This window comes from Cibotium barometz, chromosome 29, assembly GCF_041138505.1.
Source record: "Cibotium barometz isolate CiBa-2024 chromosome 29, ASM4113850v1, whole genome shotgun sequence".
NCBI classification, from domain to species: Eukaryota; Viridiplantae; Streptophyta; class Polypodiopsida; order Cyatheales; family Cibotiaceae; genus Cibotium; species Cibotium barometz.
This window is the reverse complement of record NC_141074.1, coordinates 33,781,930-33,854,018: the sequence shown is the minus strand read 5'-3', so window position 1 is coordinate 33,854,018 and position 72,089 is coordinate 33,781,930. Positions and strand designations below refer to the sequence as shown.

The 72,089-nt window shown below is 38.6% G+C and overlaps 2 protein-coding genes across 2 annotated transcripts in view; one reads left to right on the top strand and one right to left on the bottom strand.

Annotated features, from left to right (window-relative positions):
* LOC147622080 (transcription factor HHO2-like) overlaps window positions 1-413 on the bottom strand; it is a 4,902-nt gene extending 4,489 nt beyond the window's left edge. Inside the window, exon 1 of the mRNA XM_086823176.1 lies at window positions 1-413. This exon is cut by the window's left edge and continues 282 nt beyond it. The gene's annotated coding sequence lies outside the window, so the exon portion shown is untranslated.
* A 26,783-nt stretch (window positions 414-27,196) lies between these two features.
* LOC147622079 (uncharacterized) lies at window positions 27,197-30,996 on the top strand. Its single transcript, XM_086823175.1, has 6 exons — window positions 27,197-28,587; window positions 28,849-28,963; window positions 29,369-29,496; window positions 29,740-29,802; window positions 29,896-29,964; window positions 30,543-30,996. The coding sequence occupies exons 1-6, from the start codon at window positions 28,390-28,392 to the stop codon at window positions 30,612-30,614; spliced, it is 645 nt and encodes a 214-aa protein (XP_086679301.1). The 5' UTR covers window positions 27,197-28,389; the 3' UTR covers window positions 30,615-30,996.
* Window positions 30,997-72,089: the final 41,093 nt, after the last annotated feature.

Here is a 72,089-nt window from a genome sequence, read left to right as displayed (position 1 = left end):
GTCGCTGCAAAAACAGGGTTTAAGAATGTGGGTTATGGCAGATTTGGAGGGATTATTAAAGCTTTTGGGATATGGATTATGTAAAGTGAGGCCTAAACTGGCTTAAATGTGAAGGATTAGAGATGTGGGTTCTTAGAAAACCAGGGTTTTGAGATGTGGGTTGTGGCAAAAACAAGGTTTTGTGATGTGGATTGATGGTTAAGGCGAATCAAAGGGGGGGCAATGGGCATAATATTATGGGATAAAGCTGGGAATATTCTGATTTGAAGGGATCCTGTGAGCAGTTCCAACAGTAGACTAGTCACTAGACCAGTAGAGAGGCAATGAAAACTTGGAAGAGTGTTGGGGATCTTGGAATCTCTAGAAGATTCTCTCCTAGAACAATAGATGATGACGGAGGCGTGCAGCCTGCAGAGCAGAATCTCAGAGGAATATTTTCTCACAAAAGAAGAAGAAGAAGAAAAAAAAAAGAGCTTGTGAAACCCATTCTATGAGTAAATATACCCTTTTATTTATTCCCTTTTGATCCAAAACCCACCCAAAAAATGCCTCCAAGAGACAACAACAAAACCTCGAATCTCCCCTCTGCCAGCAATGGCACTTTTGTTCAAAATATATTTATAAAAATAAAAAAAACTACCATAAAAATGAGGGAAGCTAAGGTTTATAACCTAAACCTTTCCTTTAATCAAATTGGTGTAGCTAAATGATATATAATCTCAGCTCTATGCACCCTTTTGCTAACCAATCTGTGTGATTGTAAATATCTCCTTTTGGTGATAATATATCAATTTCCTCATTAAAAAAATCTATGTGATTGTAAATATCTCCTTTTCCTAATAATATATCAATTTCCTCATTAAAAAAAGAGAGCTAAAAGCATGTCAAAGAATTTATTGTGCTTAATAAAGGACCCAAAAATGCATAAAGGACACAAAAATGCATATCGGTAACAATGGCAACCTCATCTGTTAAAAAAAAATGAGAACGAGATGATTAGTATTATTCAAAAAGGGTCTTCAATACAGCATAGCAAGATTTTTAAGAGAAGCTTAACTCAAGGTCTAATATTCTATAGAATTCTTCATAGTCGTACTGTTCTAGAATGAACCTAGCCAACTCAACATCTTCTTCTTCTAACTTGCTCGCAACTTCTACCCACTCCTGCTTCTGTCTTTCCCGATCAACTTTGAGGCTTTTTTTCTTCTTCACATTCATCTCTAGCTTCATTGATTGCCAAAGATTCCTCTACATCAATCCTGGATTGTTGAGCCTGGCACACCATGTTATCCACCTTGAGAATCAACCTCGTCTTCACACACAGAGCATTACTCAGGCTGGGGTATTTGATGGGGTCTACATTATGAAACATAAAATGATTGCGCATTATCCAAATACACCAGATATATTCTGCACGGATTGTATTCCACATATTAGATGAGCAACCCGTGAAATCCCCCAACAAAATTTGTTTCCACATAATCTAAGATTTCTTAATAGGGGAAAGACATAGCTGAACTAATTCAAGTAGCCTATTGTGAAATCTGCAGGAAATGAAGAGGTGGAGAAGCATTTCCTCTTCTTGTCGACATCTGGGACAGAGTCCATCTCCAATCCCAAGTTTCTTGGTTCTCTCATTTGTCCACAACCCCTTGTGCATAATTAACCACAACAAAATTGACTTTTTAGGGGAATTATTGAAGACCAGATTTTGGAAAACCTTAAGTCCCATTGCTTCATGTCCCACAGCATATTCCATCTCCCATTCAACCTAACGTCGTGTACGAGCATACCTTTGAACAGCATAGGAGGTATAGGCAACAGGGTACATGAATTGGACTAGTGAAAAGCATCTACTTTAAAAGCTCTCCTACATTGAATGAGGGGAGTTTTGTCAAGATCCCACTTGGTGAGTCTATATTGGAGAAATAAAAGATCCTCCCTATTAAGTTTAAACATTTGAGCCAACAGATCAGGGTCTGTCCACTTTTGATTCGAGAAGTCCCATACATCTCCCCAGCACTGAATTCCTCTTTTTGACAATTTGTGTGCTCTCCTTAGGTTGTGTTCTTCCACACAATCTTCTAGATATAAAGAAAACCATATAGAGTCCAGGTGAAAGAGACCAGCATATTTTCTTTCATTCTTGGTAAGGCAAATCAACTCTTTAACTCTATTCCATGCATTCCAGATGCTTTTGACATGATCAAATCCTTTAGGTTCAATTTGGATGGGACTAAAGAACAAGGGGAGGACTAAAATATTCTTCCATTGAGGTATTCTGGACAGTTTATGTCCACCCAGTTTCCTATGCATAAGTATTGCCCAATCCGTTTCAGGCTGCATAAGGCTCCTTATAATCTATTTTACTGCCATTCTACTAGCCAGATCCTCCACATTCGGTATACCCAACCCCCCCTTGTTTTTGGGGATAGTGCAATATGTCCAAGCCAATTTTGGGGATAGTGCAATATGTCCAAGCCACTTTTGGTATTTTATAGTTGTCAGAATCTCCCGACCATAAAAAATTTCTACAGAGAGTTCGAAGCCCTTAGATGTTACTCTCTGGGATGGCTTCTAGCAAGAAAGGAAGTAGACAGTTGTTGGGATGACTAGATGTTTGAGAACCATGCATCTTCCTATTAAACTTTGTTGAAACCCTTTCCATCTATCAAACTTAGCTTTCACTTTCCCCATAACCCACTGCCATCTTTGTTTCATGGTAACCATAGGGATTGTCCATCTTTGATTACTTTACATCCCTGATCAATTAACCATTCTGGAGGGTCTTTAACTAACATTTTGATTCTAGTTTTTTGATGATTGATTTGGGAGCCTGAAGTAAGACAGAAAATCTAAAGGCATTTCCAAAAAGTCCTGATAGACTAGTCGTTCATCATTTGTGAATAAGGCCAATGGTATCATCTGCAAATAGCCGAAGACACATTTGTCCTTTACCATTAGGTAAGTCAATACCCTTGAGTTTCCCGTTATGCATTGCATCTTGTACCAACCATCTAAGTGCGTCAACCGTGATAGCAAACAAAAGAGGGGCAAATGGGCATCCTATCTAATGGACCTCTTAAGTTCAAAGCAATCTGTGAGTCTCCCATTGATGGCCACCCTTACCTTGGCATTTCTGAATAGGGTTGCTACCTGTCTGATGAATACAGGTCCCAGTCCCATATCCTTCAGAGATTGTATAATGAAATCCCATTCAAACCTGTCATGTGCTTTGTCAAAGTCAATTTTGAAGAAAACAAAGTCTTGGTTTGTTTCTTCTATATGCCCAACTCCTTCCCACAAGGCAATGATGGCATCAAGGATGCATCTACCCTTGATAAATTCTTTTTGTTCTTCCCTTATCCACCATTTGAGATTATCAGCTAGTCTCTGTGAGTACCTTGGCAAAAAATTTATAAGTTGTAGGAAGCATTGAAATTGGTCTCCAGTTAGATAAAACATCTTTGGAGTCACGTTTGTGAATAAGCTTAATGATCCCTTCATTCAATGATATAGGTAAGGCACCAAAGTCTAGCCTTTCTTTCTAGACTTGTACGAGAGGAGTGATCAAGAGTTCTTTATACTATTTGAAAAATCCTGCTTGGTAGACCGTCTATCCCTGGGATTTTCCCATTTTGCAACAAGCAATCAATCTGAGATTTCTCCTCAATTGAAGAAGCTTGTATTCCTTGAGGATTCTTGGAAAAGGGGATGAAATCCCTATCGGCTTTCTTTTCTAGGATTGTAAACATTTCTTTTGAGAGCCTGTCACCTTGCCAACCCACCAGTCTCTAATGAAGAGTGTGAGGTGTTGACATTGAATTTCCTCCTCCATTTTGAGGTCAGATTTTAGAAGGTTGATTTCTTTGCTCAGATCAACTTGAGAGGTGAATGTTATTTCTTCTAGCTCTTTAAGCCGGCTGTATTTCACACTTCTTCTCTGTTCTTCTCTGGGCACGAACCTTAGAGTTCAAAATTTTTTGACTAAAAGTATCTAAAATGTAGCATTTATCAAGTCTGGCCTTTCTTGCCAGCATGTCAGACCTCCCATTTCTCCATGTAAATTCATTAAAAGTGACTACATCTTGTAAAGCATGGAACATCTTACATTCCTCCCACCTTTTTTTCCCGACTTCTGATTTTATGTCCCACTTGCAAATATCTATCCAGATGTGACTCAACCATATTAAAGTCCCCTAGCAGAATGATTGGGGAGTCAATGCACATTAGTGTAGACCATAATCTTGGCCTGGATCCTATTGGTCCATAAGCATACAAAGAAACCACTGTGAATGCATCATCTCCCATGTCCACATGCACAGCAATCCATCTCCCATGTCCACATGCACAGCAATCCATCTGTGAAGAAGAGGATCAATTTGAACACTTTGTATGCATGCCACCAAATTCACATCAATTCCCAAGGTAATCCCACCATTAACTTTAATCTCTTTTGAAGACAAATAAATGAAGGTCTGAGAGTTATTTGCCAAAGCCAATCTTTAATAATGCTAGATCTTAAATCATCAGTTAGACCATTAGTATTGAAATATAGCACTATAAAGTTGTCCATCATTGGGTTCTAGTAGGGGTTTTTAAGGGGGTTTACCACACTAGATTGAGGAGTTTTCTCATTGGGGAGATTTGAATCCGTGGTTGTCAAGATCTGGGGTGTGTTTCTGGTCCTCTGGCTTAGGAGGTAGTTGAGAAGGGAACTTAATGGGACAATTTTTGATAAAATGGTCCTTAGCTCCACAGTGAAACCAAGTATTGGGGAGGTTCTGGTAAACTAAGGGTTGCTCAGACCCTGCCAAAATAAACAGGATAGTTGGCAATTCTTGATTATAATATTGAGTTCTATAAGAGCCTGAGGTTGCCAATGCAGGTTGAGATCATCCATAGGTCTTGTACCTAGCAATCTTTCTAGCGGCTTCACTATTAATTTCAAAAGAGGGCAAAGGTGCAGGGGTAGATTGGGAAGCTCCACCCACACTGGGGTTAAGGAGGGATTTGGGCCGAGAGGGGGAAAGCTAGGGGACCACCTAAAAAGAGAAAGCGGGGAGTTTCTGAGCATCCATTGCCCAGCTCCCAAAACATTCAAGGCCATTTGTTCTATTTTGAACAAAAAACAATAGTATTTGTTTGGTAGAAACTGTGTTTGTTCTACCACCCATCCTGTAAGGGCCAGTTATTGCAAATCCAAGTTCACAAGATTTCAATAGGGGGTCTTGGCCCAAAGAATAGCCCTACCAAAGCCCTCGGGGGATTCACTCACAATAAAGGGGGACATCACCTGCATGCATGAAACTTAAGAAAACCCCCTATATATGATGCTCATAAGATGATAACACCCCCCTATTTAAGCTTATAAGGATACCTTTAAAAATGACTCTGTCACCCCACTTCCTTATATCTATGTTTTTTCTCTAGCGTTTCATTCCTAAAAGTATTGTTGGAAGGCTATCAAAACATTGCAAGAATTTTGTGTAACTATGTTCATCAAAGGTACTTATTATGGCATATCCTTAATGTTGGTATACCCCTCCCCTTCCCCCCTCCCCCTAACTTAGATTTAAGATTTAGTATTCACCTAAATACATGGCCTTACCCCTACGTTATAAGCTTATACCTCATTTCAAAAAACCCCCCTCTTGTGCACACCCGTGATATTATAAGTTTTCTAAGAGTGAATCCCCCAGGACCAAATCCCTAGCCTGGCAAAAAAGATTCCACTCATTAACCAATTCCTCAGGTAATGAGACATAGATTTTCTTACCAATTCCAGATTGTTGATTTTGCACTCCAGTCGCCTCCATCCGCATTGCCTTCGACTGGAGCTCTAGGATCTTGCTCTTGCCCACTCGAGCCAGGATCTCTTTAATTCATCTGATTCCTTCCTCCTCTAGGAAAAGGGTTTTTCAGCTGTGCTTCTGAGGACCCGATGGCCCCCCTTGCTCCGGCTCCTCCTTGGTCAAAGTCATCACAGGAGTGCCATAGCTTGGGTTGAAAGAAGTTCTGAAATTATGTGAAGGCCCTAAAAACGGGTGGAAATGATCAAAGGACATGTTATCCCCTCCCGAAAAGGAAATGGACGCCACATGTTGTTTATACAAAGCAAATCTTGCATGTCGGTTATATGGAAAATCCCTATTCTTGTTGAGGGAGGAATGCGCCAGGCTCCTTGGATACCTTGTGATGATAGAAGCTCCTGGGAAGATGATCCCTCTTCATGCTGAGATTGATTCTGAGGATCTTGTCTAGGTTTCTGTGCCGAGGGTTTGGGGGTACCCAAACCAGAATCCCCTTGTTTCACCATAAGGAGAACCCCCAGGGCTTGCGCTCAATGGAGGAACAAGCTCAGCCTCACAGGCTAACAAACCCTAATCTCCAAACCGTGTCACCAATTTTGTTATCGCCATTATAATCAACCTTATTTTTTCATCTGTTTTTCAAGCATAAAAGAAATTTAATTGCTTTTAAGCCCCAAAAAAAGTTAAAAAATGGCAACATTATCTTAAGCAAAAAAAAATTGGCCACCCAAATGCAAGAAAGCAAAGATAAAACGAGCCCAAATTTCCTTTTAACAGTAGCCTAGGTAATAATTATATTCTTAATTTCTATAGTAATAATCAACCACATTGACCAAGTAATATAAATTTAAACATGGAGCCTAATTACACCAAGAGGAGGAGAAAATGATGTATTGGGACACGAAATCAAGCTCAGATACAGATGCATGAAGAAGCAAATGAGAAATTGGAAAGATGGAAAAACAAGGTTTGAAAAACACCACCAAACAAACCAAACCGTCGTGGTTTCAAAGGAGAACTAGCCTGGTTTCCCTTTGTCCATTTTTTCATGTGTGTAATTCTTAAGAGGTAAATGAATCTCTAGGTTCAACCTTACTTAGAGGCCTTTCATAGACCCATAAATTCTGTTGCTGGGACCCTAAAAGGGATTAACTTGCTAGTTGATGTTGGGCATATTTGTCTACATGTCTTTTTGCTAATGATACCAATGCCCTGATTCATAATGCTTTTTACCAGTCTGTCTCCACCTTTTCGGAATACCTATAACTCTTTTTTCTAGCCTCAAGGTCAAAGGTCAATCATAACAAAACAAGCATCGGGATAGGCCCTATTGGAGGAGCCTCTTGACTGGCTCCTCCAACAAGGATGCGAAGTCATTCAAGAAGGCACAATTTTCAGACTACTGGGAATCCCTATGGGATTTGGGGTTACCCTTCAACATCAGAGATGGCTTTGGGCTATGAATAAAATTCAACGTAAATTTGACAAGTGGAAACATTTTCAACATGGGATGGCCAATAGGATCCTAATTTTGAAACACATCTTGATGTCATCTATGGTTTTCTTTCTAACATGCTGGTGGCCCTCAACCGGTGAATTCAAGATAAATTTGACAAGTGGAAAGGTTTTCAACATGGGATAGCCGGCAGGATCCTGGTTCTAAAACACATCTTGATGTCAACTATGGTTTTCTTTCTAGCGTGCTAGGGCAGCCCTCAACCAGTGAATTTAAAGGCATTGAAGCCTTGTGTAGAAACTTTCTATGAGAGCAGGAGATGCATATACTTACAAGATCCCCAAAGTCGTATGTCACATCTGTACGAGGCCAAAAGATAATGGTGGCTTGGGAATCCCCAACCTTGCCCTTCTTATAGATAGACTAGCTGGGAACTGGATTATTAGCTCTGATCTAAAACAAAATAAACCTCTAAGAGGCGATACAGCCTACCTCATATGATGTAAAGGGTGCTTCACACTGAGAAGCTTCAAGTGGACATTTTTGAATGTATTCTCCCAGTCCCCCTAGTGGATCTTGGGACGCTGATACACATCAAGTTCAATAATAGATGGCATATCATGTGCGACAGAAAATAATGGAATTTTAGATTTGGTCCCCCATCGTCCCCCCAAAAAGTATCTTGCCATTCTCGAAGATTTAGTCCCCCATCATCCCCCCAAAAAACACCTTGCCTCTTGACGATCATGGCCCTCTTAAACAACCTCCATAGCACTTAAATAGGGAAGGAATGGATTGTGCTTGCGATGCAAAAAGTTTGAAGAGATATTAGCCATTTCTTTGTCACTTGTGAGTTCAACAGTGAAGCTCTAAAATTCTTACACTTCTGCATATGGACGTCTCATCCCTAAGACTTGACTTCCAAATTATATCATTATAACTGGATGTAGTAGGCACTCAAAACCTCCATCTCCCGTGCACCAAACAGAAACAATCCAAAGGGTAGAAACTGCTCAAGAAGCAGTTAATCGAACACTTCAGTGTTTCTATTGTCGTGGACCTCACAAGGTGGCAAACTGCACAGTTTGGAATACTTTCATGCCCATAGTCACTAACACTTTTTTGCGACCCATGTGTGAACGATTGGCATTGATCACATGTTCCAAGATTGCCCAAGGCGAGTTGCTTCAATGCAACTTGTCTCACAAAATACAACTTTTAACATCTTAAGTGTACAAAACGGGCAATTGTCCACAGTACCCTTGAACGTGCTAACATGCCTACAAGCTAAGGCACGAGAAATGGTTAAAAAGAATGCAAAAGACAATACCTCAACATGGTTAGAAGAACATGCTTTAGAGCGGAACCCAAAAGAGAAAACGAAACCTTCTAAACCCAAGAAAAACAAGGGACAACAAACTATTGAAACCAAGGTTGAATTAAAGGATATGGAAAAGCAGCCTGTGGAGGACATAAAACCAAAAGGGGATATAAACCCAAAAGAGCCAAAAGCTACACATGATGTAGAACCATCCACCTCAAAAGCCACCACACAAACCACAAAACCCATATGTGCCACATAGGGTACAAAATCCCAAAAATAAAATTCGATCTCGTCGCATGCGCAAACATAATGAAAAATTGACGATCCAAAGAAAGTCAGAAAACGAAATAAGTTCTAGTACATCACTAAGTGAGGATGAAACAAGTTTTGACTCTTCACTCAGTGCACCTCATAGACCAATTAAGAAACTAGAACCCACCCAACCACCCCAAATTGAGAATCATGATTATATGACATATGCGGAAGGCAAAAAGCAAGCTCAGGAGAGCATGCTTAGCTTGGTTGAATGGCTTACAGGATCATTGGTTGTGATTGAGCCTCATAATGCCAATCCTAAAAAAGTAACCAAAATACAAAGCCTAGAGGAGTACCTCTTTCCCTTTCAAGAGGAAGACATACTATAGAAGAGTCATTTAAGACAGATTGCACGAATTATACGCTTGAGAAAGCACATGAGGAATTCAATAATTCCCTTACATAATTAAAGCAGTCTCTTAAAACCTCATTTAGAGGAATGCTTTTCTCTCATGGTGGTGAAGCTAGCATAACATCAGCACTTGCACCTTTAAGGGCTTAATATGAGTTATACCAAGACATAAAGAATTCCATAGAACAGGATGTGAGGATTCAAAAGCTCCCAAAACAGACCTCATTTAGAATTGTCAGTGGGCCAAGTGTGCCAGTGTACACATTCGGTACTCTTGAAAAAGCTAAGAGCCAAAATGAGGATGAAAGTGAATGGGAATATGAAATAGAAATAGGATCTAAAGCTGAAACAAAAATTGAAACATCCATGGTTCCTTTGGAAGATTCTATCATGGTATGGTTGGATTTCCCTACAGGCAATGATGGTAAGCGCAAACGCGCATTGATTAGCCCTCGAGCTAGTCATAACATCATGACAATAGACACTTGGGTGTCATTGGAACAACCTAAACTCATCCCTACATACAATAGTCTTGCAAGAGGAGCCAATGGACAAAACATTGAAGTTCCAGGTTACTTTAGCTGCACTACTCAAACAATCGGTGGAGATATGGAATTTACATTCCATGTTACCCTAAATTCCCTTAAGTATGATGTCGTGCCTTGGTGGAACTTGGATAGGTGAATCGTTGTATTCAATAGATGAATCCATGCAAACAGTCACCTTGAACACTCCTAAGACATTGTACAATTGCTTTTACAGGAAAACAAGACCATCATAGAGGAGCTGGAACTTCCAACATATCTTACTAAAAAGATCCCTAGGATTCTGGTTGGATTAGAAATTTCAAATAAAATCAACCAACACTCACGGCACATCCTGAAAGAATTCCCTTAACACAAGACTTGAACATGCCATGTTTGGGGAACTTTGAACAATGTATATTGAAACTAACCCCCTTACTTGCAAGTTTTTTGTGGTTGAGTATGTGTTGGAAGTATATTTGATCTTGGGACGTAAATTGACTATTCTTGCCCAAGCACCATTGTGCTTTGCTAGCGATAGATTCATCATGATGGTCAATGACAAAAAGTTGGCAATACCATACTGTAAGGAAGAGGATCCAACTTTAATGGATTTCTATGATGCTGAACGCAAAAGGTTACAAGCCTCTTCCACATAAGCCCCTCTACACAATGACCTACCATCTGCGTCAACGACCAACTCTGATAAAGCATCTACTCCTTTAATCCCATCCTTACCACAACGAAGTTAGATGCCAATACCTCACAATTAACAACTATTCCTAATGAAGTTCCCACAGCGCAACCATCTATCTCTTAACAAGGAACTCAAAGGAAAAGCCCCGGAGCCTATGCCTCTTCATCGACAAACCTCACCAAAGGAGACAACTGCATGCTCAAAAGCCTCATCATTGACAGCCATTCCACGAGAGACTCTAGCCTCATCATCATCAACAATGCCCATGAGTCTCAAACCTACAGCCTCAACACCGACCAAAGTTAAGGAGGGCCCTATACCTTCCATATCAACCCAAAAGAAAACTCCACCAAGACAACCAACATCAAGGTATCTTAATAGTATCAAGATGTGGGTGGAGAAGTAGCTACTTATAGCTCAAGGCTACTATGAAGGTGCCAATCAAATTTGGGTGCCATGACAGTCAAGGCCTCTTCCTCAATGGAACACTCAAAGGCCAAGGAAAAAGAAAAGTACTCCACATGTCTACAAAAGCCTATGCGAGTTTCTCAAAGAACTCCACCAAGTCAGCAAGTGTGGGTACCAAAAATATTACTGCAAACAAGCACAAGGGTACTACCAAAGTAGTACCAAAACTTGGATTCCCAAACACATCACAAAATCTCCTAAGCTTGCACAAAGAAGGAAACCTCAGCACCAAGCGCATCAGCCTACCAATTTACAATGTTCATCAAAGATGGGTGCCTATGCATGTGCTTTAACAAGGATACTATGATGGTAATCCCATCATATGGTTGCCAAAGTCAAACAACATGAAGAAAGCCTCACCACCGACTTTGACCACAACAACTTCACCTAAAGTTCAACAAGAATGGAGGCGCAAAAAACACCAAGCAAGGCACTCAACCACTCTCATACATTCAGCACTTACAACAAGAGCTTGTGTGTTTAAACAACCCCAATGGTAACCAACCAGCCGTCTTATCTACTGCTTCGACAAATGTGAGCCAAAAATTCAAGAAGCAATTTCCACATCTACAATGGAGACTTATGAGCGCATCAAAGACAAACTCACAATGCTCTTGTCACCCCTCTGGATGTGAAGCATAAGTGCATAAGAACCTGATGCTCGCATGTCATGTCCTAGCTGACCCATAGAATCATTTTGATAAAAAATCATCGGAATCAAAACGTGCAACTTCACGTGGTCAAAACCTGCACTTTCACAGGATTCCATCTCACGGAATTACCCTTCACGGAATTCCATCTCATGGAATTACCCTTCACGGCGGCGGCCAAAAAAACCTGCAATCTCACGAGTTTAGGTCTCTCACGAATTAACAGTCTCTAGCTCAAGAACCTGCACTTTCATGATTTAAGCCACATCACAGATTAAGCCATCTCATGCATTAACACTTTCCCAACGAGCTTCAATAGCCATTATATACTTGTTAAGTGTATAGCTTACTATTCTTTTGGCTAAATTAATGTAGCAACTGCTCCATGAGTACATATCCATACTCATGCACTGGAGAACATTTGCACCAAAGCCTCACCACCATCGATAACTTTTAGGTACATCTCTGGATGGGGAGACCATGGTGAGCGAAAGCCTGGTCAATGGTACAACCCATTGCCTGGAATTTTTCTTCAAATTCCAAACCCCTCCAAACGACAAAACCATCTTCATAAATCAATGATCTTTAATCCTTAGTGAAGATATCTATATTAGCCTTGCAAGTCGACGTAGTTCTTTCAATCCTCACCAATAAGTGGCTACTCAACACATAGCAGTTCAATAAGAGTCTATATGACTCAATTCTAGTACTTCATGTATATCTGCTTCATAAGAGCACTTAAATAGACATAAAAACATAAAAAGCACATGGGCAGAAGAAAACAGGAATACGTCCTACTCAACAATATTTGACAAGAATCCTGCCACACAAAGGGATATCATCGAAGGCCAATGAATGTCGCTTCAATGAATTAGATGAGAAACTGAGAATCACCATCTCGTTCTGATGATTAAGTCTTCGTTCCTCTGGATCCTTCCTCCTCTTCTCTCCCATTATTAACATCTCTTAGCATCCACACTAACACAAATCACGTGTAACATTGCTTATGATTGCCAAAAACAAAGTGAGCAAAAAGCCAAGAAAAAACATGCTCACACAAATATAAAAATGCAATCATTCACAAAAAACCGCACCCCCCATCCTGTTAGGAATTCCCAATAAACCACTTACCTCTTCATTCACTAACTAGCTTTTGTTATTCCTTCCGGAGGAACAAAGACCATTAAACATCACTCAACATCAAAGTCATCGACAAAGCTTGTCCATTTTCCACACACAAAGGTCTTCGACGCAATCACGAGGATACGATCGCCATCAGGAAGGGGGGGATGTTAACCCAATTCTAGGGTTAACAAGATCTACCGCCATTATCTTACATCAAGGAGTCATGATAGATACACCAAAGGGTCATACATTTAAGATATGAAGCAATAGTGTCCAAAGCGACAACTTTGACGGGCACCCGTAATGGTGTGCCAGAGTATTTATGGCGATTTCCGCTTTAAGAGTGTGTGGCAGTAAGTTAGGATGAAGTCCTAAGTGATATACTTCATGGATAGATTATGAGAATAGTCATTATAATAGCATTAGGCCTCTTATGAGCCTAAAGTGCCCGGTCGGCCACAGTTTAAGTGAGTGTGAACACTTATGGCCATGTATATAAGTGAATATCTCTCATAATACAACATACTCTCCCATTGTGCAATTGAGTCCTGCTCTTGCTAATCCTCTTGCTAATATCTCTCCCTAATGCATGCTAGTGAGTGTGTGTCAGTGAAGTGAGGTGAGAGGAGGGACGAGTACCTGTAGTGCAACGCGACGATGTGACAACGCTTGCGCGGGCACGATGGAATTTCTGCTCAAGGAGTTGTAGAGCTTAGAGACCTCAAGGGTTAGGAGCTCGGCCATTGGAAAGATCCTCACACGATAGTGCGGTTCACTAGGTAATCTCTTATTGGATGTGTTTAGGGTGAGCCATAACATAGTCTTATATGGTCCCAGTCGGATGATGAGGTCGATTGGTCATATTGAACCAAGTCGTGGGTTGGCCAACGTGACCAACCTACCTCCATGGAGACCTTGGATACTATATATAGACTAGTTTGGTAGCCTTAGTTCATCATCAAGTTTATTATGTTCAAGCACTTTTGTAAGCAAGATGTCCTCCATCCAGAGTCTATCTAGATCCCCATGAAAGCTTCAAAGCTCTTACTCGGAGCACACCAGGGGGGGTGGACACCATCACTTTTTAACCAATTTTGCAAGTGTAGTAATATTTCTTACTCTGCACTTCTTTATACAATTTAGTGCTTTGTATTGCGTTGATCTAGGTTTCACTATTGTGAATTCTTACAAAATCGAGATGGAATTATGTTTCAAGAAAGATGGTTTACAACACCATGGTAAGACATCCTTCGTCCAGAGCCTGTCTAGATCGTCATCAGTTTGTAATCAAGTTTATAAGTGGTAATATTATCTATTCTTTACTTTTTTCTGCAATTTAGTGCTTTGTATTGTGTTGATCTAGCTTTCACTATTGTGTATTCTTATAACATCGATTGCCCTGATTTTGGCGAGACAGTTGACTGAGACGAAGGTGCTAGTCTCAACACTCTAGGTCCTTGACTTCCCTATCCTCTTGACATGGTAGGAGTCGGGCAGTCTTTAAGCTGGTGACCGAAACCCTGACACCTTAAACACCTGTTCTCACTTCTAAGCTCATCCCTCTGAATCCTTGAAAGAGGTGGGGCTCCTGAGAAAGTGTTCTGAGGATAGGGTCTGCCTTCACTTTTAAATTTCCCAGCATCTTGATTCTGAATAGGGCCTTGCTGCCTCTTTGGGGGTAGAAAGTTTGAAGCACTTCCTGGGGTTTGGAACCTTTTAAAGTTTGAGGGTGCAGGATTCGGCGGGACCTTAACAACAAATGCTTTGGCAAGTCCTTTGCCATTTTGACAGCTTCTGCCATTGAGACTGGTTTGGCATTTTTCACTAAAGTGCCCAATGGCTTGTTCATCCCTCGAATGAATCTGGCCATCAGCTACTCTTCATCCAAAAGTGGAGAATATTTGAGGAGAAGGGTAAATGCCTGATGGTATTCTTCAATCGTCCAGCTATCCTGCTTCAGTTCCAAGAACTCATTCATTTTGGTTTCCAGGAAGCCCGGAGGACAGAGCCTCTTCCTGAGAAGCCTCTTCTTGAGGTAAGCTTTAAGATCTGACCAAGTCTGGGTATTTCAGTCGGGACGGTTTGTCTCGCAATGGTTGCTCCATGCGACCCTGGCCGTTTCCACAATTTTCAATTTGGCGAGAGCCATCTTGCTCTTCTCATTATAACCGGTTACATCAAAATACTCTTCCATTGCCTCGATCCATTTTTCCACTTCTTCTCCTAACTGTTTCCCTTCACTCTTGAAGGAACCAGGTTGGGATCTGTGCAGGGCTTTACGAACGTCCGGATATCTAACTCTTCATCATCGGTAAGAGGATCCGGGTGCCTACCACGGACCGCGCGCCTCATGATTCTGACAAAATGATATTTTTGTCAACTTAACTTTGTCATCAGGTTTATGACTATTTAATTTTTGAGATTTATTTCTTAAACAAATAAATATTCCATCATAATTCTTGAAAACAAGATTCACTCTGATAATTTTATTAACCAATATTCACAACCACGAAAACAATTTGGAATCTTTTGCAAAACATCATTTATTATCAAAAGTTTTTGATATATACATAGAGCGTCTCGGCTCCAAAAGTCACCACCTCAATCGCGTATGCGTAAAAAGGCGATACTGCGATGGAGACATGCTATGATATACACGATTCATCACTGATAATGGTGTTGTAATTCTTCTCCTAGGAATAAAGCGGCTAAGAAGTCTAAAAATACGGTAAGAAATTCTAAAATTCCGGGGTGAGTGATTATAGAGTTGTACATAATGAACAACTCCTAGCCTTATCAAGATCATGGCTAGCAAGATATTCTATCTGAGTCTCTGTCGTTGATTGGTATCGACGCGAATACTTCGCCCTCCCTCTAGAGAACCACATATGATGATGTCGCTCTACTGGATTAGGAAAGTATAGATCCTCAAAGTGACGAGCGAGTCTCACTCTGCTTCCTCGGGTTGTAGCGGAATTGATGAGATTTTCGAAGGCAAAGGCAATCATATCCTGACTCTGGGAGAGTCCAGGAATGCTAGACAGATTTGGGGTATCCATCTAAAAATCCAGTTCAATTTATGAGTTTTCAATTTATGAAGTTCATTTCAAACATAATCTTAACAAGTGAAAACATTATTTCCTAGATTTACTTTAAAATTTTAGGCAATTTCTGTTGCTGTTTCGTAAGTTTACAACAGCGCTTTGATATCAGCTGTGAGACCCCTCTGCCCCCTTCGCACACCGGATTCCCGGTTGCTAGCAGCGGAAGTAGCTTCCTCTTGCGCGGGGCAGGGTTTCCCACTCGGGGCCTCGCCCTCGAATGTCAAGACACGAGACTAATCTGGTGGTCATTCCAAAACCGAAAAACTGGGAAAATTTTCCTTGCCCGAAAAACGGAGACGATTCCACCTTTTTTATTTTCTTAACGACTTTTCTAACGGGGCCAAGAGACTAAACTATCCTTCACCTGATTAAACCAGATAGAAGGAAAACTATCACTGACTTAGTTTGAAGAAATCAACGCTTTTTTCCTAACCGAAATCAAGCACAGCCGTCGTTGATCTAATCATTGGAGAAAATCAACGCCTTTTTCCTAACCGAAGTCAGGCGCACAGCCATTGATCTACTCATTTGAGAAATTCTTCAGGTTTTTATTTAACTACTCGAATTCTAAGTGCATTCTTATTATTTCAATTTAATTATTAAAACTCCACTGATTCCAGCCTAACCCCATCCGGCATATGCGTTAGCCACCACCCAACCACTGGAATCGGTAGAACCAGACAATTACTCACCCACCCATAATTGAATGCATTTCTTAACTTTTGCTTTCGAATACAGATACGCACACACTCCTCTTTAAAACTTTAACATATAAAATAATCCATTGACAAACAGTTATTGGTTACAGATGTCATAACTCAACAATTCCATCCAGTCCCTTATTTCTCAAAAAATAGTATCACTCTGGACTCTCCGTTGAGACCAACTGGTCAGCAGCGTGATCCAGTAAACAGATTACAATAATCATTTCGTCCATCATACATATCTTCCACGATATACGCATGGGTGTCATAGGCACCGTGAGCCCGTGCATCTCCTGGTTAGAACCCTCCAGGATCCTCCTTAGGTGTCATGGCACTTCACTCAGGGACCGTTTGTCAGCCCTCGCCCATCGTACCGGAAGCGCACCATTTTTTAACCATACCGAGGCTGGTCAAGACCTGGGCAAGCTTTGCCGCGTGAGCCGTCCTTTGAACACTCCCCACCAGCCGTTGCAACTGAACTTCCCTTAGAAAAACATATACCAAATGCTCCCTCCAGCATTCTAGCGTAAGACAGGCCTTTAAGAAAAAAGGCTTTCTAAGCAAGTTTTTAGTTTGATTTTCTTTTGAATACAAGGAGTATTTCTTGAATCAGTATCCCCAAAACTTCTTGATCGGAATTCTGAATTTCATATTAGAATTCCTTGAATTCTAATACCTTAATCCACAGATCAATTCGAAGGGTCTCAAACTTAGTTTCAGATTTGGTGGGAGTTTTGAGTGTATTTTTCTAAACTAGTCATACCTTCTTTCCTCGAAACTGACGAAAGAGTTTGGTCTTGGTCATAGTCTAATTCAAGGTTCGAGTCGGATAAGATTTTTCATGATCTTTCTTTGAATATTCACTTAACTGATTTGTAAATTAGTTACGAATTCCAATGAAGAATAAATTAATCATTTATCTGAATATTTCGATCTTGATAGATTTCTTGAATTTTCTTTTTACAATCCGTGTGAATATAAAACGATAGAAATTTCTCTCTTAGAGTATTTAATTATTCATTTATCAAATACTCATAGAGTTTAAACATAGAATTTAAGAGAATTCTAATTTTGATATAAAAATTCTTTATGCATCTATTTATGCATAAAAATCAACTTCAATGAGAATAACACTTTCATTAAAAAAAATCCTTTTATGCATCTATTTATGCATAAAATCAAATTTAATAGGAATAACACTTTTAAAATAAAAAGAATTTCTTTATACATCTATTTATGCATAAAAATTAATTTTTATAATAATAACATTTATAATTTAAAAAAGTTCCTTTTATGCATCTTTCTATGCATAGAAATCAAATTTATTAAGAATAACACTTTAATAATAAAAAAATTTCCATTATGCATCTTTCTATGCATAGAAATCAAATTTAATAAGAATAACGCTTTTATAATTAAAAAATTTCCTTTATGCATCTTTCTATGCATAGAAATCAAATTTAATAAGAATAACACTTTTATAATAAAAAGTTTCCTTTATGCATCTTTCTATGCTTAGAAATCAAATTTAATAAGAATAACACTTTTATGATAATAAAAATTCCTTTATGCATCTTTCTATGCATAGAAATCAATTTTAATAAGAATAACACTTTTGTAATAAAAAAATTCCTTTATGCATCTTTCTATGCATAGAAATCAAATTTATTAAGAATAACACTTTTATAATTAAAAAAATCATTTATGCATCTTTCTATGCATAGAAATCACTTTTAATAAGAATAACACTTTTGTAATAAAAAAAATTCCTTTATGCATCTTTCTATGCATAGAAATCAAATTTAATAAGAATAACACTTTTATAATAAAAAAATTCCTTTATGCATCTTTCTATGTATAGAAATCAAATTTAATAATTAATACAGTGATATCCATGCATATTCATAGGTGAATATGTACATGGAGTAATTAGAATATTTCTTTTAGATGCAAAAATGGTGGGAATTACTCTTTTGGAATAACATAAAAACATTCTTTTTCATAAAATTCTGGAAAATTTTGCCATAACCTCCTTTGTATGGCTGACCATTTCTCATTTTTATCTTTCTTCACTTAACTTAATTAACCCAATTTAGAATTATAGGACTCTAATCTACATAATTTTCTAAATTCAAGAGAGTAAACAATAAGAAGAGTTTAATTAATCACTTAGTTAATCTTTCTAGGATTAAGAAAGGTTGGAATGTAAAGAAGAGAAGGGGGTGGCCTTTTCATCAAAGGCATAGCTTTTGAATTTAATTCAATCATTTGGAAAACATAAAAATCAAGAAAACCATAGATTTTTCATTTAAAATTCGTAAAACAAGTAAGAAAATTAGCTTACATGGAGCTTGTAAGCTCTCCTTTGGCTTGAGGGATTGAGGGTTCTATTCTTGTTTGAAGCAATAGTGGCCACCAATTCACTTTGGAGAGGATTAGGCCAAAAAAAATTGAATTATTAAAAAATTCAATGTAGATGGCTCAGGACAGGAGTAGAGTAACAGTGCATAAACACCATTAAGCTTTTACAAAGGGGGAGGCTTCTATTTATAGGAAAAAGTGAGCCTCTAACCAAGCAAACTGATTCTAGAATTTTCCAGATCAGTTTGGTCAATTTTTGACCATTTTTGGGTCAGTTCAGCTTACTTTTTGGATCTAGATTTGAAACTAGAGAGAGGAGAGATAAAAATATCTCATTTTATTGATTAAAAATTGGGGGTAATGATGAGAAAAAGGCGCCTACTTCATGAGGGGAGATCCCCACACTGAGGTGTCAAAATTCAGTTTTTTAATTCTTTTCTTTGGTACTTAGTCCACTATTCATCTTATGTGAGCATTTACTCATTTTGGGGAGGTTTTTCTTTTATTCTTCAATTTATCTCCTCCCTACATTTGGATTAATCTCATTGGCCTGTCAAACCTTTGTTTAGACCTTAATCCAAAATTTTCTGAAAACAGGGACCCTTAGGCTAAGGTCTTTTGTGCACATTATAATTTATTTCTAATGCACCTTAGGAATTTCTTTTTAAACTTCTGTTTCGGGGGAATTTATTTTAATAAGAAGGGATATTTTTCCATCCAAAGATATCTAAAAACTGAATTATCTCTCTCTAGAATATTTTCTCTCTCTAGGCCAAAACAAGTAGAAACAAGATCTTTTATTATTCTGAAAAGGGGATTGATTACAGAGGAATAAACTAGACATCTTGAGGGGATGGGGAGGAATCTTACACATATAAATTTCACATATAAAATACATTGAAGAGCAAGCATGGAAGCTTAAACATAAGAGCTCAAGCGAAAACTGGAGGCTCAATTTCATCCATGGGATTGTGTTTTCTCATCACATCTCTTAAAATGTCTTGTATACAAAGCCCAGTAGCTTGCATTTGGTTGCCCACCAGGGGCATCTTATATCCAAGACTAATTTTACTCGCATCCATGGGATTGTGTGTCACTCAAAATGTCATATACAAAGCCCCATAGTTTGCATTTGGTTGCCTAAGGACATCTTATTCCAAGACTAATTTTACTTCTCAAATATATACATTTCAAAGGTAATTACTAGCTTGTTGTATAAGCTTTTTAAAATCGGCTTTCGATTAATATATATTATGAAGATCTTAGTGCAAGTACAAGTTTAGAGTATATATTGCACATTAGAAAAAGGAGTTAACCAAAAATGTTTTAATGAAGAGAATTTTTAACGATATAGCCAAGTTGTAGAATCATATTTGATCCACATAATGTTGCCATAGTGTAAGGAATTTGACTTCAAAATGGAACATCTGAAATAATCCTTATACTAAAACAAAATTGCCACAATGTGTGTGTGTGTGTGTGTGTGTGTGAGAGAGAGAGAGAGAGAGAGAGAGAGAGAGAGGAGAGAAGGAGATCTATGTAGTTTTTCTTTACATTTAGGTGGAGAGAGTAGAGAGCTCTCTCATTTTGCAGTTTTGCCCTAGGGGATTCACAAGCCATATCTTATGGTATCACGTGAGTGTAAGGGAGGAGGGTTTTTGGAAGGGGTGCTTAAGCTTATAAGTTAGGGGGTGAGGGGAATTTATGGTGGTAGGAGGGGACAAGGGAGCAGGGGAGAATGAAAGTAGGGGTTTCATTACAATATGTGATTTAGTGTCGGTGTAGTTTGAAAACTTGATTAGTTTACTACTCTTTAAAGCTAGCCACACATGGAACAATTTTTGGAGAGTACATGTAGGTCTTTGTGCTTTTAGCACTTACATCCATGCTACTTACATGGGCTACAACTTATCACATGTATAATATCAATATATGTTATTTGATTTTTAAACCTTAAGTAGGGGCTACTTGAATTTCATAATTAGGACTCATATGCTACTTACATGGGCTGCACCTTGTCACATGTATAACATCAATATCTTCTATTTGATTTTTAAACCTTAAATAGGGGGTACTTGAATTTCATAATTGGGAATCATATACTTAGAAAGGGGTATAGTTTATTTTTTAGAGAAACTTAAATAGGGAGTTTTTATGAGTTTCATGCACTGGTGACATCCCCTTTGTATGGAAAGTGAATTCCCCAGGAGTTTTGCCTTACCATAATTTTTTATGCACACAATTGGGGGGCCAAGAGAAGAGAGATCTCTCACTTATTACACAGTTTTGCCTTACCACCTTAATCTTTTGTGCACACAGTGGGTAGAGAGAGAGAGAGAGAGAGAGTTTCACATAAAATTTGTATACTATCAAATCCATGAATTTTGTAAGTAGAAGGGATGGTAGTTGAGAAAGGCAAGAGGAAGGAGCCCTTTGCATTTGCTTCCATGCTTGATGACATAGAACATGGAATTGAAAAATCTACTACGATATAGGCATTGCCTACCATGATTGCTGGAAAAAATTAAAAGGAAGTTCACTTTTAGTACTTTAAAAAAAAAATCTATGTACTTTTTGAATTCTCTGGGCCCAACTTTTCCTTTACGGAATTCATTCTCCGTACAAATTTGCACCCTCCACATACATGTAATTGTGTAGTCTATGTACAAATGCATTGTTCTTTAGACATTTATAGCTTCTTGCCAAGAAAATTTTCCCTTAATCCCCCCCCCTCCCCCCAAAAAAGAAAGGGACACACACACACACACACACCCTCCCCTCTTCTCACTCCTATCCCTTTGTCTCTCATCCTTTCCTTCACCTTAGACATACCTACATTGGGTTTTTTGAAACTTCAACTTACACACCATGTGGAAACACATAGAGGAAGAGTGATTCCAAATGGAATTTATTTACGACTTTTGGGAGGAGATTGATTTCTAATGAAGTTAATTTATGAGCTTGAGTTCCAATTGAATGCATGTATGTATGTAGAATTATATTGATGGTTACAACAAGGAGAGTATTGCACAATTAGCCATGAGAGATGATGCCTTGATTGAAAAATAGTGTGTGTGGCCCACTTGGCGATGGGGTATTGTTCTCAAAAGGAGGAAAAATGGATAAGGATAGGGTGGTGGTGGGCATTTGGGGGTTCATTTGCCAATGCATGTGGACACAAAGGGGTTGAAAGGTGGGCTATCAACTTTGTCTTGCCTTTGGACAGTGGAAGGTGAGACGTAAAAAACAATTCTTTTCTCTCATAATGAAAGACTCTGACTAAGGGTGGTTGTGAGTGAGAATCTCAACAAATTGTTGCCCTCCTCCCTCCTTTTCCTCTTTCCCCCCACCAAGAAAAATAGTGCCCATTGGGACAAAAAGAGCTTTGTAAAAGGTTGGGCTTGTTTCCATGGAGCCATTGGTTGCCCTTGCCAACAAAGCCAATTGCCATGCAGCGAGGGCTTGGAGGTTCTTGTAAAATGCTTAGTGGCCTCACACAGTGCCAACTAGACAACAATAGCATGTTTAAAAAGTTGAGGTTGCATTGTTCAAGGATTGTATTAAGATTCTTGGGATTCCTTGTCAATGCTTGGAAAAATAAAGTGGTAGACTCCTCAATGGACACAACTGCACTTGTCGGGGTAGTTGTACCTGAGGCTTGGTTTGATTGACCCCGAGCACTTGAATGCCAAGGCTAAGGTGTCGGGTTTTAAGTCACCTTCTTTGTGTGTGTCTTCCCCACCTTATATCAAAACCCCCTCATGTGACATATTGTTGGAAAGCTCTTGATGAGTGGGGAAAGTTGTGAGACTGCAGGGGGCTATGTCAGTGCGTGTGAGTGTAGATTAGGAATCTCTCATAGTAGCTGATTTGCAAATCAATTATGAGTTCAACCTTTCAAAATCCTACGTGTTCACTTCACCACCACAAAAGAGTTCGGACAACTTTGTCTTCTTTCATTTAAATATCCCCAAAGCTGCAACTAGCCTGTGAGTGTAGAGTAGCATGGAAACGAGCTCTCGAAAAAAGGCCGGATTTTCAAATGACCAACCAGAAGCATAAGGCATCGCAACAAATGTCCATGTATGGGTTTTAGGGGAATTGTTTGGCCTTTTGACGCCAGAGGCTGTCACACCCTTCGGACATCCGCTTGTTTAGACCTCTAGTTGTGGGTGATGAACGAATGTTGAGGCTTGGGAACCCACCCTAAGCAACCAGAGGTCCTTGGGGGGGGGGGGGGAAGCTTAAGCCTTAGAAGTTAGAGAGGCTTAGAGAACCGTTATGGGCCGTTTTCTGGTTAGGGGTATTTTTTTGGGGGGGGCACGGTATAGATAGGGTTTGGGGGACAGGGATTTTATTGGATGCCAGGCTGGCCCGGAACCCTATTTAAGCCCTAGTCCTTGTCTACGCTACACCTACTGCCCCACAGGGGCCAGATTCGGAGTGGGCAGACCGCCAACACGTGGCGGTTATCCAATGGTTGGACGTGGGCCAGGTGGCGACCGTCTTTTGCCGGTGGACCCGGTTTCTGTTGCAGGGGCCGTACTCCCGCGCACCGCCGATAAAACTCCTCGATCCAATTTTGAAATAATGTAGGGCCCATGAGCATCATGCTGATCAAACGGGCCTTTTGGTGGTGTGGGGTTTAATTACTTCAATCAATGATTAGTTTAATGGGATTTAGTGGCAAAAGTATATTGTAATTTATTGCGGGTTGTTAAAAAGGCAGATTAATTTAACGGCGTTGAAGTGCGTAAGCATGATTTGTTGCTTACGCTGATTAAGGCTGGGGTTAAGCAGGAAAGCGGGTGATGGTACGACCTATTAATTAAGGGATTGGTTATGGTGTTGATTAAGCGCACAATTTGAGAATGTATAACACTTGATGGTAATCATGATTATGGCTGTTAAGCGATGATTAAGATGTGTCTCTCTGGCTGCTGGGGGGTCTTGTCCGGACTCTTCAGAACATCGAGATGTGGGCGGGATGGTGGTCTTGTCCGTTGAGCTGTCTCAACAATATAAGAAAATGTATCGTCTGGAAACTGGAGTTACGACTCTCACGAGTCACGAGAAGTAGTATTTAAGTACCCCAAACAGAGCAGCTCATGTGGTAGGCATGGGCTTTCGTATAATTTTAGAGTACCTTGTACTTAGCGTGTGCTCAATAGGGGCTTTTCACACGTAGAGCCCAAGTTGCGCACATTCCGACTGCCAACCAAGAGGCTCAATGCACAGGCTCCTTGCATGCCTTGTTTCAGGAGGGACATTTGGTTCCAAATGTATTTGGAATACCATCATTAATTGCCCTTGTCCTGGCACCTGTGCCTTTTTCCTGGCCACGTTCTCACGAAAACCTATGCATGTCTAACACGTTGCATTTCTTCTTCCCCACCCTTTCTCTCCCCTGGGATCGAAAAAAACGGTAAAATATTGTATTTGTACTGGCTAGAATTAAAAAAACCGACTTAGATATTATTTTAAGGAATGATTTTAGCTACAAAACTGGCATATAGTAGAGATTTCGAAAGCAAAAACCGATAGATTTGAGAGTTGTCCTTATTTTGATTAGTTGGAAAATATGTTTTTTTTCGAGCATTGTCTCTCCCTCACCTTCCTGGATATCAACCTTTGAACTTGAAGCACCAACCTATCACCCAACCTATCACGCCGGTCGCCAAGGGACACCTCTCTCCATCTCCATGCATAAACTGGAGGGCAATGTAACATCGATTACCCTAGTTTCTTGACAAGCCACCTAGGAGCTTACACGAGCACCAAGGGGCTATTTTCATCGATCCATGTGAATAGCCCAAATGAGGCACTCTATCACAACAAGAGAACTAAGCTAAAATAGGGTAGCAAAATACCAATTACTAATAAGGTAGAGATATTGCAGTGTTGACAAGCCACCTAGGAGATTGCACGAGCACCAAGGGGCCATTTTCATTTATCCATGTGAATAGCCCAAATGGTTACTCTTTGGGCACTCTATCATGACAAGAGAACTAAGCTAAAATAGGGTAGCAAAATACCAGCTACTAATAAGGTAGAGATATTGCAGTGTTGACAAGCCACCTAGGAGCTTGCACGAGCACCAAGGGGCCATTTTCATTGATCCACGTGAATAGCCCAAATGGTTTCTCTTTGGGCACTCTATCACGATAAGAAAACTAAGCTAAAATAGGGTAGCAAAATACCAGCTACTAATAAGGTAGAGATATTGTAGTGTTGCAACTAAATTAGTAGAGTAGGACAAGTGAGCTCACATATACCCAAAAAATATCAACAATCAATTGGTAGTATGGAGGAATGGTTGCCCACATTAGGTGCTAATTTAGAGGGGAGATATACAGGGTACCCCCCCCAAAAGAAAGCGTCTTGAGAGGGTTTCCCATGAAGTGCGAGTGAGGCGGCTCATAGAAGGTTGGTGGTATCAAGACCAACACTTCCCACCTACACGTTTGTCACAATACCACTAGTGGTTTTTTTTTCAAACTTGTAAACTTGGCATCATATGCAGTGCATTGAAGCTTATCAAAATTGTGTTTTTTCTCATAAATTCAATTAACTGCTAATTTGAAGTCTCGCCAAATTTGTATCGATTAAGATTTTCAACTTTAAAATTATATATTTGAGGAATTTCCTTGAGAATAGTGTCGATACACTCTTTTTTTATTACATTCTTATGTAAATTTTGATGGTATCTATTACAATTAATTCCAAGCAATTGTTGTAGTATCATTCTTACCTAAATTTCAATAGTAGTCATTATTGCAATCAATCCCAAGCATTATTGTAATGTGTTTTATGTACTCTTTTTTATTTCATTATTATGTAAATTTTGATAGTACTTATTGTAATCAACTCCAAGCAAATTAGACACAATATAAAGTTAGATGCATGAAAAAAGTTAGATGATAAGTGCAAATTACACAGAATACAAAGTTAGATGCCTAAAAAAAGTTCGATGGTAGTACTTATTGCAATCAATTCCAAGCAATTTTTACACACACACACACACACAAAATAAAGAGTTAGATGCATACAAAAGTTAGATGATAGTACTTATTGCAATCAATTCCAAGAAAATTTTACACACAAGTCACACACACACACACAAAATACAGAGTTAGATACGTCAAAAAATTATGACAATTGACCAATCAATTGTCACAATTGGCCAATCAATTGTATATTTATCATCCACTAGTACATGGCACAATATCATCAACTTCTTTCATTTTACTACACTTTTAAATTTCACCCAAAGTAACACCTAATTTAGCGGCTCTTCTCACGTCCTAGTGGTGGGATAACTGCATATCTGCCATTCGGTTCAATCATAACGTTGGCCTCCAATTGGCTGCTCCAAGTTTTCATCAAGGGCTTTTATCTACACAGACATTTCAAAGGCTGGTCAAAATAACATGCAGAGGAGGAGAATGCCTTTTAAATTCGATTTTTTTGTGACTCCTACCACTTTCCACCAATGAGAGGAGCCTTATTAATAGAACAAGTAGTTGGTCTAGGAAAGGCAAGAGTATGGACTTTTTTTGAATTTGTGTTTCCATGGTCACTAAAAAGAAGGTGAGAATCATCTTTAACAGCTATTTTGGATTTCTAAAAAAACATCACATATGAGCTAGAGGGTAGATAATATAGGCTAAAGGCTTGGTTGTTGCCAAGTTGCTAGTTGGACTTTCTAGGGTATGGCTGTGAGTCACAAAAAAGCAGCTAAGCTCTAGGTTTTGAAGGGCTGCCCCCCCAATATTTCATTTGAAGGGTAAAAATTGGACTGACATTTTTCCCAAAGAATTTGGGAAGGCACCTTTAGTAATTTTTAAGAATCGAAGCATTTCTTTTGAAGGGTCAAACTGTCGATACTTTTATCTGAAGGGTAAAAAAGCCGTAAGAGGGGTTCCGAAGTCTTCGAAACTGAGGGCTACAGGCAACCACAAAAAGTGCAAAGAAGCATAAGATTAGTTGTGAGATCAGATGGCTGGATCCTAGGGCACAAGAAACCCATGCAGCTTTGTCCTAGGGCACAAGCAAACCATGCGTGTGAACAGGCCCTAGGATGCAAGGACATGAGCATCATAAGCAAGCAAATAAAAGAGGGAACCAGCACGCAAAAATTTAAAGCTGGAGCTGGAACAGCAGCTGCCAGGGCAAGGACAACACAAGGCTAGAAGGGGCCTAATTAAACTTGGAACTGGCAGTACAATCACCCACCATGATAAAATTTCTATTTTGTTACTTGTACAACACAGAAAGCTTACAGGACCTTATTTGACCTTATAGGAGCTTAGCTTAGCGCCATTTTGAGTTTAGCAAAGATTAATGGTGTTGCTAATGATTTGATCTTTTCTCTGTGGATTCTGGGGTTGTTGAGGTTGAGTTTTCTTTTTTGGGCAGATCCCAGATGAAATTTTTGACTGCAGCAACACTAATCTCAGGATTAGCTGCAGCTCCAGGGATTAAGATTAAGAAGATTAGGATAATAATAACAGTGTGGGAAAGTGTGCCAAGCAACGCAAGCTCTCTCTCCTCTCCCCTCCCCTCCGTTCTGTGCAGAAGCTCTCTCTCCTCTCTCTCTCTCTCTCCTCTTTCCCTACATCTTCCAAGTTCCCCCCCCCATTTTGACTCTCTGGAGTCTGAAGACTGAAAGTCTCTCGATTCCCGAGCCTTTTCCCAATAATATCCCACCATTTTGCTTTCTTTCTCTCGGGTCTCGAGGATCCCATATCATAGCAGTCTCTCTCCTCTCTCTCGCTCATCTCGCTTGAGTTTCCCCCCATTTTGCCTCTTTTTCTCTTTCATCTCAGTTGAGGACTGTGCGAAACAAAGTAATCGCTCGAGGACTGTGCCAAACAAAGCTCTCGCCCTTTTGTTTGATCCTGCCCCCCCACTCCCTCCCCCTTTATCTCTGTTATTCTCTGTTTAGATCTCTTTGTACTCTCTTTCTTTCCCTGCAATTCTGTTTTCACCTCCCTTCATTGGCTCCCTCGCCATCTCCTCCTCCTTCACCGCCCAATTTCCTGATCTACCCCAATTTTCTTGTCTTCTGAACTGAACATTCCTTCCCTCAACCATTCTGCATTCGCCCACTTTGTTAGCTTTACCTTCTCTTTCTCAGATGATCACCCACTACTATCGAATCCAACGATTTCTTGCACTTGGTTTTCCATAATTGCCCGATTTGCAGCTTCTTTGGCTTGATTTCCTCGTTGTTTCTGCATCAATTCGGTCACATTATTCCTCATCCCACAACTCCAATCGGAACTCCAAACTGGGAGCTCTGAAAGGCCTGCATTGAGCCCTACATCTCTTCTATATGATCGCGCACAACCCATTTGATTAAAGTTAATCTGCTTAGGAAAGTGGGTTCTGTGGAATTTTCTCTGGTAGGAAGTGGGTTGTGGCTGATTTTGCTATTACGGATTCCCCCGCATTTGGGTTGTGTGAGGAAGAGTTGCATTGAGGAGGGTACATTATGATGCTGGAGGCGGAGGAAGGGCCGGAGGGGGTGATCTCCCCGGGTGGGAGCGAGGAGGGGTTCGACGAGGAGCTCTCGGTGCTGCCTCGCCACACCAAAGTAATCGTCACAGGCAACAACAGGACCAAATCTGTCCTTGTTGGCCTGCACGGAGTCGTCAAGAAAGCCGTTGGCCTGGGGGGCTGGCATTGGCTGGTAAGAGGAAGAAGCCCTAATTTCGCCTTAACGTTGCTGTAGGGCAAACGCAGAGCCTCTGCTCTCTATGATCTTCTTTCAATTAGGTTAAAATCAAACGTTATTTTGGTTTCCACTGTCTATGGAGCTCTCTTCTTGTACATGCATTAGCTGCACTCTTTCATAATTAAAATTCTTCCGAGGGTGAGATTAGAGATGGGTCAGATGAATTCTTGGTTATCCTTTTGCTACAATGTGTTGATTATTCACCTGCTGATTTAGGTTCTCACCAACGGGCTTGAAGTTAAGCTTCAAAGGAACGCATTGAGTGTGTTAGAACCCCCTACAGGATTTGAAGAAGATGAAAATGATTCCGAGGACGGCAGATCAAACGTAGGTCAGTATTAACCTCCCTTCCCCTAACCTTTGCAGTGGATTTTCTGGTCGCATCTTTTTTCTTAATCTTCTGATATTTTCCCCTCATCCTTGGAGAAGTTTTCTTTAATCCTGTGATGGTTTTATATAATCTTCTGAGAGTTTCTCCTAATCCTCTGATGTTTTTCTTTAATACTCTGATGGTTTTTCTTAATCTTCTGTTATTTTCCTCTTTCCTCTGATGTTTATCTCTAATCCTCTGATGCTTTTCTTTAATACTCTGATACTCCTCCTTAATCTCATTTCTTTTTCTTAATCTTCTGACAATACTTCCTGAATTTGTGATTTCTTTTCTCAATCTTGTAATGTCATGGCTTTATCCTGTTAGTCGCTTTACCTAATCTTGAGGGCATATTGTTTTTTCCAGAGGATTACCAGAAGCCTTTTAAGACGAGGGTGCGCCCACAGAAGTCCTGCAATACTCTGAGAGCTGCCCACAAGAGTCAAGTTGCTGATGCTTCTTCGACAGGACCCAAATCAAGCAATAGAATTCTGGTCAGTTTAACTTAAGCAGTAATGTTATTTCTCCTTCATATCAAAATTATCTACTTTTCACAATAATGAATTACCTAGTTAATCAAGATGTGTTTAATGTAGATTAATTATGATTGGCGTTATGGATATGTGTTTCTGCTCAGGGGGTTTCTTCAGTTGTAAACTCACTGATCAATCCTGGCTAGATTTCCTACATTCCTTGTGATGAATAGGGCTTAATTCAAGACGATTGGGTGTGTGCAGAAAGTCAATCTGAGCAAACTGGAAACAGCCGCCCTCTTGCGTTACTGGAGACGGTTCAACCTGGTAAGCTTCCTTTGCAGCTTTCTTAGGTTGCTCAGTTATTATCTGAGGTTCTTTGTCGTTGAAATTCTCATGTGTTTTTTTGTTCTATTACAGGTAGACGCAGGTCCGCACTCTTCTAAGGAACAGCTTGTTGATGCTGTGGAGAGGCATTTCAGCTCTCAGGTAGCTTTTGTTTTTCCGAAATTTTTGCCTAAGTTGTCAAACTTGTTTGTTTTGTGTTCAAGCTTGTTTGCTGTGTGGGTTTCTCTGTAGCGTATGATTTCTCATGTGGATTCGCACAATCAGTCTTGAGTGCTCTCTCACAAGTCTTCTTGGACTAAAGTGTAGTAGGAGCCTGAGTCAAGCATAAACTTGTATGCCTTTGTGTGCATGTGCATGCGTCCTTGTGTGTGTGTATGTGGGATGATTGTTGAAGTAGAAAATATATGATGAACTTGTATGCCCTTGTGTGTGCATGTGTCCTTGTGGGTGTGTATGTGTGTGTGTATGTGGATGCAGTGAATACTCATCCCTCACAATACTTCTCAAATCTTGCAGGGAACTAACTACTGAGGGTTGAGAATCTTAATTCCAAGCCCTTAAGGCTCAGGGTTGCATCTTTCCACCTTTGTATGTCACCTGTGGGTTAGGGTTGCAGCTTTCCACAGTGTGACCATCAAACTAAGGGGTTTTCTGACAGTTGCTCAGCTCATTGTCAGTTTTCTTTGATTCGAGTGTAACTTTTTTCATGCATTGTGCAGCAACTGGATGAACTTCAAGTAATTGCTCGTTTCGTGCAAGCAGCAAAGCGCCTGAAAACAGTGTACGGTTGAGGAGGCTGTATTCCACTAAATTAATTCAAGTTCAAGCTCAAGATCTGGCATGAATACTGGAGGCGGTTGATCGCCCCCTCCTGGGCTTGTGCTAGTACCTTGTGTATGATAAGAGTCTCACTAACTAGATCAGTTACTTAGGCCAGAGTAGGAATCTAGCTTAGCTCATAGTGGACTAGTATGGTTGTTTCTTAAGCACTAGTTTTTGTTATAGGGCAGCCCCTTTCAAATCTTGTCCCCTTCAAAAACAAGGTGGGGGTCTCTTCCAACAGATGGAAATATAGCTTTGTACATATAGTTGAGGAGGATTTTCCCCACTTTTCATGACACCATGTATGAAATGGGTTTTTGTTAAAATGAATGACCACCTTGAATTTTCAAAGCCCATGTGCTCTATTTTCATTTCTCTACTTTGTTGTGAGTTATATATTACACATGGGCTTGTTTTTTGGCAGGCATTTTGTACATTTTTGCCTCTTTGGAATTCTTTTTACTGGCACATTCCTCAATCAAACATCTGAAAATTACATATGAAAGACTAATTTGTATTTGGGGAAAAAAATCTGCTTTTTGATGGCAAGGCAGCCTGCCAAAATCAAACCTGATAACAGAGTTCTGGTTTTGAATGCAAGCCTGCTCCTTGTCAGCGTGATGCAATAGCCCCCAGCCAATAATGTGCTTTATATCTAACATAAATCATGAGGTGGATATGATGTAAAATGCCATACGAAAGCATTTGCTTAAATGATACTAGTTCTGCACTCGTGTGCTAATGCGGCACTACCCCACCTGCTAATGTGGCGCTACCCCACCTGTGCACGGTTTGCCCCTTTAAAAATGTACACTGCTACGTGAGCTCGAGGAGGAGCAAAGGAGATGGTTTTAGAGGAGATGGCTAGAGAGAGTGACATGTGGCAGGGGGGAAACTTGTGCTTAATAGAAAGTAGATAGTATTGAGCAGGATCAGCATGCTCGTTTGTAACCATGCTTTTCCTTTCATGGTAGAGTTGCACCTCAAACATGTTGAATGAGCTTTGGGTGGACAATGTTTGATGTTAACATGGGAAGTGATCATTAACACTCACAGTCTGCACCCACCCACATAGAAATCATGTACAAATTTTGGTCCGGCTGGGACAGCTTCCTAGAAGCAAGACTTAACCTCTTCTATCATGCTTTAATCACTATGGCCACCAGCAGCTTGTGGTATTAATAATGCTTTTTTTAAAATTGTTCACTCAAAATCATCCAGATTTTTTAGAAAGCCCCCCTTGTAAAGGAGGTGGAAAAGAGACATTTTTGGCCAGCCTTTTCCATGAACTGATCTGAACCCTCCTTGCAGCGGATGGATGCCCTTATATCTTTGATCTATATATACAGTGGACTTGGACAACAGCATCTTGTTTTTTCAATACGCAAAGATTACAAGAGGGAATATTTTGTGGTCTGAAAGCTGAACATCATGACAGCCTATCACCTTCCCCACCAGGCTTGATTTTTGACGAGCACCCTTGCCCTTCAAAATTGACAGATTTGGTGAAATATAGCAAGTTTTTTTTTTTGGCGGGTATTTTAGTGTAATTTTTGATGGGCATTTAAAAAATTTTCAAGTATTTTAAGGTCAAATGCTAAAAATGGGTGTGACTCCCATCAAAAAGCAAACTATGTTCCCCTCCCATGTCACTTCAATTTGTGCAATGCCCAGCTGATGTGTGAAGCTGGCCTTGTGTGAGTGCCTTTATGAGTGTGATGAGATAGATTTATATCACAGCAAGAGAAGGGTTCTGGTGTGGTCTGCCTTGTTTTTTTGAAGGATGTTTTAATGTATTTAAAAAGAGGTCCTAAAGGACTACCAAAGCAATCTAGCTTTCCACTGACCCCATGTGATAGCAAGCCCCTTTACTAAACTGTCACATGTAAGCACTCAAAGTTGCCATGATGTGTGTTATTTTACCATTTTGTTGATTCTTGAGAATAGAATGGTTCTTTCTAAGGGTTTGCTTATATGGGTCTTTCTAAGGGTTTGTTTCTATGGGATTTTTACCTCTAGTGAAATCACCAAAAGACTTGTGAGACTATTTACATGTTGAGTTTTGGGAAAACAGCAAAAGAATAAAGTGAAGATTCTCATGCTTGATTTTTTTATAAAAGGAAGGGCCCAAGGGGGGGGGGGGTGGGGGGCTTTTACCTGAAGAGTACTAAAACAATGAGGAAACACTAGTGTCAAATCTCAGGAAAAGGAGTTTTGCTTGGGAATCAAGATGAGGTGGTCTTCATAGTTCTTTTTGGGTCCTTTATTATTATTGGGTCCTTAACTGTGAAAACCCACTTTACAAATACCCAAAAAAAAGTACCCAAAAAGTCAGTTTGTTGCAAAATTGTGAATGTGATCAGGCAAAACCATTTTGAAAAAAACACAGTAAATTGTAATACCCCCTCTTTTTGCTCCTCAATTTCAGTGCAAACCATCACGTATTTAGTACTAGCATTATTATTATTATTATTAAACGCTTCAAGTTCCGAGGTAATGGCCAAAGAAACATGCAAAGTGGAGTTAAATTTCCACTGCTGCCCAATGTCTTGCCTGTTCTCTGCCACTTTTGAAGATCCCATTTTTCTCATTGTTTTCATCACTCTGTTCACCTTACTTGCTGTCTCTTGAATTACTCTTGCAAACATGCTAATTCTCTGTAGATTATAAGAGTCGCTATTGTCACCTTCCAATTGTAACTCCGGATGGTAACAATCTCAAGCTACCGAAAACATATAATTGTTTCTAGACTGGCTGCAAGATAACCTCCACACACCTCCACACACACACACACACACACACACACACACACACACTCTCTCTCTCTCTCTCTCTCGCGCTCGCTCTTTGAAGGCATGCCAATTTAACCTCCTTTCTCATGTAACATTATGGGACACTTCTTTTTCCATGTATGTATCGTTCTAAGTTTTATCCTTTTTTTTCTTTTCTTTTGGGGATGGTTTTTTTTTTTTTTTTTTTTTGTGGGGATTAGTTGTAGAGGTTCAAGCATGGCATGAGAGGCACTTGAGGGAACATAACACTATATCATGTACTTTTGGGACATTGTGGATCTATATTTCATGAGAGGCACTTAGGGCAAAAGATCCAAATGTTGCCCTAAGTGCCTCTCATGAAACATAGATCCACTGTCCAAAAAGTGTAGTGATATATTGTCCTCAATTGATGGTGGGATGAAGGTCTCCGTAGTGTTGTAGTGGAATGATTAGGGTCCCCTACCCTCCCAGCCTCCCTACAAAAAAAGGGGTTCAAGCGTGGCTTGCTATACATGTGTGAGCTGCTAAACAAATATATTCTAAATACAACACTCACAAACAACAAAAAAATAAAGACACACAAGCACAACTAATTGTGAAATGGTCTCAATACAATGGCGTATGTGTGATATTTAATACTCAAAGAACTTATCTACACTCAATGGGTGAAACTACAATGCACAGGTAGCCAAGATGATTTTTTTTTGGTCCCAATTAAGGGAAATGACAATGAAATATGAATTGAATTTTGAATAGTATTAGAATGCTTGGGACATTATGCCTATGGTCTCTCATGCTCATACAATACTAGGGAGATGAAATCACATGACCTAGCTAGCCTAGTGCTTGTATTATGTTTGAAAATCACACAAGTCTTTATTCAAAGCGTTTTCTTGGGATTGAAAATGAAAATCGGTATCTAAGACTCCTAAACTATTCCTACCTAAGGTATCCTAAGAATATGATCAACTGTTGATATTTCTAGTGTTACCTAATCTAATTTCTAAGCTAACACGTTGAATCCTACATGTCTTGAATATGGCACATCACGAAAGCCTCTAAGGATTTGTTAACCACTGTGTAGGTTAACATGATTTTGCCCACCTGACCTACCAAAGGTGCTTTGCCATCTCACCTGTGCGAACGTGCACTTATCTATTATAAGACGACACTGGAACATATAAAGTGGCTTTCTCATGCACTTAATATCAAATAGGGAAAGTCTACGGACTTAGTGTACATAGTTACTTAAGACTAGTAATAGAGGCTGAACCATTTTTAAGTTTGATCATCCTAGTGTAAAAATTAGTCACTTGTAGACAAGTTATTTTTTGCAATAAGCAATATGCAATCATTCCCTTGCAATAGTTTACTTATGAGTTCTTCTTCTTCCCTCTTTTTGCTTGCTTGTATGCTTTTGAATCTTGCTTGCTTGATGGATTCATGCTAGATAGGTTTGATTGTATGTTTTCTCCTTCATTAACTTCCTCTTCTTCCCTTGTCTTTTGTGAGAAATAACCATCGTGAAGACGGATCTCTTGTTTCCTCTATCATGGCATATAGAGCTCTTCCTTCACCCCTTTAGCCAACAAACATTTCACTGTCAGCTGAGTGAGGACACGACGGATGAGCTAGCACACCCACGTGAGAAGTTTCATTTGTAGTTGTAAGGCAAAACCCAACGACACATGCTTCAGTAAGGCTAAGGTAAGCCCTTGACTTGAACATATTTGGGCACCATTGTCCGGGACTAGCCTAACTTTGTTTTCTGTCCATTTCAAGCTATTAGGATTGCTTGATATTGCATGGTGTTTTTTAGGAGATCACACTCCGAAAAACATACACTTTTGGAGCCTTGGATGTGCTTGTTTATTGATTTTAATTTTGATTTGAAGTTGGTTTTACATTAGGGCATTCTATGTTCATCTATTGGTAGGGTAAACCTATTTTTTGGTGATTTGCATGAAATTGAAGCCTAAGAGCCTTAGATTTCATTTCTTAGATCTAAGAATTAGCTTAACAATTATGATTAAGAGTGGAATCCACTTCGAAACCCTGAATATTAAGCTCCATTAGGTCAATGGATTAGAGTGAAATTATCAACTTTTGTTCATCTATTTCTTATTTTTTAAATAATTTATTCATGCATTATTGGAATTAGTAGAGTAGAAGTATGTTAAATCTTCTAAAAACAATCAAAAAACACTTAATTAGTTATATCACAATCCTTAATTAGGATTAGGAACATGAAACACATCCCATTAAGTCCAAATAGTCACAAAAAACACCCGAAACCAAGCCAAACCACCTCTCGGGTAGGGGATGTGAGAGCATTGTCCTACGTAAAAAGACGTGATCCTGGACACATGAACTATGAGTCGTGAGCCAACATGTGAGTTGTGAGCTTGGACGTGTGAACCTACAGATGTGAGCTTGGAGGTAGGTATACCTATCATAGTACATACCAATTATTATAGCCATAAAGACCGGCACGGACACACCTACCCATGTCCTTGTGGAAGATATTCTTGTTATACAATCTATACCAGCTACAATTTCAAAGAAAAATTCTTATCCTTTGAAATTATTAAAAATTTAATATCTAATAAGTCTACAGCAACCCTATCATAGGTCTTGTTCCTAGATTCTCTTGCCCCAGATAGGCCTATTTCACAGTACGTGAGCCAAATTCATACAAAAAAAGGTGTGAGTCTATAGATGTGAGAACCTCTTAGCTTGGAGACATAAGTCTAGAGGCATGAACTTGGACATATGAGCCTAGCAACACAAAAAAATAACTCATCTATGAAACCATTCTCAGACCTGGGACCTTTGATGTGAACGTGATTTGGACTAATTGTTGGAAAGAACCATACAATCAGTTGGTACACATTAAACAAAACCTTCTCAAACCCACCAAGCCTTCAATCCTAGGAAATGACTAGCACTTAACAGAGTTCTTCCTAGTTAAGAAGGCTAGAATCCTTTGGGGATCCGCCTCAAGTGAGGAGCTTTAGGAAGAAATAAGCCAATAAAACATAAATGAGAGTGAACAATAGAGCACGTGGAAACATGACCCAACATGGTCCTTAGAACTCCAGATTCACAATTGGCTTTGTAAATAGCACCTTAAATTTTATGAAGAAGATGTTTAACCACTCTACCTTTGGGTGTAGCTTCAATAAAGGACCAGGAGCAAAACCTAGAATCTCAAGGTTTACTCCCATAAGAAGGGGTTAAACCATGTTCAACTCCACAATGTTTCAAACATTTGCGTCAATCCCGAGATGGGTTTATCCTAAGCAAATTGTGACCAGCAAGTAGCCCATAATCACAGTCATGGCAAATGGGACATGCCTCTTTTGCTGTACCACTAGGGACAAGTGTTCCACAATACACACAACAAGTGCACATAGTGTAAGAAAGAGTCCCGCTCTCCCAAGGAGAGCCCACTATAGAAGTGCCTTTATCACAGAACCAAGTTCTTCTCTGTTTGGACGAGAAACAAAAAACACATGGATGAGTAAAAAGCCAATGTCGGGGACTACATGCCACAGAAACATGCAAACCTCGGGCAGCGTGTGCTAAATAGAAAATACAGGCGCACGGAAAAAAACACAAGATTGGGTACCAACTGCCTCCCAAGCTTGTGCCAAAAGCATCCTCGCTTGAGTATTCATAGTTTTTATTACTTACAAAAATAGGTTACAAGGTTATTTTTGCCCTTGCTTGCTTTACAAGATTTCTTTTACACAAATTGGTAATAAAATATCTAAAAAATCTAACTCTCGTGATAGTCCTCCCATTTGTGAGAAGATAACCGTCCTCGGTTATCTTCTCGGTTGTAAATATCAGTGCACACACGGGTGATTAAACACATTACTCATTCCCATGTGTAAGCAATGATCACATAGGCGTCCCTATTTGACCAAAGAGGTTATGACTAACATATCCTCTTGTCAGCGCACACAGCCGATTAACACACACTTAATCGTGACAATATACTAGCGCACACAGCTGTTGAATAGATAGTAAACCCTGGTTCTAACCAAAATATGTCAGTGCACTCAGCTAATTAACACGTAGTTAATTCTGACAAAATTATACCAATGCACACAACTGGTTATCTCAAAGTTAATCTTAGTTTAAGCTAAAATTGACATGGTTTGCAAAGTAAACTCAGTGGTTCGAACATGGCTCAAAGGCTGATCAGGCATGGCTTAGAGATTCTCATGGACATGGAATACCTCAGACATACTTAGAGTTCAATGAGTAATATTCGAATCCAATGGTATAAATCCGAAATTCACTTTGCTTCTACAAAATAAATTGCAACACTAAGATCAAGATGTTAATAAGTTAGTTCAAATCCATCGTGAATGGCAAATTTGGAATATAAATTTTGTTTTCCAAAGGTTTTGGCAAAATAAGTTAAGACTAGAAAACCATGCATAAATATATATATTATTCGTTAGCTTAATGCCAAATGAGGCGATGAAAAATAGATAACGTGCATTTGAAACTTTTTAAAAGTTGCGACAAAAATAAACTTAAATGATAAATATTAAATAAAACTTGACGAGAATCCAGAATTAAGAAAGTCTTAACTTGACGTATTGTTGGCTACAAAATGAGAAAGTTAAGAAAAAATAGAGAATGTAAAACAATTCGTAAATAACTAAAAATATAATCAGATGAAGACTTATCGTGTGTAAGTTGGGCTGATAATTGTTGGAAGCTCAACACGGCTCCATGGTAGAGATCATCGATATAACCTCCTGCAACATCATGCTTACACCACACATAAAACATGCATACCCTCATGCATAACCTCACTGGGCTATTGTCTTCATGATTACGACATAAACTACTTAAGTGAAATAATCACACAGTGTAGAATAACGTTGGTCTTGTGTTAGGTACATAATGTGAAAATTTACCCCAATTGCAAATCCCTACATAACTAATGACACATCTAAAGCCATTAAATCTAGCTAATTTCCTAAAGATACCATATGACAATAATCGCTCTTCTTGTTCATCTTGTTCTTTCTTCTTCTCCCTCTTCTTTCTCTTCTTCTTCTCCCTCCCTCCCTCTCCTCCTCCTCCTCCTCTTCCTCTTCTTCTTCTCTTTCTCTCCTCCTCCTCCTCCTCTTCTTCTTCTTCTTCTTTTGGTGCGTCTGAGCTCGCGCTTCCACGCAACCTTCTCTTTATCCTGCATGACGTTTTGATGCTCTGGCAAAGAGGATATATGGGACAAAAGGTAGACTCGTTTGTAGTTGTCTCTTTCTAGAGACACCGTGCATGGCTACTCATGGCTCCTCTCGTCGCACTGTTGGCCTTTTGTGTTGCCATACATTGGTTGTCCATTGATGTATGCCAGGTGTGAGCTATTCCTGGCACTGTCAGCTCTCCCGACTGTTGTGCTGCCCATTGCTGCCCATTGCGCGCACTGTGCACTATGCCGGTGTTACCGATCTACACTCTTGACGCGCACTATGATTGTTGACAGTGTGATGTTTAGGTGTACTTTGGTACTTGGCCTGGTCGTGATGGATCCTTGGGTTTCATGCCACTGCATTGATGCCTACGTAGTTGCTATGTGCACCTTACAGCAACTGTGCACCTTAACACACCATGACCCCTAGTCCCATGTTGGGCCGTCTGAGTGCCCCAAACACACACCTTTTGATGAACGGAGCATAGCCAGATGCTCTGATACCACTACGATGGAAATCCATAGACCTTGGGAAGCATGCCGAATACAGGCGCAAGAGAAAAACACAGGATGATTGGGTACCAACTATCCCCCCATGCGTGAGCCAAAAGCATCCTCGCTTGAGTATTTATAGTTTTTATTACTTACAAAAATAGGTTACAAGGCTATTTTTTTCCCTTTCTTGCTCTATAACCTTTTTTAAACAAAAATTGGGTAATAAAATATTTGAAAAATTTCACTCCCGTGATACTACCTCTTCACAAAGGGATCCATAAGGGCATTCACAGAATGTGTCCTCAGCCGTAGTGAGCTTGCAATCTTAAGGCTATGCTAGTAGAGGACAAGTGCCATTGGAAACCATGTAGACCAACCCCATAGGACAAGAGGTCCCATACCTTGAAAAAGAGGGTCTCATGTAACCAACCTCCTTACATTCCACCGCCTCATGAATATACAAAAGACATGCTTAGGATAGTGTTTGAAATGGGAAGGGGGTTACAACCAAGCCAATCCACATCTCAACCAACCTAACTTGGTTACCACCATGCTTAGGATAGCGTTTAAAATGGGAAGGGGGTCTACATGGGATGCAGCACCCTCATGAACACCTAGATGACTTATCACTCATCGATCAATTTATGATAATCTGCTCTAGAACCCAATTGGGCTTGGTTAGTGGCCTCCCTCACCTATAAATAGACCCTCATTCCTTTGTATTTTCATATTGGAGCATTACCATGCCAGTATTATCTCTAAATTAGCATATTTCTTTTATCCCTCTAATTTGCCTCTTCTCTTGAGAGCTTTGGAGCTTCTCTCTCCTCCATCCTCTCTCTTGGAGATTACTCTCCCCCTCTTGGTGGCCAAGAACTTGCTTGGGGGCTTCACTTCTAGCCAAATAAACAAGCCCAAATCAAAGGTAAACCTAATTTAATGGTTTGTTTTTTCAATTCTCTCAATGATTTTCTTATAAGCACACGCTCCATGGCCCTACATGGGTGGACCTTACCATGCTTCCACCCATGTAGCCCTACCACCCATACCAAATGCTTCTCAATAAGCACAAGCTCCATGGCCTACATGGGTGGAAGCATGGTAAGGTGGACAAAAAAGCAGTGTCTCAAACAATTGTGATATAAAGTAACTCTAATGCTATTTACCAATTTGTAGGAGTATTAATAAATTTAAAATTTTGATAGAGCATGAATGGAGTATTGTCCCATGTTTTTAACAATCCTCAAATTGCACCATATATTGGAGATCATGATTCATAGTCCTCTATAGTTTCAACCCTCAGGAACTCCTTACAAACAGTCAAGAATCCAAGATCAAACGATGAACTCTTTGTCAAAAAAAGGTTAAACATGGTGGCAAATGCAATGGAAGAAATGGAAGGCCTCAACATGCATAAGGTTTCCGAAATATTAAACATACATAAGAGAAATCTATATGTAGCTAAGAGTAGGATGCAAGATGTTAGGCATGGTTCTAATGATCTAGCTTTGGATATATGCAAGCATCAGCAATGTAATGACATTTTGAGCATTGATATAAGGGATTTAGCTAGCAGATTCTGGACAAAGTAGACAAGTTGGATGTCACCCAACAAGAAGGGTTTTTGTCTCGTCAACGAATATGAGTAAAGCAATACATAGTACACCCTCTTGTACATTGTCTTGATGAACTGCAGGTAGCCTACACTGTACCCTTTTTCATATTTGGTACATGCCATTAGATGCTACATTTTAGGCCTTAGCTTTTGTAGTCTATTAATGCCATATGTCACCACAAGCTGCCATATATCATTGAGTTCTTCCTTGTTGTAATGGATAATCACTTACTACTATTTAGTTCTATAGCAATTCTTTAAAAGTAACTAGCATTGACCGACAACACCATATCACTATACCACCAAGTACCAATACTTTATCACTATATATCACTATACAGTAGTACTATACCACTATACCACTAAGTACCAATACTGTATCATTATACATCACTACACAATAGCACTATACCACTAAGTACCAATACTTTATCACTATATAGCACTATTCAATAGCACTATACCATCATATAGTACTTCATACCACTATATAACAATGTATATAGCAACGTATAGTAGCACTATAGTACTTCATACCATTATATAGCACTGTATAGCAATGTATAACAACACTACAACACTATTTATTAGCACTAACAGTACTATATAGCACTATATAGCATTATACATATAATATATACTATTGCTATAAAGTAATATATAGTATTATATATATGTAGTACTATATAGCGTGCGCATGCGCACGCACGCACACACACAGACACACACACACACACACACACACACACACACACACACACACTTAGAGCACATTATATAGTTATATAATGTGTAGTACTACATATCATATATTCATAAAACAATATATATGTATAGCACATTATATAGTTAGATATAAAACAATATATATGTATAGCACATTATATAGTTATATAACACTATTGCTATATAACAATGTATAGTGGCACTATACCACTATATAGTACTTCATAACACTATATAACACTATTTATTAGCATTGATAGCACTATTCAATACTATATGGCACTATACATACAATATATACTACTAATCTATAGCACTATATATAGTGTTATAGTTATATAACACTATTACTATATAGAACATATATAGTTAAATAACATTATTACTTTACAGCACTACAACATATACCATAATATATACAGCACTATAGTACTATATATATAATGTAGCACTATATAGCACACACACACACACACACATATATATATATATAAAACATTTTATAGTTATATAATACTTTTGCTATATAGCAATGTATAGCAGCTCTCTCTCACTATATAGTACTTCATACCATTATATAACACTTTTTATTAGCACTAAGACAACACTAGGTAGTACTATATAGTAGTACATATAACTATACATATAATATTTACTATTGTTGTATAGCACTATATATAATGTTATAGTTATAATATCATTGTTGCTATATAGCACATATACATACACTATTTACTATTGCTATATGTAACGTTATAGCTATATCACAATTCATACATAGCACTATATAGTTATATAGCACACATACACTATTTACTATTGCTATATGTAACGTTATAGCTATATCACTATTTATACATAGCACGTTATATAACACTACTACTATATAGCACTATTATATAATTATATAACACTACTACTATATAGCATATATTTAACATAATATATAATGTACTATATATACTGAACTTTATACCATATAGAAGAATATATACTATTGCTATATTGCACAATACAACATTAGTGTATTAGTATACTATTTTAGTATAGCGGTAGTATATCATATATACTATTTCTATGTAGCACTATATAGTAAAATTATGCTCTATGTGGTGCTATAATATGCAATATAGAACTAATTACTTCTCTCATTTCCTCCATGTAGCTTGAGCTTTATATGAGATTCCAGTCAACATTACCACACAGACAAAAATTGGGCAACATTATTTTGAGAAGTTGAAACCATTCTTTGTGTGCAAGTTGAAGGATAGGAACACATGCCGTTGCATTTCCCATGTTCAAATGCTTTACTTAAAGGAAGCCATGAATTGTCTTCGTATGGAGGTATTTGGATTGCATGGACTAGGCTACAAATGTGTTCGTGAGATTTACTATTCTTGTACAGTACGGGATAGTTGTATAGCATCTCAACATATGCATTCAATGGGGTCAAACAACTATGGGAATCTTTTCATGTGCTCAAACCACTCACCATGGCAAGTCATGTGATGTGATGCTCCTGAATCCATATACCATGTATCATCAATGTCTCCATGTGTCATCATGGAACCCACTACATGCTTCATTGCAAACAAATGATTTGCATTACCATCAAGACTGTTGAATGCAAAATTACCACCATGTGCAAAATTACCACCATGTACTCTACCCCCTCTTAAATCATATGGTTTAAGACAACAGTCATAAGCCATGTGACCAAACTTTCCACAATTGTGAGAATCCACATCCTGCATAGATGATTGTTGGCCTTGCCAATGACCTCTTCCACAAGCATTATCTTGACCTCTTTGAGGTGCATAACCACAACCACCTCTAGGACCGAATGATGGCTAAAAATTCTTTTGAGACTATGGTGACCTATCCTACCAACCATGTCCATCTGTACATCCTCTTGGATTGAATCTCCCCCTGCCTCTAGCATATCAATAAGTATAAAATGCTTGATCCATTGCATTTTCATTTGTGCTAGATGAGACATCTAAACAAAGTTTCATCACTTCCATGATAAGCAATGAAATTAACTCATCAAAATCTGGGGAGTATCCACCTCTAACCCTGATAGAGGTTTCAAATGCCTTGTAATCCTTACCCAAGCCATTCAATGTAATGGCTACCAAATCATCATCATCCATGGGGGAGCCAATAGATGCTAATACATCCACACATTCTTTGATCTCCTGCACATAATCATTTATTGCGAGTCACACCATGTATTTTTTTGCTTTAATTGCATCTTCTTGGGTGTTGTAGTCATATCATACAACTTTACCAAAGTATCCCATGCATCCTTGGGATTATGTGTGTCATGTATATGACATAACATGATGTTTAATACATAAATGGAGAAATAATACAACACTTTTAAGGACCTTTCTATCCAATTTTGATGTTTTGTAAGCTGGGAGGGTGTTGCATTCATTTGGGGAACCCTTGGCTCCATCTCCTTGCCTGTCACCAAGTTCCATAGTTCTTTGCCTTTGAGGAAATTTGTCATACGGTACTTCAAAATGTGGAAGTTGTGTCTATCAAGATTCTCACCAACAATTTTGTCTGGACTGTCACTCATTTTTCTTAGCACAATGTTCACTAAGGATTTCCAACAATCAACTCACACATGCACATACATACATATACTTTGGCACCAATGCTGTGTTCACACATTCCACAATTTTTATGGTGATAACTTCTTGGACTTAAAAACACTATTTACAAAAGCTAAAAATGACCTGGCATCGCTTACAAAATCTTAGAAATGCATCTGAAACAGTCCTCCACTTTCCAAAACTCTTCAATTAGTTCGTATTATGCATACAAGATCATCCAAGTAGCATTTGAGCTCAAATTTATATGAACAATCTACTTTGCCCTATTGTGATGGGTTTTGCTGAGCCTTCCAATTCTCCAAATCACTAGGAAATGATCAAATTAAGTGTGGACCATGTACATTGATATCCATACATCCTCCATGGTGAATATAAACATCATGTGAGATCATTACATGCCAAACACTTGTCAAATAATGTACTATGTTTTGATAAAAACTGATAAACAGTGATTTACAATCACTAATCCTACTCTACTTGCTTAAAATGAGATCCAAATTTAGGACCCAGGCATTCATTAGCTCCGTATGTTGTTTCTCCAACTTTGTGTAAGAGGAATTGCTCCAATTTTTAGTAGTGAGTGAGTAATTGATGACTTAGTGAGCTCTGTTTTGCTAATTACAATTTTCAGCACCGCCTGCTCCTAGTGAAGTTGGGAAGCTTTTCAATCATCAATGAGTGCACATATACCTTAGCAATACACCTATGTATTCTCCCAACACATCAATGCTTTCAATTAGTGCAATAGACACCTCCAATGGCATCAACTTTGGGCATATACTCTTTGGTTTGTGAAGTTTCCAAAAACAATGATTTTCCCTCTTTTGCAATGCATCAAATAGATGGTTGTGCTTTCTCCCAAGTTTCTATTACATCCCACAATGCCACATACATGTGTCCTTGACCTATTACATGCATTTTCCTCTTTCCAATCAAGCTCTCAAGCTTTCCATTAAATCTTGCAAAAAAATAGAATTTTTACTTACTTTGGGCAACTTAAATCTTGCTTTGCTTGTGTCAAATAAATCACCTCAATCCGCTCAAAGGTGCTTAGCTTTGCTTACTTGTGGTCCTTAGCTTTCAGATTTGTTGAGTAGGTGTGTGCTCCAAGCTCCAATGGATAGCTCCAAAATAGAAATTTTCCCTCAACTTCTTCATTCACTCATAAAACCCTAATAGAGAGCACCAGGCTCTGATACCATGATAAAAGATAGATAATGAGAGAGCACACACATGAGAGAAAACCCTAATAGATTGATTTAACCCTAACCAACACTTTTATAGTTAATTTTTTTTTCCTTTATGCATCTTTCTATGCATAAAAATCAAATTTAATAAGAATAACACTTTTGTTATAAAAAAATTTCCTTTATGCATCTTTCTATGCATAGAAATCAAATTTAATAAGAATAACACTTTTGTAATAATTTTTTTTTTCCTTTATGCATCTTTCTATGCATAGAAATCAAATTTAATAAGAATAATACTTTTGTAATTAAAAAAATTCCTTTATGCATCTTTCTATGCATAGAAATCAAATTTAATAAGAATAACACTTTTGTAATAAAAAAATTCCTTTATGCATCTTTCTATGCATAGAAATCCAATTTAATAAGAATAACACTTTTGTAATAAAAAAATTTCCTTTATGCATCTTTCTATGCATAGAAATCTAATTTAATAAGAATAACACTTTTGTAATAAAAAAATTTCCTTTATGCCTCTTTCTATGCATAGAAATCAAATTTAAAAATTACTATCAGTGATATCCATGCATATTCATAGGTGAATATGTACATGTGGTAATTAGAATATTTCTTTAAGATGCAAAAATGGTGGGAATTACTCTTTTGGAATAACATAAAAATAAACTTTCTTTTTTCATAGAATTCTGGAAAATTTTGCCATAACCTCCTTTGTATGGCTGACCATTTCTCATTTTTATCTTTCTCCACTTAACGTAATTAACCCAATTTAGAATTATAGAACTCTAATCTACACAATTTTCTAAATTCAAGAGAGTAAACAATAAGAACAGTTTTAATTAATCACTTTGTTAATCTTTCTAGGATTAAGAAAGGTTGGAATGTAAAGAAGAGAAGGGGGTGGCCTTTTCATCAGATTTTTCATTAAAATTCGTAAACAAAGAAAGAAAATTAGCTTACATGGAGCTTGTAAGCTCTCCTTTGGCTTGAGGGATTGAGGGTTCTACTCTTGTTTGACGCAATAGTGGCCACCAATTCACTTTGGAGAGGATTAGGCCAAAAACAATTGAATTATTAAAAAATTCAATGTAGATGGCTCAGGACAGGAGTAGAGTAACAGTGCATAAACACCATTTACAAAGGGGGAGGCTTCTATTTATAGGAAAAAGTGAGCCTCTAACCAAGCAAACTGATTCTAGAATTTTCCAGATTAGTTTTGTCAAATTTTGACTGTTTTTGGGTCAGTTGCTTACTTTTTGGATCTAGTTTTGAAACAGGAGAGAGGAGAGATGCAAATATCTCATTTTATTGATTAAAAATTGGGGGTGATGATGAGAAAAAGGCATCTACTTCATGAGGGGAGATTCCCACACTGAGGTGTCAAAAATGCATCATTTCCTCTAAATATCTCATTTTTGAACTAATATCTCTTAATTTTTAACTAATAAACCTTGTACTCAGTCAACTCTTCATCTTATGTGAGCATTTACTCATTTTTGGATATTTTCTTTTATTCTTTGGATTTATCTCATCCCAACACTTGGATTAATCCTATTGGCTCATAGGAACCTTAATTGGACCATAATCCAAAAATTTCTAAAAATCTGGACCCTTAGGCTAAGGTCCTTTATACCTATTTTCAATTAATTCCAATTGCACATTGGAAAGTTCTTTTTGAATTTCTGTTTTTGAATTTCTATTTTAGGAGGATTTTTTAGACACTAGGAGGATTTTAGATCCTAGGAGGATTTTTATATCCAAAAAATATCTCAATTTTGAATTACCTCTCTCTAGACATTTTCTCTCTCTAGGACAAAATAGGATCTTTCTTTTATTTCAGAGAGGGGAATAATTATAAGATCAGAAGGGAAGGTTCTTACACCTGTACACCTCAAAAGCAGGAGGGAGGAATCTTACAAATTTGGACAAGTTTTGGACTAGTTTGGCTCACTTTTTTGATCCAGTTTGAAAGAGGAGAGAGGAGAGATGAAATATCTCATGTTTTTGATTAAAAAATTAGGGGTAATGATGAGATTCTAGGCACCTCCTTCATGAGCTCCTGAGGTGTCAAGATTCTATTTTTTAACTAATAAATCCTCATTTTTTACTATTAAGTACCTGTACTGGTCAACTCTTCATCTTATGTGAGAATTTACTCTTTTTTGGGGTATTTTCTTTTATTCTTGCATTTTTCTTATCCCAACACTTGGATTAATCCTATGGGCCCTTTAGAACACTCTTTGGACCTTAATCCATAATTTTTAGAAAATGTGGACCCTTAGGCTAAGGTGTCTAATGCACATATTCAATTAATTCCTAATGCATATTAGAAAACTCATTTTAAAATCATGGTTCAGGGAAATTTATCTTAAATAAAAGGGATAACTTTATATCCAAAAATATCTCAAAATTGTATTATCTCTCTCTAGAATATTTTCTCTCTCTAGACCAAAAACAAAGGAAAATAATGTTTTCTTGCATTCTGAAATAGGGGATTGATGAAGGAAAGAAAGACTCCTCAAGAAATGAGTCGATTTCTTGGGTACAAATTGGACGAAGGATGCATGTATTACAATAATCGGCTATGCATTCCTAATAATGAGAAAACAAAGGGAAAAATTCTAAGATAAGCCCATGATAGCCCAATAGCTAGACATCCACGGTTCATAAAGACCTACATGTTTGTAAAGAAGAGCTTCTTCTAGCCATGACTCAAAAGGGATGTACTTAATCATGTGCACCAGTGTCTAATATGCCAAAGAGTCAAGGTAGAAAGGGTTAAGATGCCAGGAAAGCTGCATCCCTTGGACAGTCCACAGATTGAGTGGGAATGTGTAAGTATGGCTTTTGTTACTGGACTATCGTTAGTGCAATCAGGTTACAACTCCATTTTTGTGGTAGTTGATAGATTAACCAAGGTTGCCCATTTGATTCCAATAAAAGAAACCTACACTGCAGTGGATGTTGCCAGAGTGTTCCTCAAGGAGATTTTCAGGCTGCATGGCTTACCTAGAAGGATAGTGAACAACAGAGATCCTAAATTCACGTCAAGGTTTTAGACTGCATTCTTCGAAACAATGGGAATTTTCTTAGATCTCAGTACAGCTTATCATCCAGAGACAGATGGCCAGGCTGAAAGAGTAAACCAAGTAATTGAAGATATTCTTTGATCATGCTGGTAGAGAACCCAGAAAGTGTTAAGCTACTTACATCTAGTTGAGTTTGCTTATAATTCCTCTTATCACCAAAGTATCAGAATGAGCCCATTCAAAGCTCTATATGGACAAGATTACCTCACACCATTAACTTGGTCCGACCCATTGATCAGGGTCGAGATGTCCAGACAGATGCTTGATGATATGGAGCAGCAAATGTAGGCAATCCGCAAAGATATTAAGGCTACCTAGGACAGACAAAAGCAGTATGCTGACAAGAAGAGAAAAGTAGGCTGAAAGATGAAAGTGAGGAAATGAGGGGGTGTGGGCCCATATATATAGGATTCAGAAGGACACGACCATGGTAAGAGATACGGGCATGGCATTCTCAGGACACGGGCGTACCATCTGAATGGTACGAGCGTGCTACCTATAGGACAGACAAAAGCAGTGTGCTGACAAGAAGAGAAAAGTAGGCTGAAAGATGAAAATGAGGAAATGAGGGGGTGTGGGCCCATATATATAGGATTCAGAAGGACACGACCATGGTAAGAGATACGGGCATGGCATTCTCAGGACACGGGCATACCATCTGAATGGTACGAGCGTGCAAGTTGGAGCATCATTTGGTATGGGCATGGAATCTATTTGGAATGGGCACACCATTTGGTTGGAATGGCCATGTCCTTTGAGTGATGATGCTGGACGGGTATGACAGTTGGAGTTAAGGATAGAACGGTCGTGGCACATTCACGAACGGCCGTGGCAAATAGAGATGATGTAAGGTTCCTCCTCAGCCCCTAAAAGATGTATAAGTTCTCCTCTCAGTCCCCTCAGGGTAGAAAGATTCTATACCACTCGGTTAATCCTAGGAATCCTCTGACTTCTTTCACTGTTTTGGGTTCTAACCATTCTACAACTACTTGGATTTTAGGTGGGGTCAGGAGAAATCCCGTCCTTAGATACTATAAATCCCAAGTATTTGACATGGTCAGCAGAGAAAGTGCACTTGCTCTTTTTTGCAAAGAGTTGGTGCTTCCTTAGGATCTCCAGGACTTTACGCACATGATATTCATGATCAGCTGCATTCTTGGAGTGTACCAAGATGTCATCGAAGAAGACAAGAACAAATTCATCCAAGTATTCTTTGAGGATATCCTACATGAGGCGATTAAATGTTGCTGGGGCATTTGTCAGTCCGCATGGCATGACTGTAAATTCATAATGCCCATATCGAGTATTGATGGCTGTCTTGGGGATATCTTGATCCTTAATTCTGATCTGGTAATATCCAGATTTGAGATCTATCTTTGTGAACATTTGGGTTCCACTTAACCGATCCAAAAGTTCATCAATCCTAGGGATATGATATTTGTTCTTGACTCTATCAACTGATTTAATCCTCTGTAATCAATACAGATTCTTAACATTCCATCTTTCTTTTTTTGGAAGAGAACGGGCGCACCCCAAGGTGAAACATTAGGTCTTATGAATCCTTGCTCTAGCAGTTGTGCTCCTTTAGTTCTATGGCTTTAGGAATTGGCATCTTGTATACATGCTGGGCTATTGGCTGAGCTCCGGGACCATCTAGATTAAACTGAATACGGTATGTCTCATGGTGTGTGAAAAGAATCGCTGCCGTCTGGGGTGGAATTCTCTCTTTGGCTCCCCCAATTTTGGGAGGGGGTTCTGAGACTACTCTGCATTGAAGCTGCAGGAGGCTGAGCTGGCACTCTTCTGGGGTTGCTCTGATTTTGGCGAGAGGGACCTTGATTAGGTTGATATGAAGGAGTCGGTCTCGGCATTCTAGGACCTTGGCTTCCCTGGCCCATTGCCATAGGAGTTGGGCAATCCTTGAGCTAGTGTCCAAAATCTTGATAGCCAAAATATTTGTTTTCACTTCGTAGCTCTTCCTTCTGCATCCTAGAAAGAGTCAGAGTTCTAGAAAATGTGCTCCGGGGAAAACGCCTTCCTTCCATTTTGAAACTTTCGGTCTCCTAGTTTTAATTGGGACCTTGATGTCTCTTAGGAGGTGGAAAGTTGGAAGTGCTCCCTGGAGTTTGAAATCTTTTGAAGGACGAGGGAGTTGGCTTTGGCGGGACTTTGACAACAAAGGCCTTGGCAAAATCTTTTGCCATCCACTGCTTTGGCCATCAAAACTGGTTTAGCATTCTTCACCAGGGTATCCAAAGGTTTGTTCATTCCTCGAATGAACCTAGCCATTAGCTATTCTTCATCCAGCGAGAGTATATGAGGAGGAGAGAGAATGCCTGGTGATATTCCTCCGTGGTTCGGCTTCCCTGGGTTAGCTCCAGGAACTCATTCATCTTTGTTACTAGGAATCCTGGGGAGGACATAATCTCTTCCAGAGGTATGCCTTGAGATCGTCCCACATCTAGGTGTTTCGATCCAAACAGTTTGTCTCGCAGTGGTTCCTCCATGCTACTCTGGCTATTTCAACAACGATCTTTAGCCTGGTAAGAGCCACCTTACTTTTTTCATTGTGTAACCAGTGACATCAAAGTACTCTTCCATAGTTTCGATCCATTTTTCTAGAGCCTCACCTAAGTGTTCCCCTTTGCCCTTGAAGGGACATGGCTAAGACCTATGTAGAGCTTTGCGAACGTCAGCGTCAAGCTCATCCTCATCCGAGAGGATCTGGCTATCTACCACGATTCGCACGTCTCATGATTCTGCCAAGACGATACATCATTAAATTTTCTATTCAAATTCATTCCGAGATTTTAAGACTTAAGAAGTTCAAAATTAATTCATTCAAACAAGGTGATTGTCCTACTATCGATCCCCATGACTTACATCCTGATAGAAACAAAACTTATTCCTTTAAACTCAATGTTTGGTGCTTATAATCACTTAGACAACTAGAATTTTTGCAAAACATTCTTTATTTACATAAGCTTTGTGATATATACATAGCAACATGGCTCCAAAAAGTCAATGCCTCAATTGTGTACACATGTAGTGGCAATACTGCGCTGTGGACATGCCGTGATGCAATTGTGCTCTCATTGCCATTGGTGATACAATTCTACTCCTTGGAATAAAATAGCTTAGAAGCTTGAAAATATGGCAAGTGATTCTAAAATCTCAAGGTGAAGGGTGATAAAGTATAACACCGTGAACTACCCCTATCCTTAACAGAACCATAGCTAGAGAGATGTTCTAACTTAGCCTCGCTGATTGCAATAGGTGTGGACATATTGCCCTGCTGAGTACCACATATGCAGTTGTCTCTCCACTGGGTCTGAAAAATATAGCTCCTCAAAATGATTAGCAAGACTCACCTTGCTCGTTCGAGTCATGGTGGCGAAGGAGAGGATATGCTCAAAAGCAAAGGCAGTCATATCTTGATTTTGGGTAAGGACAGGGGATACCAGACAAGTACGGGGTGTCCATCTATAAAATCCAATTTATCAATTATAAGTCTTCATCAATGAATATTAATCTGAATGAAAATACAACATATGAATGCACCTTTCTAAGATTTTATTATAAATTTTTGACAAAATTTATCTTCCATTCTTGAGCTTTCAATAAAGCTTTGATACCATCTATGAGACCCTGCCCCCCGCCTCTGCGCATCGAACTCTCGAGTGCTAGCAGTAGAAGTAGCAACCTCTAGCGCCGCGGCGGGCAAGGCTTCCCACTCAAGGCCTCGTCCACGAATGTCCGGGGAAGGGACTAGTCCGGCGGTTCTTTCGAAACCGAGAGACCGGAAAAACTTTCCTCGCCCAGAAAGCACAGGCGATTCCTCCAGGAAAATCTTCTAACGGGTTCAAAAGCCTTAACTATCTTATCTATTCCGATCGAAACCATAGGTCACATGGTAGAATCAAGGAAGGACTTGCACTTGGTTAGAGATCATCACTTTTTTCCCCACAAGCGAGGCAGAGCCGTTGATTCTTTCCCATAGAGTAGGAATCTCCCAGTGACTTACTTTAACTATCGTGACTTAGACCAAACTGAAATTTGTTATAGGAATCCACCGATCCAGCCTTAAGGGCCAACCAACTTAGCCAACCGCCAAACCACTGTATTTGTGGGATCCCTCTTTATAAAAATTAGGTTGTGTTTTGTCCTGGGTACCAGGGAAAAGAGTTCCCAGGCCCCCTAGCCAGCACTCATACAATTATACTAAACAGACACACCACTTACACACCCAATAGAAAATTACATTTTTCTTAGATATTCAACTATCTTCAAGATAGAATTTGGAATAAAACCATAATGTTTCCATCATAATCCTCAATATTCGAGCTCAATTATTTTACAAACAAGTCTCATCTGGACTCTCCGTTGAAGACCAGCACAGCTAGTCAACCAACGAGATCCAATTTCATAGTTTCCAGTTCACTTAATTAAACTTCTTGCCAATCCATGAATATCTTCCTTGACATACGCATGGGTGTCCTAGCAGAGGCAAGCCCGTGAATCGCCTGGTCAAAACCCTCTAGGATCTCTACCCTCAGGGATAGCTTTGTTGGCTCTCGCCCATCGTACCGGAAGCGCACCATTTTAAACTGTACCGAGGCTGGTCAAGACCTTTGGCAAGCTTTGCCACACGAGAACTCTCCTTTGATGACTCCTCGCCAACGTAACTCTCCTTAGATTAAACAATAAGCCAAATGCTTCCTCCAACATTCTGGTGTAAGACAGCCCTTTACAAAAAACAGAGTTTCTATGTAAGAAAGAATTTCCCATTGAGTTTGATTTCACAAGACCCTTTTTTTCCAAAACCCAGACTTTCTCGATGAAAATCACGAATCTCATATCTCGATGGTCCATCCATCAATTTCAACAAATTTCTAACTTAATTCTAGACGATTTTGTGTCTTAAAAAAAACTTCTCTAAATCAGCCGGTTATCCATTCTTCGTATACTGAAGAAATAGGAATGGTCACAAGATTTGTCTTAATTTTTGATTTAAGAGATGGACAGGCCTCTTACTGACCCACCTTTCTCATGTGGTCATGGTCTAGCACCGAATTACTCGAATTTATTCCTAAAGATAATTCTCCATTTATCTGATAAAATAATTATGATTTCTAATCGTAAGGGTAAATATCCAAAATTATAAAAATTCATTCTTTCTTGGACATAATAGAACTATAAGTAATTCTATTTGTGAATAATGGAATTTAACAAGGATATTTCTTTTTCCAATGATCCTTTTAATGAATATGCATACATCATTTATTTAAAATATTCACATAGAATTATACTAAAATATTCTTTTCTCCAATTGGACCTAGGCATCAACATGACATAAATTATCTATATAGAAATATGATGAAACTTTCTATTTTGATACCAAAATTAATTTATGCATTTTTCTAATTAAAGATAGGATGAAAATTCCTCTTTTGATAAATAAATAAAAATACCCATGTATATACATACCATGAATATACCTATTTTAAAATATGACAAAAAATCCTCTTTGTCATATTTTAAAATACCCATGTATATACATACCTATTTTAAAATACGACAAAAAAATCCTCTTTTTACCATTTAGACATTTATGCATACATATTATAAATGTATAATAAACAATGTGACAAAAATTTGTTTTTTTTAACATTTAAAATGTTTTATACATAGAATATCGTAAAAATTCATCTTTTTGCATCTGGATTTTTATGCATGCACATATTATGAAACAATGTAACAAAAATCCTTCTTTTAGCATTAAAATGTTTATGCATAGAATATGATAAAAATTCCTCTTTTTGCATTCTTAAAAATATGCATAAACCTTCTTTTTCTAATGATAAAAGTTTGCCATAACTTCCCCACATTTTCTATGAAATGAGAATGCTTAACGTTCCACTTTTAACATATAAATGAGCATAATTACATTTAAGCATCTTGTTTATTTTTAGAAATATCTAATTATCACTTCCCATATGAAAATAATTACAAGAATGCTAGCATAAACTCTCTTTCAACTTAAAATGAATAAAGATGAATTTTCTTAACATAAAACAAGCATAAATGAATTAATCCTCATTTTAATTAGATTAATAATCATAAAAATACTTAATCTCCATCTCTAGCTTGTTAGGCCTAGAGTTTTGGGTAAGAAAATGAGATTAGGACTAAGATCTATCCTTCCAAGAAGGATTAATCCATAAAGGTGAGTATTCTTACAAAAAGAGAGATTTATAAATAAAAAACATTACATTTAAGCATAAAAGATTAACATTAATCCATTTAAAGAATATCAATCAATAAAAGCATGGTTTTAAGAAGAAATCATGGATTAAAATGCTTCCCAAGCATTAGAGAGGTTGGGAAGAAGATTACCATTGAAAAAGAGAGAAAAACACCATTGTTTTAGGCTTACCCTTGGTTTTTGGCTTGATTCTTTAGAGGGAAGTGAATCCCTCAAGAGGAAGCTTGGCCACTAAGAAGAAGAGGGTAATCTCCAAGAGAAGAAGAGGATTAATGAAGCTCCAAAGCTTCACAATGGAGAGGCAAGTAGAGAGATAATAGAAATATACTAAACTAAAAATTACACTAGCATAGAGTTACTCCAATATGAAAATATAAAGGAATGGGGCACTATATATTTATAGAAGAGGGAGGCCACCAACCAAGTCCAACTGGGATCTAGAGGCTTCCAGCTTCAGTTTGATCCAATTTGGACAAGTTTTGGACCAATTTGGCTCACTTTTTTGATCCAGTATTTGAAAGAGGAGAGAGGAGAGATGGAATATCTCATTTTTTTGATTAAAAAATTAGGGGTAATGATGAGATTCTAGGTGCCTCCTTCATGAGCTCTTGATAGACCTTTTCTCCTAAACTCTTCAATCTTATGGTCATCCACTCTTTGAGTCTTATTGAAAACTTGAGGAAAGCTCTTGGCATATAACTATCTTTAAGGCTTTCTCTAAGTTTTTGGCAACTACTTACTTCACCATTTGCCTTGTTTTTTAACCTTAACCTGGAGATAAAATTCTACAAAATTGACCCATCAATCCCAACCATAACTTATTTGGCTTCCTTGATTCTAGCTCTAGATGTTAATAGTGTTAAATGGAGTCTATCAAACTTGTAGCTCTTTTCACCATAGCCCTTCACAGAATCAAAACTTTGTGAGACTTCAGTCAAAACTTGGTCATACTTTTACTCAAGAAGTAATTCATCCAATATAGTAGTGCAAAACTTTTCCCAATCCTTAAGCAATTCGTTATGCTTTCCCTGTGCCCATTTGAGAGCCTTCCCCCCAAGAAGGTAGGAAAATTTTAAATCCACTCAGACTTTCTATCACCATTGCTAATATATGATCTCTTAAAATTATCCTTCTAGAACTTCCTCCGGTTTACCATAAAACATAGGAATTTTACCCATTTTCTCGCCCATTTTGGCTTAGAGGAGAGGTGGGAAGAGAAAGTGTCAAGGGAATAACAAGTAAAGGTAGCCAAAAACCCACTAATACTCATACCCTATTGTCTTCTCTAAGATATAAGGACATAATGCATCCCTCACTTAAAAGTCATCCGGTGTCAAGATTCTAATTTTTTACTAATAAATCCTCATTTTTTTACTATTAAGTACTTGTACTAGTAGTCAACTCTTCATCTTATGTGAGAATTTACTCTTTTTTGGGGGATTTTCTTTTATTCTTGGATCTTTCTCATCCAAACACTTGGAATAACCCTATTGGCCCTTTAGAACACTCTTTAGACCTTAATCCATAATTTTATGAAAATGTGGATCCTTAGGCTAAGGTGTCTAATGCACATATTCAATTAATTCCTAATGCATATTAGAAAACTCATTTTAAACTTCTGTTTTAAGGGAATTCATCTTAAATAAAAGGGATAAATTTATATCCAAAAATATCTCAAAACTGTATTATCTCTCTCTAGAATATTTTCTCTCTCTAGACCAAAAACAAAGGAAAACAATGTTTTCTTGCATTCTGAAAAATAGGGGATGATTACAGGGGACTAAGAGGAGAAGTTATACATCTTTTAGGGGCTAAGGAGGAACCTTACATCATCCCTATTTGCCACGACCGTCCCGAATGTGCCACGACCGTTCCATCCTCAGCTCCACAAACTGTCATGCCTGTTCCAACATCACCACTCAAAGGACATGGCCGTTCCAACCAAATGGTGTGCCCATTCCAAATAGATGCCATGCCCATACCAAATGATGCTCCAACTTGTACGCTCATACCATTCAGATGGTACGCCCGTTTCCTGAGAATGCCATGCATGTACCTCTTACCATGGTCGTGTCCTTCTAAATCCTATATATATGGGCCCCACACCCCCTCATTTCCTCACTTTCAGCTTTCAGCCTACCCTCTAGGTTTTTAAGCACCCCACCCTTATGAAGAAGAGCCGAGCATGTGGGGGACATTTTGAGGAGTATGACTACAACTCGTTTAATCTTTCTTGTCAGTTTAAAATCTCCTTTCTCATTAACTCCCACCATATCTCCCTTCCACATCAGCAAAACATTCTCGTATTTAGGTGGGCCCAAAAAAGTGATTTTTTTAACATTTTGAGGTGGAAAAAACGCCACCCAACCAATATATGATGAAAATAAATTTTTCCCTCCAAAAAGCTTGTAACTCAAGGGTCACGTCAGAAGCCTCTCAGGAGCCAGTACATCCATAACTAACTGTCACAACCCCATAAACATAACTAACTGTCAGGAACCACTACATCCATAACTAACTGTCAGGAACCACTACATCCATGAGATCCTGAAATTGTCGGGACCCCAAAAATTATTAATTATTAATTTTTATCATAAATGTAATTTATTGATGAAAAACTCCATGTTAGTATATTTGTATATCAAAAATATCATTTTTTACTTAGAAAAACGGATTTGTGTTAAACCTGCAAAAACAGCAAAGTTTTAACAGTCTCTCTCACTCACTCACTCCCTCTCTCTCTCTCTCTCTCTCTCTCTCTCTCTCCCTCTCTCTCCCTATGAAGATCTCTCTGCTTTAGCTTCTTCCTCTACTTAGCTATGGAGCCTTTGGAAGCCGTGTGTGTAGCCCCTTGTGAAGCTAGAAAATGGAAGGTTGATTTACATATTCGTATTCCTGAAGAGTATGGCAGCTCTAAAAAAACCCATCCTACTGATGCACAATCTGTCCAAGCTCGTAGGATAGCTAAAGAGAAAAATGTAGATCTTTGGGTTGATGGGCATCTCTATCCAGTTGACCCTCCATTAAGAGCAAACCCTCCTTTCCCCAATTTATCATCTTTTATGCAATTTGTTGGTGAAGGAGAGCTTGGCTTGTTAGGATACTGCAGAAGATTCACTACAAGTGGAGCTTGGCAAACCCATATTCTCCAATCTCAATTGCAAGCATCACAATTCAGCCTTTTACAATGTAAAGAAGGACTTAGAACATCATCAGATAAAATAAAAGAGATCCCCGCAGAGAATGTGGAGAAGGATGCAAAGATTCAAAGGCTAGAGAAACTTATCATCAAACGACTCAAAGCAACGCCAAATGGTGAGAACGCAAAAAGACATTGGTTGGTATATAGAATCTCTTGCGTTTAAAGGTGGAGCACAGAAGAAAAGGATTTTAACAACAAAGTAAGTAACATAAACTTTCATTATGCACTTAGTGATTTAAACAAAATAGTCATGATTTGTGTTCTGCCAAGAATTTTTTGCAAGAGGTGTGTGGTTCTAATGAAGAGGGATGGAAGGATTTGGTCAAAGCCATTCTGAATACCAAGGATATTCTCTCAATTATTACTGACCCTCATCATCCTAAAATACGCCAAGCTATTGTCAGCAATGTAGCGAGATTACCATCTCAATCGATTCTTCATCAATTCAACATGCTTGTGATGCGACTGGAATCAGCATGAAAGGGTACCAAGCAATCCGTCAGTTGTAAAAGATGCATTTCTAAGACAAGGAATCACTGGCACTTTATTTCCTACACTCAAGGTGATTCGCAATGTCAAGCGTATCAATAATGATGATGTGCAGCGAGCTATAGGATAGTTTTATCACGTTGAGGGCACACTAACATTAGACACAGGGTCGAGTAGAAAGAAAATCAAGACAACAAGTACAGAATTTCACTATGATGTTTACAATAACATATTTGTTCATATTGAGAGACTACAACAAGCTATGGTGAAGTTCTATGGTCTTTCACCAGAAGGTGAGAACTTGCAATTGCTACTATTCATGTTTTTCAGTAGAAAATGAAGACGATTGTTTTGTTTTGAATATTGTAAATTATCGTTTATTTACAGTTTTAGGGAGCACACTTTCATTTGTGCTCAAGCTAGATGAGCGCCAAATTATGAAAGGTCGGAAGCTGGAATGTATGAGCATTATGCTCATGAATGAGGCCATGATCTGTGCATGGGAAAAGACTACCAAACCAAGTTTTAGTGTGCAATCTGAGAAAGAGGTTTGGTGGCTTGGTGCATTCGAGGTACCGAAGGAGACACATGAGGTATTGACATGGATGTTTGAAAGGACTCCCTGGATAACAGATGTAATAAAAAATCAAATTGATGGTCAACTTGTAGATGTAGAAAACATAGGAAAGTTCAAGGTGGATTGGCATCTTGGGGGAGATTTGAAGACAATTAAATGCAAGATGGGTTGTGCTCAAGGCGCGACATCAAGATGGCCTTGTCCATATTGCAATGCTCAGATTGATATTCCTAGGCAGAAAAAGACAAATGGAAAAGGTATACAGAAGGTTGGTTCTGTTGGGAAGGATGCCTCGAAAGGTCCCAAGAAAGGGAAGAAGCAACAAGAAGATGCAGAAGATCCAACCGAGTCAATTGATGAGGATGAACATGAGGAACAACCAAATGCAAGATGGGTGGAAGGTGTCATGTCTCGTGATATGCTAGGAGAACCAAACAAGAATTTAAATTGGAGCCCCATCATTAATTTTCCACTAAAGAATATTCACTTTTGCACACTTCATACATTCATGAGAATCTTTGATCAATTGCTTAAGTGCCATATCGATTATGCATTCACAATGCCTACACAAGAGAGGAAAGTTGCAGCCCTTGGTAAATTAGAGCATCTTTTGAATTCTCTGGGCTGCCATGGCGGAAACGTGAAAATTGAAGTGAATAAGCAGGCCTCTGGTATGTCATACGAGGTTGCTCAAAAGGTCTCCACATGATCATAGAATTCACCAAAAGTGTGAAGGTGATTGGGGAGAGAGTAAAGTAACACACTATATGGTAAGTTGTATAGTAAAAAAATAAACTGGTATTTTAACCTTGACTTTTTCTAATTAAATTCTATTGTCATGTGTACAGCACATAGTTTATGCGTATGGTGCGTAGTTCATGAACAAGTATGGATTGCTCGACATGTGGAGTACCCAAGGGATGGAGAAATCACATTATAAAGCAAGAGGGGTTTATTTCAAAAATACAAGACATGGAGGTGGAGCTTCTATAGGAGGAACACGTACAAACTATCTACAAGGAGATGTTCAATTGGTTTTATCGCATAACCTTTGGAAGGGTATTGGTTAGGCAGTGGGCCCAACATTCTAAGCTTGCGCAAGAGGCACACAAGGCTGCAAAAAGTCATGCTCGGCTTGAATGGTTGCAGACCAATGCTCCCCATAGGCATGGTGCTTGGCATGCACAAATGAGGAGACAAGGGAGACATTGAGTTGTGCACTGAAGGCACAGGAACGGAATGGAATGGAAATGAAATGACAATACAAGTGCAAAACAATGATAACCAAGAGTACTCACATGTAGACCAAGAGAGCTTGATGTTGATTGATTGTCTAAGACTAGAAAGTACAATGCCTTTATAGGATAGGCACACACACTCTAAGTGTCACATGTATATGGGATAAATCCCAATATGCCACATGGCACTTACACAAAGACTAGACATAAAACTCACTTTAGACACACTAGAACACTCACTTTGACTTCATGTTCTAACACCCCCCGATGAAGGCAAGGTGAGAGACTACTGGAATGAGCCAAGAACAGAACATGGCAATGACGGACTACCAACCTCCAAGTTAGAACTAGACATAGTTCCCACACAATCTCAGAGGCAAGTGAGCATGGCTCAGAGGCTAGTGAGCATGGTACAAATGACTCAGAGGCTCATCAAGCATGGCTCAGAGGCTCATCATGCATGGATGCATGAACAACTCAGAGGTCTAGACAACTGGAGCAACCTGAGATCCTATCAAAGCCAATACATGACTCCACAATACATCCCCCTCCTGACTCCATAACAGAATGGTGGGGAGTCAGACACGGAAAAACAGGAAAGATTACAACATTTTAGGAGGACAATCCAAGGCTGTGAACCTTTATTGACTCAACACACATGATTTATTTGCATTCATTTTAGGGGGACTCCCAAGGCAGAGTACCTTCAACACACTCAAAAAACAAAGTCAAGATCATCCGGTGCATAGACCTCTTCATCAAGAGAGAGATCTTGGATGTGAGCAGTGAGAGCATGATTTGGAGTAGAGGTGTCTGCATCGTCTTCGTCTTCGTTGGATATAGTCCCAACCAAGTTGGCATGGTCTTTAGATTGTTGTTTGGCCAGCTTCTGGAAGCAACGATCTTCGGTGTGACCAAGCTTTCCACAGTAAGTGCACTTGAAAGGTTTGAAGTTACCTTTCCCTTTAGGAAACCTCCCTTTAGAAAATAGTGCATTGGCGTCAGGAGTATCAATATGCCTTCTTTCATGATCAAGAAGCATAGCAACCATGTCATGGTAGCTCATGCTTGCCACTCTTAATGCTGGTATAATCTCCCGATACTTAGGAATTTCTTCAATGCTCGTGAGGAGCACCGCGACTTGGTCTTCATCCCCAACTGGGGCCTTCAACACAGCAAGTTGAGTGATGAGAGACTCCATATGATTCAGATGAGCGAGAAGAGAGTCCTCATGCTTCATCTGGAGTTTGAAGAATTCTTGACGGAGGAAGACCTTAGAATTGATTACCTTATTGCCAAAGAGACCTTCAAACTTCTCCCATAATTCTTGAGCAGTGGAATCAAAGTCAAGATGATGAATAACTTCATCACCCAAACCCAAACCAATGAGAGAAAGGGCTTTGTCGTTTAAATTCTCCCAGTGTAGAATTTTCTTCTCATCCGATTGTGGCTTTTTATCCTTGCCACAAACAACATTCCACACCCCGTCTTTCATAAGGATAAGACGCAACTTTGTTTGCCATGTCGGAAAGTTCTTACCAGTGAACTTTTCAATGAAGGCACTTGTTTTCGAGGACTCCATGGCAATCACGGGTAGTTGGAGTAGATGAAGCAGGGCAGCGGCCTGTTGAAGATAAAGCAGGGCAGCGGCTTCATAAATTCGTGGGCAGCTCCATCATCACGAACAGATCAGCATCAATTCAGGACAGCAATGTGGGGCAGCTCCTGCATTGTCTCGAACAGAAAATTACGGGCAGCAGCTGGGCAGAGTGGCGGCCTGAACAGGAGCGGCAGGAGCAAACGGCTTGTTGCAGAAATTCGTGGACAGCAGCAACGGCCTGTTGGAGAAGACGCGCAGGAATGTGGCGGCCTGGATTCAGGGCAGAATCGGGGCAGAATATGGCGGGCAAATCTGCAGCAATAGAGGCGGCCTGATGGAGCAAAACGTGGAGCAGAAATCGAGGCAGCCACTTGGAGAAGACGGGCAGCAGGTAGTAGAGGTCTTCAAGATGGAGGAGAGCATACTCTCTTGCACTTAGAGAAAGAGAGAGAGGGCATGGCTTCTCTTTTTGGCCTCCCTCTCCTCAATCTCTAGGAGCAAAGGAGCAGTGGCTCTGATACCACATGAAGGCACAGGAACGGAACGGAATGGAAATGAAATGACAATACAAGTGCAAAACAATGATAACCAAGAGTACTCACATGTAGACCAAGAGAGCTTGATGTTGATTGATTGTCTAAGACTAGAAAGTACAATGCCTTTATAGGATAGGCACACACACTCTAAGTGTCACATGTATATGGGATAAATCCCAATATGCCACATGGCACTTACACAAATACTAGACATAAAACTCACTTTAGACACACTAGAACACTCACTTTGACTTCATGTTCTAACATGCACGCACCAGCATAGGGTTTGAGAAGTTATTGCATCCTATACCACATTGAGTGACTCTAGGGCATTCAATATCTTGGATGTCCCATCAGATAGAAAACCTAAGGATGTAAGAATCAAGATCAAGGATAGTACGCATGATAGAGATACTAGGACTGCAGATCAAGCAAAGACTGAGAAAGACAAAGAACATATGTCTTCTAAGGAAGAAAGGAGGATTGATGAAGAATGAATGATGGGAGATGAGCTGATGGATCTTCAAGAGAAGAATCTTCAGAATTTAAAGAATTTACCTGGATAACTTGTTGTTCAGGTGAGATTTTATCGATGGTATAGAGTATCTTGATATAGCACCTTCAGATATATATATGCTGTTAAAGACAAAGACACAGAACATATGTCTTCTAAGGAAGAAAGGAGGATTGATGAAGAAAGAATGATGGGAGATGAGCTGATGGATCTTCAAGAGAAGAATCTTCAGAATTTAAAGAATTTACCTGTGTTGTTTAGGTGAGATTTTATCGATGGTATAGAGTATCTTGATATAGCACCTTCAGATATATATATGCTGTTAAAGAGAAATTGAGAAATAAATGATGTTGTAATCTTGATATCTCTTAAGTATGTAAGCTATCTTTTTTAAAAAATTATATTGATTTGTTATTTAAAGATAAATACCTAATTTATCCTCTTATTTGTTTTTTGTAGGCTTCTTTTGGCCACCCTATCCCTAGAGGCCTATTATCCCTAGAGGCCTATTATCCCTATTATCCCCTAGAGGCCTATTATCCCCTAGAGGCCTATTATCCCCTAGAGGCCTATTATCCCTAGAGACCTATTATCCTATTTTTTTGTTAGATCCCATAGTCTCTCTTTATGTAAGTGAAACAAGAGCCAAAGCACATGTAGAGAAGATCAGAGCCCTCAACGAAACACTACGTGCGAGCCAGGAAGAAGCACATAGGAAAGAATTGGAGCACCAAGAGACCGTGACACAGCTTAGAAAGCAACTACAAGACACTCGGAGGCTCGCGGCCCAAAGGCTCCATAAAATTACCGAAGCACAAGAAAGGGAAGGAAATTCCGACGAGCCCAGGAAGATGCAACGAGAAGATTTGAAGAGATGGATACTGCAAGGATGGTAAGGGAAACAACAATTTCCAACCACCTCAGCAATACTGACTCCCACTTGCAAGATCTTGCGTGTCAGCCTAGTAGCACAAGAAAAAAGTCAACGCCCGGAGCCAAATGATGATTTGCGTATCCTCCTTGAGCACGCCTTGGAGTTGGGTGGCTAGCTACTGCGAGACAGATGGCTAGACTGAAAGAGTAAACCCATTAATTGAAGATATTCTTCGGTCAACAAGCTGTGGTGGCAGGAGAACCCAGAAAGTGGTTAAGCTACTTACATCTAGTTAAGTTTTCTTATGATGCCTCTTACCACCGAAGTATTGGGATGAGCCCATTCAAAGCTCTATACATACAAGATTGCCTCACGCCATTAACTTGGTCTTACGCATTGATCAAGGTTGAGATTCCAGACAGATGCTTAATAATATGGAGTAGCAAATTTAGGAAATCCGCAAAGATATTAAGGTTGCCCAGGACATAAAAAAGCAGTATGCTGATAACGAAAGCACGGAGATAGGGTTTGAAGAATCATATATGGTCTTCATTGGTGTACGACCCAAGAGAAGTTCTTTATCTCTAGGGAAGTACAAAAAGTTATCTCCAAGATACTGTGGGCTGTACGCCGTTACTAAGAAAATAGGAGATCTAGCTTATGAACTTCTTTTACCTCCCTATCTCAAGGTACATAATGTGTTCCATGTCAGTTTACTTAAAAAGTATGTACCCAGCCCGAGTCATGTGCTGGATGATGAACAATTGACTTCTCAGACTCAAGGCCAAATGGAACTCCAACTCGAAGAAATCCTAGATGTTCGGGAGAAGTCTCTTAGGAATAGATTCCTTAGGGAGTTTTTGGTCAAGTGGAAGTTATATCCTTTAGAGGACGCCACTTGGGAGAAAGAAGAAGAACTGATAAAAAGAACTATCCCCACCTTGCGAGGTGAGGACATCTCATGTTTTTCAAGTGGGAGAGGATGGAAGGTTCCTCCTTAGCTCCTAAAAGATGTATAAGTTTTCCTCTCAATCCCCTGTAATCATCCCCTATTTCAGAATGCAAGAAAACATTGTTTTCCTTTGTTTTTTATCTAGAGAGAGAAAATATTCTAGAGAGAGATAATACAGTTTTGAGATATTTTTGGATATAAAGTTATCCCTTTTATTTAAAATGAATTCCCCTGAAGTAGAAGTTTAAAAAAGAGTTCTCTAATATGCATTAGAAATTAAATGAATATGTGCATTAATAAACACCTTAGCCTAAGGGTCCACATTTTAAGAAAATTATGGATTAAGGTCCAAAGAGTGTTCTAAAGGGCCAATAGGGTTAATCCAAGTGTTAGAATGAGGAAAATGCAAGAATACAAGAAAATCCCCCAAAAAAGAGTAAATTCTCACATAAGATGAAGAGTTGACTAGTACAGCACTTAATAGTTTAAAAAAAAGGATTTATTAGTAAAAATTTAAAATTTTGACACCTCGAGAGCTCATGAAGGAGGCATCTAGAATCTCATCATTAATTCCAATTTTTAATTTTAAAAAATGAGATATTTCATCTCTCCTCTTTCAAATTGGATAAAAAAAGTGAGCCAAACTAGTCCAAATTGGATCAAACTGAAGCTGGAAGTCTCTAGATCCCAGTTGGACTTGGTTGGTGGCCTCCCTCTCCTATAAATAGAACCCCATTCCTTTGTATTTTCATATTGGAGTAACTCTATGCTAGTGTAATTTTCAGTTTAAGTGTATTTCTATTATCCCTCTACCTTGCCTCCCCATTGTGAAGCTTCGGAGCTTCACTAATCCTCTTCTTCTCTTGGAGATTACCCTTTTCTTCTTGGTGACCAAGCTTCTTCTTGTGGGCTTCACTTCTCTCTAAAGAATCAAGCCAAAAACCAAGGGTAACCCTAAAACAATGATGTTTTACTCTCTTCTTCAATGGTAATCTTCTTCCCAACCTCTCTAACGCTTGGGAAGCATCTTAATCCATGGTTGCTTCTTAAAACCATGCTTTTATTAATTTATATTGTTTAAATGGATTAATGTTAATCTTTTATGCTTAACTGTAATGTTAATCTTTTATGCTTAAATGTAATGTTTTTGATTTGTAAATCTCTCTTTTTGTAAGAATACTCATCTTTATGGATTAATCCTTCTTGGAAGGATAGATCTTAGTCCTAATCTCATTTTCTTACCCAAACCTCTAGGCCTAACAAGTTAGAAATGGAGATTAATCTTTTTATGATTTTTAATCTAATTAAAATGAGGATTAATTCATTTATGCTTATTTTATGTTAAGAAAAATCATATTTATTCATTTTAAGTTGAAAGAGAGTTTATGCTAATATTTGTGTAATTATTTTCATATGGAAGATTTAATTAGATATTTTTCTAAATAAATAAGATGTTTAGATGCAGTTATGCTCATATTTATGCTTAGGTTAATGCATAAACAAATTTTTATATTAAAAGTGAAACTTTCAGCATTCACATTTCATAGAAAATGTGAGAAAGTTATGGCAAAATTTCATCATTAGAGAATGAAGGTTTATGAATATTTTTAAGAATGCAAAAAGAGAAATTTTTATCATATTCTATGCATAAACAATTTAAATGCTAAAAGAAGGATTTTTCTTACATTTTTGAATATAAATTTATAGTATGTATTCATAAATGTTTAAGAGTAAAAGAGAGAAATTTTTGTCATATTTTAAAATAGGTATATTCATGGTATGTATATACATGGGTATTTTTATTTATTTATCAAAAGAGAAATTTTCATCGTATCTTTAAATAGGAAAATACATAAATTAATTTTGGTATCAAAAGAGAAAGTTTCATCATATTTTGGTATAGATAATTTATGGTATGTTGATTCCTAGGTCCAATTGGAGAAAAGAATATTTTAGTATAATTCTATGTGAATATTTTAAATAAATGATGTATGCATATTCATTAAAAGGATCATTGGAAAAAGAAATATCCTTGTTAAATTCCATTATTCATGAATATAATTATTTATAGTTCTATTATGTCCAAGGAAGAATGAGAATAGAAATCACAGTTTTTATCAGATAAATGGAAAATATCTTTAGGAATAAATTCAAGTAATTCGGTGCTAGACCATGACCATGTGAGAAAGGTGGGTCAGTAAGATGCCTGCCCATCTCTTGAATCAGAAATTAAGCCAAATCTTGTGACCATTCCCATTTCTTCAGTACGAAGAATGGATTTAAAGAAGTGTTCCCTAAGACCCAAAATCGTCCTAGAAATAAGTTAGAACTTCATTGTAATTAATGGATGGATCACCGAGATACGAGATTTGCGATTGCCATTGGGAAAGTCTGGGTTTCGAGAAAAAAAGGGGGTCTTGTGAAATCAAACTCAATGGAAAATTCTTACTTCCATAGAAAATATGTTTTTGTAAAGGACTATCTTATGCCATAATGCCGGAGGAAGCATTTGGCTTATTGTTTAATCTAAGGAGAGTTACATTGCAAAACAGCTGGCAGTAGGGAGTCATGGAAGGACGTCTCTCACAGAGCAAAGCCTACCAAGGTCTTCACTAGCCTCGGTACGGTTGAAAATGGTACGCTTCCGGTGGTACGATGGGCGAGGGCCGACGAAGCGGTCCTTGAGTGAACTACTAGGACACCTAAGGAGGATCCTAGAGGGTTCTGACTAGGGGATGCATGGGCTCGCCGGCTGCTAGGACACCCATGCATATGTCGAGGAAGATATTCATGGATTGGCGAGAATTATTTAAGTGAACTGGAAAACTATGAAATTGGATCTCGATGGTTGGCTAGCTGGTCTTCAACGGAGAGTCCGGATGAGACTTGTTTGAAAAATAATGGAACTAGAATATTGAGAATTATGATGGAAACACTATGGTTTTATTCTAATTCTGTCTTGAAGATAGTTGAATCTGAGAAAAAGGCGATTTCATATTGGGTGTGTAAGTGGAGTGTCTATTTAATAATAATTGCATGAGTGCAGGGGGCCTGGGAACTCTTTTCCCTGGTACCCGAGACAACCACAACCTAATTTTTATAAAGAGGGATCCCACCAATACAATGGTTGGGCGGTTGGCTACCGGTTGGATCGGTGGATTCCTATAACAAAATTTAGTTAGTTCACGATAGTTAAAGTAAGCCACATGGAGATTCTTATTCTATGGGAAAGAATCAACAGCTGTGCCTCACTTGAGGGGAAAAAAGTTGGTGCTTGCATCCATCCAGGCTACTGAACTCCAAAGTCACGACCCACCACTAGCTTCATTGAGTGCCATCACCCCATCAAAGGGGTGGAGTACCTCCTCATGTAGGGTGTGTTGGAGCTCTTGGACTTGAGGGAGGAGGAACTATATAGTATACTTGTGCGAGATTCCAGTGATGATTTCGTTGACTTTGATTACCAAGAAGCCCTACCACAGGTTGATGAGATAGGGCGATATGATGAAAGTAGTGTAGATGATATCTGTGCTATCATTGCCGTCCTCTAGAAGCAGATTGAGGATGAAATTCCTCAATATGAGATCACAAATGAAGAGTTCGAGAGCTTGCAGAATGAACGCTTTGGACCTCGGCCATAGCATGTGACACTTGTGGTCCTAGCCGGACGATGGCAGACCCATTCCAGGAGCAGATCTGGAGGCATCCTTGCAGAAGGAGCTAGACGAAGCAAAAAAGGTATCTCCTTTTACCAGTTGCTACCCAGATTTGATATTTAGAGCCTCTAGGGCATGTAGACCCTACATGTATGATCCCATGCCCATCAGAGGCTGGGAAGTGTAATGTCCAAAGGTTCGTGTGGGAAGCCCTCAATCTATAAAAATCAAGGCTTCCCACGCCAGCCTTTGGATAGTAGACACGTATAAATTAATAAATTATATAAACTCAAATTAAAAGAGACTTATTTGCAACACAAGATAAGAGAAATTTTTTAAAAATATACATCGAGCTTTACATAGCTTTTAAGAATTACAATCATGCGAGATATACAAAAATAAAACTAAAGATCTTGGCCCGGAGGATCTCTCTAGCATCACATGAGTCGCACCAACTACATGTCCTTTTCAGTGATGGGGGTGACCCTCTTTGCATGCACAACTGCAAACATTGTGTCACCAAAAATGTCCATTGCGTATGCCTCCGCCAAGTCTAGTTCTAAAAAGTAAGCTAAATTGACCTAAAAATGGTAAAAAATTGACCAAACTGATCTGGAAAATTCTAGAATCAGTTTGCTTGGTTAGGAGCTCACTTTTTCCTTTAAATAGAAGCCTCCCCCTTTGTTGAAGCTTAATAGTGTTTTATGCACTGTTACTCTACTCCTTCCACCAAGAGCCAAGAACTGTGAATTTCTTAATAATTCACTAGTTTTTGACCATTCCCTCTTCTAAAGAATTGGTGGCCACTCTTGTTGCAAACAAGAGTAGATCCCTCAAACCATCAAGCCAAAGGAAAGCTCCCAGAATTTCATGTAAGTAAGAAATCTTACTTTTTCTTATTCTTTTAATGGTTTTCTAAATTGTTTGTTATCTTAAAATGATAAACAGATGCTATGCCTTCTTGGAAAGGCTTTCCCCCTCTCTCATTCTTAAAATCAGCCCTTCTTTATCCTAGTTAAGTGATCTAATTGTTGGAATTAAACTTTTCATATTGTTTCTCTCTTAAAAGTGAAAATTGATTAGTTTATAATGCTTTAAACCAATTGGGGATAATTCCTAAGTAGATTAAGGTTAGAAAAATTGAAAAATGGTCAGCCATACAAAGGAGGTTATGGTGAATTTTTCTAAAAATTTATGAAATAAATTTCATCTTTTATTAATCAAAAAGAGTAATCCCCATCGTTTGTGTATTCTAAAAGTGTCATTTTCATTCATGCATAGAAAGATGCATAGAAAAGAGTAATTTTTAATAGAATTAAATTCTATGCATAGAAAGATGCATATTGATTTTTTTAATTATAAAAGAGTGTTTTTTAATAGAATTAAATTCTATGCATAGAAAGATGCATATTGATTATTTTTTTATTATAAAAGAGTGATTTTTTATAGAATTAAATTCTATGCATAGAAAGAGGCATATTGATTATTTTTATTATTATAAAAGAGTGATCTCTAATAGAATTAAATTCTATGCATAGAAAGGTGCATATTGATTATTATTTTTTAACTATAAAAGAGTGATTTTTAATAGAATTAAATTCTATGCATAGAAAGATGCATATTGATTATTTTTTTAATTACAAAAGTGTTAATTTCATCAAAATGGATTTTATGCATAAATAGATGCATAAAAGAATATTTTTTTAATTATAAAAGTGTTACTTTCATCAAGATGGATTTTTAGCATAAATAGATGCATAAAAGATTTTTTTAAATAAAAGTATTACTTTCATCAAAATGGATTTTTATGCATAAATAGATGCATGAAAGAAATTTTTTAATTATAAAAGTGTTAATTTCTTCATTATTGATTTTTATGCATAAATAAATGCATAAAAGAATAATTTTTATTATAAAATTGTTACTTTCATCAATATTGATTTTTATGTATAAATAGATGTATAAAAGAACATTTATTATTATTATAAAAGTGTTACTTTCATCAAAATGGATTTTTATGCATAAATAGATGCATAAAAGAATATTTTTATTATAAAAGTGTTACTTTCATCATTATTGATTTTTTTGCATAAAATGATGCATAAAGGAATTTTTTGTTGGAATTAGGGTTGCAAGAAAGCACACAAAGCTTGGAGAAGAAGAAGCAAGAATGCACACAACATACGATGTATTAGATTGTGTCAATGTACAAAAGATAAGTTAGCCCTAAAATGATGGACGAATATACAAGCCGAGGGAAAAAAACCTCCTAAAGAGGAAAAAAGTGCCCCGACGGTCCTAAGTGTGTTCACACACATCACTGCCTATATATATGGCAACAAATCCCCCCTGGGAGTGATGGTGTGAACGAGAGCTGGCACTTATGTATAGGGAAGTGCCATGCACGAAGTAGATCAGTCCACAAAGGGGAGCAAGCCCAAAGCTTTGCGGAAAGCTTCGAACTTCTCACGAGAAAGCGCCTTTGTGAAAAGGTCGGCGAGGTTATCCTGTGTTGGCACATAGGCGAAGCTGATCTCTCCTGCTAAGAGTCTCTTCCTGACATAGTGATAATGCACCTCAATGTACTTTGTGCGAGCATGAAAAACTGGGTTTCTTGCAACTGCCAATGCACTCTGACTGTCAGTGTAGATAGAGGTGGCAGACTCCTGTCCACCAACACCCAAGTCAGTAAGCCGTCTGAGCCACACACACCCAAGTCAGTAAGCCGTCTGAGCCACACACACTCAACCGTAGCTATGAAAGCTGCCCTGTACTCAGCTTCATAACTAGAAGTGGCCACAATAGGTTGCTTCTTGCTTAACCAAGATATGCATGAGCTATCGAGCATGAAACAAAAACCACTTGTGGACACTCTTGTGTCATAGCAACCAGCCCAATCTGAGTCCAAAAAAGCATGTTAATTTGGTGGCAATGATCCCCCCTTGGGATAAAACAACCCAAGATGTATGGTGCCACTCAAGTAGCGAAAGATGCGTTTAACTGCCTTCCAATGCTGAGACCCTAGGCTATGCATAAACCTGCTCACCTTTAAGACTGCAAATTGAATGTCCGACCTCGTAAAGCATACATAAATGCATACATAAATGAGGCAACCAACAGTTGTCTGATAGAGTGTGACATCAAAGTGATCTCCAGCATCATGAAGACATAACTTCAAACCTCTCTCCATTGGAGTAGCAATAGGCTTGCAGTCTTCAAGGCCAAATCTCCGCAACAATGTCTCAATATACTTTGTCTGACACAAAGCAATACCTCCATCACACTGCTTAAATTATATCCCCAAATAATGATGTAAATGCCCCAAATAAAGCTTTAAACCATATAAAGCCTTTTTCAACCTGCACACTTTGTTTTCTTGCCCTCTTTGAACAAAACCACGAGGCTGTGTTACATACACCTCCTCATGCAAATCTCCATTCAAGAACGCAGTCTTTATGTCCAACTGATGTACATTCCAACCATTATGAGCTACCAATGCACAAATGCTACGAATGATAGTCATACGACAAGTGGGAGCAAAGGTCTCATCAAAATCAATGCCCTTTTCTTGAGCATAACCCTTTGCAACAAGTCTAGCCTTATAGCCATCAACACTGCCATCTGGCTTTCGTTTCAACTTAAAAACCCACTTACATCCAATGGCCTTTTTACCAATAGGCAAATCACACAAAGACCATGTACCATTCTTCATTATAGCATCATATTCACTTTGCCTTGCAGCCAACCAATTTTCTTATTTTTGTGCCTCATTAAATAAAAGAGGTTCTTCCTCTT

Bases quoted from the DNA above. Each gene is read 5' to 3' on its own strand.
- LOC147622079 (XM_086823175.1), top strand. From the start codon at position 28,390: ATGATGCTGGAGGCGGAGGAAGGGCCGGAGGGGGTGATCTCCCCGGGT. The intron at 28,588-28,848 runs GTAAGAGGAAGA...CTGCTGATTTAG, and splicing joins TGGGGGGCTGGCATTGGCTG to GTTCTCACCAACGGGCTTGA. The intron at 29,497-29,739 runs GTCAGTTTAACT...GGGTGTGTGCAG, and splicing joins AATCAAGCAATAGAATTCTG to AAAGTCAATCTGAGCAAACT.